The 61,472-nt window shown below is 46.0% G+C and overlaps 22 non-coding genes and 2 pseudogenes across 22 annotated transcripts; all 24 read right to left on the reverse strand.

Annotated features, from left to right (window-relative positions):
- Positions 1 to 971: 971 nt before the first annotated feature.
- LOC130316603 (U2 spliceosomal RNA) lies at positions 972 to 1,162 on the reverse strand. Its single transcript, XR_008863898.1, has one exon. It is a non-coding gene; the product is annotated as a U2 spliceosomal RNA (small nuclear RNA).
- A 2,093-nt stretch (positions 1,163 to 3,255) lies between these two features.
- On the reverse strand, positions 3,256 to 3,446 carry LOC130316615 (U2 spliceosomal RNA). The gene has a single exon (XR_008863909.1). It is a non-coding gene; the product is annotated as a U2 spliceosomal RNA (small nuclear RNA).
- A 2,093-nt stretch (positions 3,447 to 5,539) lies between these two features.
- Positions 5,540 to 5,730, reverse strand: LOC130316626 (U2 spliceosomal RNA). Its single transcript, XR_008863917.1, has one exon. It is a non-coding gene; the product is annotated as a U2 spliceosomal RNA (small nuclear RNA).
- Positions 5,731 to 7,817: 2,087 nt separating this feature from the next.
- Positions 7,818 to 8,008, reverse strand: LOC130316627 (U2 spliceosomal RNA). The gene has a single exon (XR_008863918.1). It is a non-coding gene; the product is annotated as a U2 spliceosomal RNA (small nuclear RNA).
- A 2,096-nt stretch (positions 8,009 to 10,104) lies between these two features.
- On the reverse strand, positions 10,105 to 10,295 carry LOC130316628 (U2 spliceosomal RNA). Its single transcript, XR_008863919.1, has one exon. It is a non-coding gene; the product is annotated as a U2 spliceosomal RNA (small nuclear RNA).
- A 2,089-nt stretch (positions 10,296 to 12,384) lies between these two features.
- Positions 12,385 to 12,575, reverse strand: LOC130316604 (U2 spliceosomal RNA). The gene has a single exon (XR_008863899.1). It is a non-coding gene; the product is annotated as a U2 spliceosomal RNA (small nuclear RNA).
- Positions 12,576 to 14,668: 2,093 nt separating this feature from the next.
- On the reverse strand, positions 14,669 to 14,844 carry LOC130316625 (U2 spliceosomal RNA; annotated as a pseudogene).
- A 6,796-nt stretch (positions 14,845 to 21,640) lies between these two features.
- On the reverse strand, positions 21,641 to 21,831 carry LOC130316605 (U2 spliceosomal RNA). Its single transcript, XR_008863900.1, has one exon. It is a non-coding gene; the product is annotated as a U2 spliceosomal RNA (small nuclear RNA).
- A 2,089-nt stretch (positions 21,832 to 23,920) lies between these two features.
- Positions 23,921 to 24,111, reverse strand: LOC130316606 (U2 spliceosomal RNA). The gene has a single exon (XR_008863901.1). It is a non-coding gene; the product is annotated as a U2 spliceosomal RNA (small nuclear RNA).
- Positions 24,112 to 26,200: 2,089 nt separating this feature from the next.
- LOC130316607 (U2 spliceosomal RNA) lies at positions 26,201 to 26,391 on the reverse strand. The gene has a single exon (XR_008863902.1). It is a non-coding gene; the product is annotated as a U2 spliceosomal RNA (small nuclear RNA).
- A 2,087-nt stretch (positions 26,392 to 28,478) lies between these two features.
- LOC130316608 (U2 spliceosomal RNA) lies at positions 28,479 to 28,669 on the reverse strand. The gene has a single exon (XR_008863903.1). It is a non-coding gene; the product is annotated as a U2 spliceosomal RNA (small nuclear RNA).
- Positions 28,670 to 30,757: 2,088 nt separating this feature from the next.
- Positions 30,758 to 30,948, reverse strand: LOC130316609 (U2 spliceosomal RNA). The gene has a single exon (XR_008863904.1). It is a non-coding gene; the product is annotated as a U2 spliceosomal RNA (small nuclear RNA).
- A 2,089-nt stretch (positions 30,949 to 33,037) lies between these two features.
- On the reverse strand, positions 33,038 to 33,228 carry LOC130316610 (U2 spliceosomal RNA). Its single transcript, XR_008863905.1, has one exon. It is a non-coding gene; the product is annotated as a U2 spliceosomal RNA (small nuclear RNA).
- A 2,082-nt stretch (positions 33,229 to 35,310) lies between these two features.
- LOC130316611 (U2 spliceosomal RNA) lies at positions 35,311 to 35,501 on the reverse strand. Its single transcript, XR_008863906.1, has one exon. It is a non-coding gene; the product is annotated as a U2 spliceosomal RNA (small nuclear RNA).
- A 2,067-nt stretch (positions 35,502 to 37,568) lies between these two features.
- LOC130316613 (U2 spliceosomal RNA) lies at positions 37,569 to 37,759 on the reverse strand. Its single transcript, XR_008863907.1, has one exon. It is a non-coding gene; the product is annotated as a U2 spliceosomal RNA (small nuclear RNA).
- A 2,091-nt stretch (positions 37,760 to 39,850) lies between these two features.
- On the reverse strand, positions 39,851 to 40,041 carry LOC130316614 (U2 spliceosomal RNA). Its single transcript, XR_008863908.1, has one exon. It is a non-coding gene; the product is annotated as a U2 spliceosomal RNA (small nuclear RNA).
- A 2,087-nt stretch (positions 40,042 to 42,128) lies between these two features.
- On the reverse strand, positions 42,129 to 42,319 carry LOC130316616 (U2 spliceosomal RNA). Its single transcript, XR_008863910.1, has one exon. It is a non-coding gene; the product is annotated as a U2 spliceosomal RNA (small nuclear RNA).
- A 2,090-nt stretch (positions 42,320 to 44,409) lies between these two features.
- LOC130316617 (U2 spliceosomal RNA) lies at positions 44,410 to 44,600 on the reverse strand. Its single transcript, XR_008863911.1, has one exon. It is a non-coding gene; the product is annotated as a U2 spliceosomal RNA (small nuclear RNA).
- A 2,088-nt stretch (positions 44,601 to 46,688) lies between these two features.
- Positions 46,689 to 46,879, reverse strand: LOC130316618 (U2 spliceosomal RNA). The gene has a single exon (XR_008863912.1). It is a non-coding gene; the product is annotated as a U2 spliceosomal RNA (small nuclear RNA).
- Positions 46,880 to 48,966: 2,087 nt separating this feature from the next.
- LOC130316619 (U2 spliceosomal RNA) lies at positions 48,967 to 49,157 on the reverse strand. The gene has a single exon (XR_008863913.1). It is a non-coding gene; the product is annotated as a U2 spliceosomal RNA (small nuclear RNA).
- A 2,090-nt stretch (positions 49,158 to 51,247) lies between these two features.
- On the reverse strand, positions 51,248 to 51,438 carry LOC130316620 (U2 spliceosomal RNA). The gene has a single exon (XR_008863914.1). It is a non-coding gene; the product is annotated as a U2 spliceosomal RNA (small nuclear RNA).
- A 2,091-nt stretch (positions 51,439 to 53,529) lies between these two features.
- On the reverse strand, positions 53,530 to 53,720 carry LOC130316621 (U2 spliceosomal RNA). Its single transcript, XR_008863915.1, has one exon. It is a non-coding gene; the product is annotated as a U2 spliceosomal RNA (small nuclear RNA).
- A 2,087-nt stretch (positions 53,721 to 55,807) lies between these two features.
- On the reverse strand, positions 55,808 to 55,998 carry LOC130316622 (U2 spliceosomal RNA). Its single transcript, XR_008863916.1, has one exon. It is a non-coding gene; the product is annotated as a U2 spliceosomal RNA (small nuclear RNA).
- A 2,083-nt stretch (positions 55,999 to 58,081) lies between these two features.
- LOC130316624 (U2 spliceosomal RNA) lies at positions 58,082 to 58,254 on the reverse strand (annotated as a pseudogene).
- Positions 58,255 to 61,472: the final 3,218 nt, after the last annotated feature.

Raw genomic sequence — 61,472 nt, forward strand, 5'->3', positions numbered from 1 at the left:
TGGGGGATAATTTTCTAAGGATTTATACTGATTTTTCCTGTCTGAATTTGTCGCACAGAAAGTTGCAGGCCAAATATGTGTGACATTTCTGCGACTTTAGCTTCTAGAGCATTTTTACAACATTATACATAGGTGCTGAATACATAAAAAGCGACTGTTCAGCGACAGACAAGTCGCATCGGCTGAAAGTAGGCCAGAATGTCAGTCCATGTTGGAGCAGGTTTAGATACAGTCTAAAGCATAGATCTCAAAGTCTGTGCACAGAATTTAGCAAGGGCCTCGCACCTTCTGATGCATCAGGTAGGTGCACAATAGCATAGCCTAACCCTCTGTACTTTGGTCTATATTGATGCGGGACATAGACAGCCAGCTGATGACCAATCCATTAGTGCAATGGATGGCTGGAAGCATTTGTCTTTGCCTTTGCAATACCACAGAAGCAATGCATGGTCAATGTACAGCAATGACACACCTGTGTGAACAGCCAGGAGACCCCCCCCCCCCCCCATGTTATGTTACATAGTTACATAGTTAGTACGGTCGAAAAAAGACATATGTCCATCACGTTCAACCAGGGAATTAAGGGTGTAGGGGTGTGGCGCGATATTGGGGAAGGGATGAGATTTTATATTTCTTCATAAGCATTAATCTTATTTTGTCAATTAGGAACATTCAGCACCCACCCGCTATCAAGGCAGCTGCCTATCATGTCATGCCCTACCTGCACAGGTGTGCTGGCTACTCAAATGATCCAATTAAGGAGGCCATTTAGTCAGCAGCAGCAGAAGTCCTGTGCCTGGACGCTCCAACAGGGGCCAGACACAAGCAGAAGCAGAAGCAGCAGAAGCAGCAGCAGCACCACCTTTTGTTTTTTGGCTGCAGCAGCAGCAAGGCCCACAGGGCTGGCTAGCTGGCTAGCCAGCAAGCAGGTAGCAATGAAAGTAGGAATCTTTCTTTTTAACCCTGTAAGGGGGTGGTGCACTGTACCCGAAGATACTGCCATATCGGGTCAATGCATAGGGCGACGGAAGCAAGCTTCGAAATCGGCCCCCGTTCTCAAAAATCCATTTAATATATGGTCCCCAGATAGGGGACGTATCAGATATTAAACTGATAAGAACAGATACTACACTTGATCTTAGCCAAAAGGCCGAGAAGCGATAACCGTGAAAGGGGCGGGCCCAACAAGGTCCCCTTCATGGGCACTATCACTGCTTGCTGTCAGGGAGGCTGCCAGACAATTTTCCATGCACACTCTGGGCTGGGGGGCAGTCAACCACCAGTACACACAGCAGAACCTAAACCCATACCATTATTGCTAAGCAGCAAGACAGGGGCCCATTGCACTCCCACGGGGCCTTTTTAAATGCAATCCATAACCCGGATTTGCCAGGAACCCTTCTTACTCCTCCTACTTGCATGTGACACTGGGCTTAGGATCTGCATAGGAAACACACACACAAGCACACACCTACCTTTGTTGCCTGCAGATGCCTCCTTGGCTGTCCCCAAACGGTATCAAACCAACACCCACGGGAAGCTGTAAGCATAGAGGACATGCCTGCACCCCATTGGACTTACCTGTGTGGGTTAAATCCGGGTTATTTGACAACCTATGGCGGTGATGGTTCTGCTCAGGCAGAGCAGTGCTGATGCTCCTCATAAAGCTGTCGCTGCTGTGAAGGTTCTAGGTGACATCACAAATCCCTTTGGTTACATACACAACAAAGCTGGGTTGTTGTTGTTTACACTCTGCAAGGCCTGTGGAAGTGAGTGACATCATAGCACTGTAGTTCTGAGGGTTCAAGATGGATGCAACAATCTCCTGTTGCTTCTATGAAGGCCGTAATAGACGACATCACCAAACAGCTCCATAGTCACATACACAGCAAAGGAGAGATGTTGTTTACACCTAGTGATGTCAGTGGTATTGAGTGACATCACAGCACAGTGCTAAGGCTCCTGGGCCTGGACACAGCAGCGGCTGCAATATCTCAACGGAGAATACGTTTATATCTATATGTGTGTGTGCGCATATATATATATATATATATATATATATATATATATATATATATATATTTCTCCGCCGAAATCACTTTTAAACCCATTTCCACCTTTTTTTCCCTTCTCTTCCTCTTACTTTTTTTTCACGTTTTTTTACGTTTTTCTCCTTTTCGCCTCTTTTCTGGGCGTATTATTCTTCTTTTTCTTCTTTTTTTTCGTCTAATGCATACCCCATCAGTGCAGCAATGCTTATTCAATACCGCCAGCAGATGGAGACACTGGGGGATAATTTTCTAAGGATTTATACTGATTTTTCCTGTCTGAATTTGTCGCACAGAAAGTTGCAGGCCAAATATGTGTGACATTTCTGCGACTTTAGCTTCTAGAGCATTTTTACAACATTATACATAGGTGCTGAATACATAAAAAGCGACTGTTCAGCGACAGACAAGTCGCATCGGCTGAAAGTAGGCCAGAATGTCAGTCCATGTTGGAGCAGGTTTAGATACAGTCTAAAGCATAGATCTCAAAGTCTGTGCACAGAATTTAGCAAGGGCCTCGCACCTTCTGATGCATCAGGTAGGTGCACAATAGCATAGCCTAACCCTCTGTACTTTGGTCTATATTGATGCGGGACATAGACAGCCAGCTGATGACCAATCCATTAGTGCAATGGATGGCTGGAAGCATTTGTCTTTGCCTTTGCAATACCACAGAAGCAATGCATGGTCAATGTACAGCAATGACACACCTGTGTGAACAGCCAGGAGACCCCCCCCCCCCCCATGTTATGTTACATAGTTACATAGTTAGTACGGTCGAAAAAAGACATATGTCCATCACGTTCAACCAGGGAATTAAGGGGTAGGGGTGTGGCGCGATATTGGGGAAGGGATGAGATTTTATATTTCTTCATAAGCATTAATCTTATTTTGTCAATTAGGAACATTCAGCACCCACCCGCTATCAAGGCAGCTGCCTATCATGTCATGCCCTACCTGCACAGGTGTGCTGGCTACTCAAATGATCCAATTAAGGAGGCCATTTAGTCAGCAGCAGCAGAAGTCCTGTGCCTGGACGCTCCAACAGGGGCCAGACACAAGCAGAAGCAGAAGCAGCAGAAGCAGCAGCAGCACCACCTTTTGTTTTTTGGCTGCAGCAGCAGCAAGGCCCACAGGGCTGGCTAGCTGGCTAGCCAGCAAGCAGGTAGCAATGAAAGTAGGAATCTTTCTTTTTAACCCTGTAAGGGGGTGGTGCACTGTACCCGAAGATACTGCCATATCGGGTCAATGCATAGGGCGACGGAAGCAAGCTTCGAAATCGGCCCCCGTTCTCAAAAATCCATTTAATATATGGTCCCCAGATAGGGGACGTATCAGATATTAAACTGATAAGAACAGATACTACACTTGATCTTAGCCAAAAGGCCGAGAAGCGATAACCGTGAAAGGGGCGGGCCCAACAAGGTCCCCTTCATGGGCACTATCACTGCTTGCTGTCAGGGAGGCTGCCAGACAATTTTCCATGCACACTCTGGGCTGGGGGGCAGTCAACCACCAGTACACACAGCAGAACCTAAACCCATACCATTATTGCTAAGCAGCAAGACAGGGGCCCATTGCACTCCCACGGGGCCTTTTTAAATGCAATCCATAACCCGGATTTGCCAGGAACCCTTCTTACTCCTCCTACTTGCATGTGACACTGGGCTTAGGATCTGCATAGGAAACACACACACAAGCACACACCTACCTTTGTTGCCTGCAGATGCCTCCTTGGCTGTCCCCAAACGGTATCAAACCAACACCCACGGGAAGCTGTAAGCATAGAGGACATGCCTGCACCCCATTGGACTTACCTGTGTGGGTTAAATCCGGGTTATTTGACAACCTATGGCGGTGATGGTTCTGCTCAGGCAGAGCAGTGCTGATGCTCCTCATAAAGCTGTCGCTGCTGTGAAGGTTCTAGGTGACATCACAAATCCCTTTGGTTACATACACAACAAAGCTGGGTTGTTGTTGTTTACACTCTGCAAGGCCTGTGGAAGTGAGTGACATCATAGCACTGTAGTTCTGAGGGTTCAAGATGGATGCAACAATCTCCTGTTGCTTCTATGAAGGCCGTAATAGACGACATCACCAAACAGCTCCATAGTCACATACACAGCAAAGGAGAGATGTTGTTTACACCTAGTGATGTCAGTGGTATTGAGTGACATCACAGCACAGTGCTAAGGCTCCTGGGCCTGGACACAGCAGCGGCTGCAATATCTCAACGGAGAATACGTTTATATCTATATGTGTGTGTGCGCATATATATATATATATATATATATATATATATATATATATATATATATTTCTCCGCCGAAATCACTTTTAAACCCATTTCCACCTTTTTTTCCCTTCTCTTCCTCTTACTTTTTTTTCACGTTTTTTTACGTTTTTCTCCTTTTCGCCTCTTTTCTGGGCGTATTATTCTTCTTTTTCTTCTTTTTTTTCGTCTAATGCATACCCCATCAGTGCAGCAATGCTTATTCAATACCGCCAGCAGATGGAGACACTGGGGGATAATTTTCTAAGGATTTATACTGATTTTTCCTGTCTGAATTTGTCGCACAGAAAGTTGCAGGCCAAATATGTGTGACATTTCTGCGACTTTAGCTTCTAGAGCATTTTTACAACATTATACATAGGTGCTGAATACATAAAAAGCGACTGTTCAGCGACAGACAAGTCGCATCGGCTGAAAGTAGGCCAGAATGTCAGTCCATGTTGGAGCAGGTTTAGATACAGTCTAAAGCATAGATCTCAAAGTCTGTGCACAGAATTTAGCAAGGGCCTCGCACCTTCTGATGCATCAGGTAGGTGCACAATAGCATAGCCTAACCCTCTGTACTTTGGTCTATATTGATGCGGGACATAGACAGCCAGCTGATGACCAATCCATTAGTGCAATGGATGGCTGGAAGCATTTGTCTTTGCCTTTGCAATACCACAGAAGCAATGCATGGTCAATGTACAGCAATGACACACCTGTGTGAACAGCCAGGAGACCCCCCCCCCCCCCATGTTATGTTACATAGTTACATAGTTAGTACGGTCGAAAAAAGACATATGTCCATCACGTTCAACCAGGGAATTAAGGGGTAGGGGTGTGGCGCGATATTGGGGAAGGGATGAGATTTTATATTTCTTCATAAGCATTAATCTTATTTTGTCAATTAGGAACATTCAGCACCCACCCGCTATCAAGGCAGCTGCCTATCATGTCATGCCCTACCTGCACAGGTGTGCTGGCTACTCAAATGATCCAATTAAGGAGGCCATTTAGTCAGCAGCAGCAGAAGTCCTGTGCCTGGACGCTCCAACAGGGGCCAGACACAAGCAGAAGCAGAAGCAGCAGAAGCAGCAGCAGCACCACCTTTTGTTTTTTGGCTGCAGCAGCAGCAAGGCCCACAGGGCTGGCTAGCTGGCTAGCCAGCAAGCAGGTAGCAATGAAAGTAGGAATCTTTCTTTTTAACCCTGTAAGGGGGTGGTGCACTGTACCCGAAGATACTGCCATATCGGGTCAATGCATAGGGCGACGGAAGCAAGCTTCGAAATCGGCCCCCGTTCTCAAAAATCCATTTAATATATGGTCCCCAGATAGGGGACGTATCAGATATTAAACTGATAAGAACAGATACTACACTTGATCTTAGCCAAAAGGCCGAGAAGCGATAACCGTGAAAGGGGCGGGCCCAACAAGGTCCCCTTCATGGGCACTATCACTGCTTGCTGTCAGGGAGGCTGCCAGACAATTTTCCATGCACACTCTGGGCTGGGGGGCAGTCAACCACCAGTACACACAGCAGAACCTAAACCCATACCATTATTGCTAAGCAGCAAGACAGGGGCCCATTGCACTCCCACGGGGCCTTTTTAAATGCAATCCATAACCCGGATTTGCCAGGAACCCTTCTTACTCCTCCTACTTGCATGTGACACTGGGCTTAGGATCTGCATAGGAAACACACACACAAGCACACACCTACCTTTGTTGCCTGCAGATGCCTCCTTGGCTGTCCCCAAACGGTATCAAACCAACACCCACGGGAAGCTGTAAGCATAGAGGACATGCCTGCACCCCATTGGACTTACCTGTGTGGGTTAAATCCGGGTTATTTGACAACCTATGGCGGTGATGGTTCTGCTCAGGCAGAGCAGTGCTGATGCTCCTCATAAAGCTGTCGCTGCTGTGAAGGTTCTAGGTGACATCACAAATCCCTTTGGTTACATACACAACAAAGCTGGGTTGTTGTTGTTTACACTCTGCAAGGCCTGTGGAAGTGAGTGACATCATAGCACTGTAGTTCTGAGGGTTCAAGATGGATGCAACAATCTCCTGTTGCTTCTATGAAGGCCGTAATAGACGACATCACCAAACAGCTCCATAGTCACATACACAGCAAAGGAGAGATGTTGTTTACACCTAGTGATGTCAGTGGTATTGAGTGACATCACAGCACAGTGCTAAGGCTCCTGGGCCTGGACACAGCAGCGGCTGCAATATCTCAACGGAGAATACGTTTATATCTATATGTGTGTGTGCGCATATATATATATATATATATATATATATATATATATATATATTTCTCCGCCGAAATCACTTTTAAACCCATTTCCACCTTTTTTTCCCTTCTCTTCCTCTTACTTTTTTTTCACGTTTTTTTACGTTTTTCTCCTTTTCGCCTCTTTTCTGGGCGTATTATTCTTCTTTTTCTTCTTTTTTTTCGTCTAATGCATACCCCATCAGTGCAGCAATGCTTATTCAATACCGCCAGCAGATGGAGACACTGGGGGATAATTTTCTAAGGATTTATACTGATTTTTCCTGTCTGAATTTGTCGCACAGAAAGTTGCAGGCCAAATATGTGTGACATTTCTGCGACTTTAGCTTCTAGAGCATTTTTACAACATTATACATAGGTGCTGAATACATAAAAAGCGACTGTTCAGCGACAGACAAGTCGCATCGGCTGAAAGTAGGCCAGAATGTCAGTCCATGTTGGAGCAGGTTTAGATACAGTCTAAAGCATAGATCTCAAAGTCTGTGCACAGAATTTAGCAAGGGCCTCGCACCTTCTGATGCATCAGGTAGGTGCACAATAGCATAGCCTAACCCTCTGTACTTTGGTCTATATTGATGCGGGACATAGACAGCCAGCTGATGACCAATCCATTAGTGCAATGGATGGCTGGAAGCATTTGTCTTTGCCTTTGCAATACCACAGAAGCAATGCATGGTCAATGTACAGCAATGACACACCTGTGTGAACAGCCAGGAGACCCCCCCCCCCCCCATGTTATGTTACATAGTTACATAGTTAGTACGGTCGAAAAAAGACATATGTCCATCACGTTCAACCAGGGAATTAAGGGGTAGGGGTGTGGCGCGATATTGGGGAAGGGATGAGATTTTATATTTCTTCATAAGCATTAATCTTATTTTGTCAATTAGGAACATTCAGCACCCACCCGCTATCAAGGCAGCTGCCTATCATGTCATGCCCTACCTGCACAGGTGTGCTGGCTACTCAAATGATCCAATTAAGGAGGCCATTTAGTCAGCAGCAGCAGAAGTCCTGTGCCTGGACGCTCCAACAGGGGCCAGACACAAGCAGAAGCAGAAGCAGCAGAAGCAGCAGCAGCACCACCTTTTGTTTTTTGGCTGCAGCAGCAGCAAGGCCCACAGGGCTGGCTAGCTGGCTAGCCAGCAAGCAGGTAGCAATGAAAGTAGGAATCTTTCTTTTTAACCCTGTAAGGGGGTGGTGCACTGTACCCGAAGATACTGCCATATCGGGTCAATGCATAGGGCGACGGAAGCAAGCTTCGAAATCGGCCCCCGTTCTCAAAAATCCATTTAATATATGGTCCCCAGATAGGGGACGTATCAGATATTAAACTGATAAGAACAGATACTACACTTGATCTTAGCCAAAAGGCCGAGAAGCGATAACCGTGAAAGGGGCGGGCCCAACAAGGTCCCCTTCATGGGCACTATCACTGCTTGCTGTCAGGGAGGCTGCCAGACAATTTTCCATGCACACTCTGGGCTGGGGGGCAGTCAACCACCAGTACACACAGCAGAACCTAAACCCATACCATTATTGCTAAGCAGCAAGACAGGGGCCCATTGCACTCCCACGGGGCCTTTTTAAATGCAATCCATAACCCGGATTTGCCAGGAACCCTTCTTACTCCTCCTACTTGCATGTGACACTGGGCTTAGGATCTGCATAGGAAACACACACACAAGCACACACCTACCTTTGTTGCCTGCAGATGCCTCCTTGGCTGTCCCCAAACGGTATCAAACCAACACCCACGGGAAGCTGTAAGCATAGAGGACATGCCTGCACCCCATTGGACTTACCTGTGTGGGTTAAATCCGGGTTATTTGACAACCTATGGCGGTGATGGTTCTGCTCAGGCAGAGCAGTGCTGATGCTCCTCATAAAGCTGTCGCTGCTGTGAAGGTTCTAGGTGACATCACAAATCCCTTTGGTTACATACACAACAAAGCTGGGTTGTTGTTGTTTACACTCTGCAAGGCCTGTGGAAGTGAGTGACATCATAGCACTGTAGTTCTGAGGGTTCAAGATGGATGCAACAATCTCCTGTTGCTTCTATGAAGGCCGTAATAGACGACATCACCAAACAGCTCCATAGTCACATACACAGCAAAGGAGAGATGTTGTTTACACCTAGTGATGTCAGTGGTATTGAGTGACATCACAGCACAGTGCTAAGGCTCCTGGGCCTGGACACAGCAGCGGCTGCAATATCTCAACGGAGAATACGTTTATATCTATATGTGTGTGTGCGCATATATATATATATATATATATATATATATATATATATATATATATATATTTCTCCGCCGAAATCACTTTTAAACCCATTTCCACCTTTTTTTCCCTTCTCTTCCTCTTACTTTTTTTTCACGTTTTTTTACGTTTTTCTCCTTTTCGCCTCTTTTCTGGGCGTATTATTCTTCTTTTTCTTCTTTTTTTTCGTCTAATGCATACCCCATCAGTGCAGCAATGCTTATTCAATACCGCCAGCAGATGGAGACACTGGGGGATAATTTTCTAAGGATTTATACTGATTTTTCCTGTCTGAATTTGTCGCACAGAAAGTTGCAGGCCAAATATGTGTGACATTTCTGCGACTTTAGCTTCTAGAGCATTTTTACAACATTATACATAGGTGCTGAATACATAAAAAGCGACTGTTCAGCGACAGACAAGTCGCATCGGCTGAAAGTAGGCCAGAATGTCAGTCCATGTTGGAGCAGGTTTAGATACAGTCTAAAGCATAGATCTCAAAGTCTGTGCACAGAATTTAGCAAGGGCCTCGCACCTTCTGATGCATCAGGTAGGTGCACAATAGCATAGCCTAACCCTCTGTACTTTGGTCTATATTGATGCGGGACATAGACAGCCAGCTGATGACCAATCCATTAGTGCAATGGATGGCTGGAAGCATTTGTCTTTGCCTTTGCAATACCACAGAAGCAATGCATGGTCAATGTACAGCAATGACACACCTGTGTGAACAGCCAGGAGACCCCCCCCCCCCCCCATGTTATGTTACATAGTTACATAGTTAGTACGGTCGAAAAAAGACATATGTCCATCACGTTCAACCAGGGAATTAAGGGGTAGGGGTGTGGCGCGATATTGGGGAAGGGATGAGATTTTATATTTCTTCATAAGCATTAATCTTATTTTGTCAATTAGGAACATTCAGCACCCACCCGCTATCAAGGCAGCTGCCTATCATGTCATGCCCTACCTGCACAGGTGTGCTGGCTACTCAAATGATCCAATTAAGGAGGCCATTTAGTCAGCAGCAGCAGAAGTCCTGTGCCTGGACGCTCCAACAGGGGCCAGACACAAGCAGAAGCAGAAGCAGCAGAAGCAGCAGCAGCACCACCTTTTGTTTTTTGGCTGCAGCAGCAGCAAGGCCCACAGGGCTGGCTAGCTGGCTAGCCAGCAAGCAGGTAGCAATGAAAGTAGGAATCTTTCTTTTTAACCCTGTAAGGGGGTGGTGCACTGTACCCGAAGATACTGCCATATCGGGTCAATGCATAGGGCGACGGAAGCAAGCTTCGAAATCGGCCCCCGTTCTCAAAAATCCATTTAATATATGGTCCCCAGATAGGGGACGTATCAGATATTAAACTGATAAGAACAGATACTACACTTGATCTTAGCCAAAAGGCCGAGAAGCGATAACCGTGAAAGGGGCGGGCCCAACAAGGTCCCCTTCATGGGCACTATCACTGCTTGCTGTCAGGGAGGCTGCCAGACAATTTTCCATGCACACTCTGGGCTGGGGGGCAGTCAACCACCAGTACACACAGCAGAACCTAAACCCATACCATTATTGCTAAGCAGCAAGACAGGGGCCCATTGCACTCCCACGGGGCCTTTTTAAATGCAATCCATAACCCGGATTTGCCAGGAACCCTTCTTACTCCTCCTACTTGCATGTGACACTGGGCTTAGGATCTGCATAGGAAACACACACACAAGCACACACCTACCTTTGTTGCCTGCAGATGCCTCCTTGGCTGTCCCCAAACGGTATCAAACCAACACCCACGGGAAGCTGTAAGCATAGAGGACATGCCTGCACCCCATTGGACTTACCTGTGTGGGTTAAATCCGGGTTATTTGACAACCTATGGCGGTGATGGTTCTGCTCAGGCAGAGCAGTGCTGATGCTCCTCATAAAGCTGTCGCTGCTGTGAAGGTTCTAGGTGACATCACAAATCCCTTTGGTTACATACACAACAAAGCTGGGTTGTTGTTGTTTACACTCTGCAAGGCCTGTGGAAGTGAGTGACATCATAGCACTGTAGTTCTGAGGGTTCAAGATGGATGCAACAATCTCCTGTTGCTTCTATGAAGGCCGTAATAGACGACATCACCAAACAGCTCCATAGTCACATACACAGCAAAGGAGAGATGTTGTTTACACCTAGTGATGTCAGTGGTATTGAGTGACATCACAGCACAGTGCTAAGGCTCCTGGGCCTGGACACAGCAGCGGCTGCAATATCTCAACGGAGAATACGTTTATATCTATATGTGTGTGTGCGCATATATATATATATATATATATATATATATATATATATATATATTTCTCCGCCGAAATCACTTTTAAACCCATTTCCACCTTTTTTTCCCTTCTCTTCCTCTTACTTTTTTTTCACGTTTTTTTACGTTTTTCTCCTTTTCGCCTCTTTTCTGGGCGTATTATTCTTCTTTTTCTTCTTTTTTTTCGTCTAATGCATACCCCATCAGTGCAGCAATGCTTATTCAATACCGCCAGCAGATGGAGACACTGGGGGATAATTTTCTAAGGATTTATACTGATTTTTCCTGTCTGAATTTGTCGCACAGAAAGTTGCAGGCCAAATATGTGTGACATTTCTGCGACTTTAGCTTCTAGAGCATTTTTACAACATTATACATAGGTGCTGAATACATAAAAAGCGACTGTTCAGCGACAGACAAGTCGCATCGGCTGAAAGTAGGCCAGAATGTCAGTCCATGTTGGAGCAGGTTTAGATACAGTCTAAAGCATAGATCTCAAAGTCTGTGCACAGAATTTAGCAAGGGCCTCGCACCTTCTGATGCATCAGGTAGGTGCACAATAGCATAGCCTAACCCTCTGTACTTTGGTCTATATTGATGCGGGACATAGACAGCCAGCTGATGACCAATCCATTAGTGCAATGGATGGCTGGAAGCATTTGTCTTTGCCTTTGCAATACCACAGAAGCAATGCATGGTCAATGTACAGCAATGACACACCTGTGTGAACAGCCAGGAGACCCCCCCCCCCCCCATGTTATGTTACATAGTTACATAGTTAGTACGGTCGAAAAAAGACATATGTCCATCACGTTCAACCAGGGAATTAAGGGGTAGGGGTGTGGCGCGATATTGGGGAAGGGATGAGATTTTATATTTCTTCATAAGCATTAATCTTATTTTGTCAATTAGGAACATTCAGCACCCACCCGCTATCAAGGCAGCTGCCTATCATGTCATGCCCTACCTGCACAGGTGTGCTGGCTACTCAAATGATCCAATTAAGGAGGCCATTTAGTCAGCAGCAGCAGAAGTCCTGTGCCTGGACGCTCCAACAGGGGCCAGACACAAGCAGAAGCAGAAGCAGCAGAAGCAGCAGCAGCACCACCTTTTGTTTTTTGGCTGCAGCAGCAGCAAGGCCCACAGGGCTGGCTAGCTGGCTAGCCAGCAAGCAGGTAGCAATGAAAGTAGGAATCTTTCTTTTTAACCCTGTAAGGGGGTGGTGCACTGTACCCGAAGATACTGCCATATCGGGTCAATGCATAGGGCGACGGAAGCAAGCTTCGAAATCGGCCCCCGTTCTCAAAAATCCATTTAATATATGGTCCCCAGATAGGGGACGTATCAGATATTAAACTGATAAGAACAGATACTACACTTGATCTTAGCCAAAAGGCCGAGAAGCGATAACCGTGAAAGGGGCGGGCCCAACAAGGTCCCCTTCATGGGCACTATCACTGCTTGCTGTCAGGGAGGCTGCCAGACAATTTTCCATGCACACTCTGGGCTGGGGGGCAGTCAACCACCAGTACACACAGCAGAACCTAAACCCATACCATTATTGCTAAGCAGCAAGACAGGGGCCCATTGCACTCCCACGGGGCCTTTTTAAATGCAATCCATAACCCGGATTTGCCAGGAACCCTTCTTACTCCTCCTACTTGCATGTGACACTGGGCTTAGGATCTGCATAGGAAACACACACACAAGCACACACCTACCTTTGTTGCCTGCAGATGCCTCCTTGGCTGTCCCCAAACGGTATCAAACCAACACCCACGGGAAGCTGTAAGCATAGAGGACATGCCTGCACCCCATTGGACTTACCTGTGTGGGTTAAATCCGGGTTATTTGACAACCTATGGCGGTGATGGTTCTGCTCAGGCAGAGCAGTGCTGATGCTCCTCATAAAGCTGTCGCTGCTGTGAAGGTTCTAGGTGACATCACAAATCCCTTTGGTTACATACACAACAAAGCTGGGTTGTTGTTGTTTACACTCTGCAAGGCCTGTGGAAGTGAGTGACATCATAGCACTGTAGTTCTGAGGGTTCAAGATGGATGCAACAATCTCCTGTTGCTTCTATGAAGGCCGTAATAGACGACATCACCAAACAGCTCCATAGTCACATACACAGCAAAGGAGAGATGTTGTTTACACCTAGTGATGTCAGTGGTATTGAGTGACATCACAGCACAGTGCTAAGGCTCCTGGGCCTGGACACAGCAGCGGCTGCAATATCTCAACGGAGAATACGTTTATATCTATATGTGTGTGTGCGCATATATATATATATATATATATATATATATATATATATATATATATTTCTCCGCCGAAATCACTTTTAAACCCATTTCCACCTTTTTTTCCCTTCTCTTCCTCTTACTTTTTTTTCACGTTTTTTTACGTTTTTCTCCTTTTCGCCTCTTTTCTGGGCGTATTATTCTTCTTTTTCTTCTTTTTTTTCGTCTAATGCATACCCCATCAGTGCAGCAATGCTTATTCAATACCGCCAGCAGATGGAGACACTGGGGGATAATTTTCTAAGGATTTATACTGATTTTTCCTGTCTGAATTTGTCGCACAGAAAGTTGCAGGCCAAATATGTGTGACATTTCTGCGACTTTAGCTTCTAGAGCATTTTTACAACATTATACATAGGTGCTGAATACATAAAAAGCGACTGTTCAGCGACAGACAAGTCGCATCGGCTGAAAGTAGGCCAGAATGTCAGTCCATGTTGGAGCAGGTTTAGATACAGTCTAAAGCATAGATCTCAAAGTCTGTGCACAGAATTTAGCAAGGGCCTCGCACCTTCTGATGCATCAGGTAGGTGCACAATAGCATAGCCTAACCCTCTGTACTTTGGTCTATATTGATGCGGGACATAGACAGCCAGCTGATGACCAATCCATTAGTGCAATGGATGGCTGGAAGCATTTGTCTTTGCCTTTGCAATACCACAGAAGCAATGCATGGTCAATGTACAGCAATGACACACCTGTGTGAACAGCCAGGAGACCCCCCCCCCCCCCCCATGTTATGTTACATAGTTACATAGTTAGTACGGTCGAAAAAAGACATATGTCCATCACGTTCAACCAGGGAATTAAGGGGTAGGGGTGTGGCGCGATATTGGGGAAGGGATGAGATTTTATATTTCTTCATAAGCATTAATCTTATTTTGTCAATTAGGAACATTCAGCACCCACCCGCTATCAAGGCAGCTGCCTATCATGTCATGCCCTACCTGCACAGGTGTGCTGGCTACTCAAATGATCCAATTAAGGAGGCCATTTAGTCAGCAGCAGCAGAAGTCCTGTGCCTGGACGCTCCAACAGGGGCCAGACACAAGCAGAAGCAGAAGCAGCAGAAGCAGCAGCAGCACCACCTTTTGTTTTTTGGCTGCAGCAGCAGCAAGGCCCACAGGGCTGGCTAGCTGGCTAGCCAGCAAGCAGGTAGCAATGAAAGTAGGAATCTTTCTTTTTAACCCTGTAAGGGGGTGGTGCACTGTACCCGAAGATACTGCCATATCGGGTCAATGCATAGGGCGACGGAAGCAAGCTTCGAAATCGGCCCCCGTTCTCAAAAATCCATTTAATATATGGTCCCCAGATAGGGGACGTATCAGATATTAAACTGATAAGAACAGATTTTTTACTTTTAGATATAATATTCTTAGACTAAAAGACCTTACGCAGTCCAGATTATACTTAGTCTGCTAAAAGCATATTCCACAGATGTAGATTCCAAAGACTTTTAGCCACTTTGTGACCTAATCTTTTTTTATCCAATAAATAGAAAACATACATCTCACTAAGAGCTAGGCGAACACAATCTTTAGAGGTAATAGTGTCTCTTTTAAAAAGAAGAATATTCCTCGTCTTCCATAGTGCAATTTTAATACAATTTATACTAATCCACAAAACCCGAGACTTTTCCACAGATAAAACATTATAAAATCCATATAAAATAACTTCATGATTTAAAAAATTAAGATCAGAAATGAATTTTAGTAAGGGTCCTATCAAATGCCATATCTCTTGGGCGTAAAAACAGTTCCAAAAAAGGTGTAAAACTGTTTCCTCACTAGGACACCCCATTCTCGGGCACTTTGCACTACGACACAATCCTCTTCTGTGTTGGAATTCTCTGGTAGGCAAACATTGATGTGCTATCTGCCAGGCCAGATCTTTTAAGTCATTAGATAAGAATCCCATATTCACCATCCTCCAAACTCTTAGAGATTTCTCAGTGGAATAATTAGATATTAAGCAAATCTGTTCTATCTTCCTGATTTCAGGAACTAATTTTCGTGCATTACTACAAATTTCTTGACTAAAATTAGCAATGCCATAAATACGAATAATCTTTTCTAAAACCACATAGTGCGCTGGGGGAATAAATAAGATTGGGGACGTTAAAGGTAAGGTTATCCACTTTCTTTTTCTAAAAATGTGACCTGCAGCATATTTTAAAAAATAAGACCAATAACAGTTTCTTTGCAAGCCATTAAAACACATAGAAAAAAAGTGAATATATAAAAACCTTTTTAAATCAGGCACATCCTTACCCCCCAATTTCTTTGTCTTCATCATTACATCTCTCCTGAGTTTATCCATTTTAGACCCCCATAAAAAATGAAAGCAAATCTTGTTTAAAAACTTTAAGGTGCGTTCACTCGGTGGGAAAACCAAGCTTAAATATAGCATGATAGGTAGCAACAAAGCTTTCATTATCAGTACTTTTCCTTCTATTGTTAATTTCCTCATTTTCCAAAAACTTATTTTCTTTTGCACTTTCTCTTTGACGATGGACCAGCTTTCCTCTCCATTATTTTCATTGTCAAAGATGACACCCAAGATTTTGATTTTATCATATTGCACATTCACCTCCGTATTGCCCCAATTCCCTATTGCAAAGCAATCACATTTATTTTTATTTAATTTGAAGCCAGAGCCCTCACAAAAAAATTCTGTCTGTCTGATAGCACGTTTCAGGGATGGTTCATCTGGACATAGAATATTAACATCATCCATGTATGCTATCGTCTTTACGCTCTGTCCTCCACTTCCAGGGATTGGCACTCCTCTAATGAGCTTATCTTTTCTCAAAACATTCAACAGAGGTTCTATTGCACATATGAAAAGAATGGGTGATAGGGGGCACCCCTGTTTCACCCCAGACTGTAAACATACCTCTTGGGATAAAAAACCGTTAATTAAAATACGACTAAAACAGTTTTTATATAAAAGTGCAATTTTTCCAACAATAAAATCAGGAAAATTCATTTTCTTTAAAACCAACCATAAAAAATCATGAGAAACACGGTCATAAGCCTTTTGAAAATCCAAGGATAAAATTGCCAATTTCTGATCACATTGTTTCTGATACCATAAAACATCTTTTACAAGGTTTAGATGATCACTTATTTTCCTTCCAGGTACTCCGCATACTTGGTCACTGTGTATAACCTTAGAAATTACCTGCTTGAGCCTATTTGCTAAAATTTTTGCTAAAACCTTATAGTCTGTATTTAGCAGGGTAATAGGCCTCCAATTTTCTAATTTAGAGATGTCTCCTTTTTTAAAAATCAGAGTAACAACACCATCTCTCCAGGACGCAGGTAAAATCTCAGATTTAAAAGCACAGTTAAAAATACCTAAAAGATCATCTTTTAAAATGGACCAAAAACACAGATAAAATTCAACTGGCAACCCATCCGAACCAGGTGTTTTACCATTTAAAAAACTCTTAAAAGTGCTTAAAAGTTCAGGTAAAAAGATTTCATCACAAAGGCTCTCTTGGTCAGTTTTGTCAAGTTTTGAATCCAAGGTATCTAAAACATCATTAGTAAAGGAAATATCAATATCTTTTTTATTAAAAAGCTCCTGATAAAATACTTGTGCTTCTCGCAACATCTCTTCATTAGTTATCTTCCCTTCTATTACAGATATCATTTCTTTCTTTCCCACCACCTTCTTAAAAAAGAATCTCGAACACTTTTCATCATTCTCCAGACATTGCACCTTGCTGTTAAAAATCATTTCTTTTCCTTTTTGACTAATGGCATTTTTTATTTCATTCTTTGTCTGAGCAATAACATCATCCATCTCAAGCCCGGCTTGCTTTAGTTTATAATATGTTTGGATTTTAGTGTTTAACATTTTAAACCATAACTTTTTCTCCTTAGCCTTTTGGATGCCCACACGGATAAAAAACAGTTTAGTCCACTTTTTAACATCCTCCCACCAATCCAAAATATTTTTATATTGGGATTGACGCAATCTCCATTTGTTATAAGCAGCAATAAAATCATTTTTTGTTTTCATGTCCTCTAATAAAGTAGTGTTGAGCTTCCAAACGCCTCTGCCTTTCTCTAGGCCAGGTAAAGTGACATGTGCATGTAATAACTTATGATCAGAGAAAATATTCGATAAAAGAGAAACCTCAACTAGATTAAAACTTTCCGATAAAAAAATAAAATCAATCCTGGATTTGCAGACATTATTTTCCCATGTGTAACCAGGGTCGTCTGGGTATTTTCTCCTCCAGACATCGGTAAAGTTAAAATCCTCAGTCATACTCTTAATCTGTTTCTCTGTTTTATCCACTCTGACATGCACACTTCCACTCTCACGATGATCACCACTCATACAACAATTAAAATCTCCAGCCATTAAAATAGGTGTTGAACCTGGGATAAAAGCCTGAATATCATTAATCAAGTCGGCTCTCTCATTTTTTTCAGGAGAAGCATAGATGTTAAAAAGCTTAATCTCTGAGCCATTGTACTTAATATTAACTAATAGCGCTCTACCAGGTATAATTTCTAAGAAGGACAAAACTTGTACATCTGAACCTCTAAACAAGATCCCAACACCTGAAGATCTGTTCAGATTGTCACCCGACCAGACCGATGGTCCCAAAGTCCAGCTACGACAAAGGTCCTCATAATTTGGACTATGTTCAATTCCACATTCTTGTAAAAAGAACAGAGAACAGTCCAAGGTCTCTAAAAAACTAAACAAAGCAGCCCTTCTCGTAGGGCTCTTTAGACCTCTCACATTAAGAGAGGAGCACTTTAAGGAAGCTATTCGCTACTGGAGTTTGAGTCCGATATGAAACCCACAGGTGACTCCGGGCTTTCGAACTCTTTGATATTTTTTGGATCGGACGCTGATCTTATAGAAGGCCTCCATGCATGTTGACTGTCCTCACATTCGTCTGAGCTTTTTTTGACAGGCCGTTTAATGCCAAGTTGTGGCTCATCTCCAAGTTCCTTCTTCCGCTTGATCTCCTTCACGCCAACCTCCATGGCTTCACTGCTCACTAGTGACCCTCCACCACCAGAACCCTCCACAGAAGGTCTCCCCTCTGTCTCAGGCACAGCAGAAAGGTCCATAAGCTCCGCCACGACATGAGAAGTTACAGCCGGCTTTTCTGAAGGCGCCTCAGACCGCTGGGGTGCTTTCGCAGGTGGTACTTCAGCTTGCACTACACCCACTCTCCCCGCTACACGGTCAGCCCACGATCTAGCTACACTGGAACGGAGACTGCAATCTTTAAAGGCATGGCCTTCTTCACCACAAATGTTGCAGACGATTTTAGCACAGTCCTTAGAAACATGGCCTTCTTGATTGCACCGACCACAGCGAACTGTAGTGTCCGTGCAAACTTCCATAGTATGTCCGAATTTCTTACATTTCCTACAAAAAGTAGGCATCTCGGGATAAAACAAATAGCCCTTATCCCGACCGATAGAAAAGTTGGAGGGTGGATGACACAACCCTCCAATGCCAGTAGCATCCTCCTTCATTTTCACAAAAAACTTATGTTTCCCCGTCCATAGGTCTTCTGAATTCATCACCTTATGGGAATACTTAACAGAACTGCAGTATTTCCCCAAAAAGAGCTCAATATGGGACACAGTCACAAAGGGATTGTGCATACACACAACTAGAGGAATATCGCCTCCAGTATACAACACTGTGACCGTGATCCCATCAAGCTCAGCAAGGTCTTGATTGCTTTTCAGCTTCTCAAAAAGATTCTGGCATGCATAAGCAGAGTCCAGAGTTAGGATGAAGCTGCCCTTCCGAGGATCTCTGAGACAGACGATGTTCTCTTTCTTCACCCCAAGAAGCTTGTAGAGAGTTTCTTTCACAAAATAAGAAAGTTGGACGAGTTCTTGCTTGTCTTCATCAACATCAAAGCGAAAGGAAAAACGAATCCGCGTTTCACCGGATGTAAGGTAACGGATGCGAACACCCATCTTGTCGATCGCCTTTTCGGTTCCTCGTAGCAGCCCCCCTTGGAAAAGGTAGGACAAACTCCCAGGATCCTCCTGACCAGACACTTGATCTAGCCAAAAGGCCGAGAAGCGATAACCGTGAAAGGGGCGGGCCCAACAAGGTCCCCTTCATGGGCACTATCACTGCTTGCTGTCAGGGAGGCTGCCAGACAATTTTCCATGCACACTCTGGGCTGGGGGGCAGTCAACCACCAGTACACACAGCAGAACCTAAACCCATACCATTATTGCTAAGCAGCAAGACAGGGGCCCATTGCACTCCCACGGGGCCTTTTTAAATGCAATCCATAACCCGGATTTGCCAGGAACCCTTCTTACTCCTCCTACTTGCATGTGACACTGGGCTTAGGATCTGCATAGGAAACACACACACAAGCACACACCTACCTTTGTTGCCTGCAGATGCCTCCTTGGCTGTCCCCAAACGGTATCAAACCAACACCCACGGGAAGCTGTAAGCATAGAGGACATGCCTGCACCCCATTGGACTTACCTGTGTGGGTTAAATCCGGGTTATTTGACAACCTATGGCGGTGATGGTTCTGCTCAGGCAGAGCAGTGCTGATGCTCCTCATAAAGCTGTCGCTGCTGTGAAGGTTCTAGGTGACATCACAAATCCCTTTGGTTACATACACAACAAAGCTGGGTTGTTGTTGTTTACACTCTGCAAGGCCTGTGGAAGTGAGTGACATCATAGCACTGTAGTTCTGAGGGTTCAAGATGGATGCAACAATCTCCTGTTGCTTCTATGAAGGCCGTAATAGACGACATCACCAAACAGCTCCATAGTCACATACACAGCAAAGGAGAGATGTTGTTTACACCTAGTGATGTCAGTGGTATTGAGTGACATCACAGCACAGTGCTAAGGCTCCTGGGCCTGGACACAGCAGCGGCTGCAATATCTCAACGGAGAATACGTTTATATCTATATGTGTGTGTGCGCATATATATATATATATATATATATATATATATATATATATATATATATTTCTCCGCCGAAATCACTTTTAAACCCATTTCCACCTTTTTTTCCCTTCTCTTCCTCTTACTTTTTTTTCACGTTTTTTTACGTTTTTCTCCTTTTCGCCTCTTTTCTGGGCGTATTATTCTTCTTTTTCTTCTTTTTTTTCGTCTAATGCATACCCCATCAGTGCAGCAATGCTTATTCAATACCGCCAGCAGATGGAGACACTGGGGGATAATTTTCTAAGGATTTATACTGATTTTTCCTGTCTGAATTTGTCGCACAGAAAGTTGCAGGCCAAATATGTGTGACATTTCTGCGACTTTAGCTTCTAGAGCATTTTTACAACATTATACATAGGTGCTGAATACATAAAAAGCGACTGTTCAGCGACAGACAAGTCGCATCGGCTGAAAGTAGGCCAGAATGTCAGTCCATGTTGGAGCAGGTTTAGATACAGTCTAAAGCATAGATCTCAAAGTCTGTGCACAGAATTTAGCAAGGGCCTCGCACCTTCTGATGCATCAGGTAGGTGCACAATAGCATAGCCTAACCCTCTGTACTTTGGTCTATATTGATGCGGGACATAGACAGCCAGCTGATGACCAATCCATTAGTGCAATGGATGGCTGGAAGCATTTGTCTTTGCCTTTGCAATACCACAGAAGCAATGCATGGTCAATGTACAGCAATGACACACCTGTGTGAACAGCCAGGAGACCCCCCCCCCCCCCCATGTTATGTTACATAGTTACATAGTTAGTACGGTCGAAAAAAGACATATGTCCATCACGTTCAACCAGGGAATTAAGGGGTAGGGGTGTGGCGCGATATTGGGGAAGGGATGAGATTTTATATTTCTTCATAAGCATTAATCTTATTTTGTCAATTAGGAACATTCAGCACCCACCCGCTATCAAGGCAGCTGCCTATCATGTCAGCACAGGTGTGCTGGCTACTCAAATGATCCAATTAAGGAGGCCATTTAGTCAGCAGCAGCAGAAGTCCTGTGCCTGGACGCTCCAACAGGGGCCAGACACAAGCAGAAGCAGAAGCAGCAGAAGCAGCAGCAGCACCACCTTTTGTTTTTTGGCTGCAGCAGCAGCAAGGCCCACAGGGCTGGCTAGCTGGCTAGCCAGCAAGCAGGTAGCAATGAAAGTAGGAATCTTTCTTTTTAACCCTGTAAGGGGGTGGTGCACTGTACCCGAAGATACTGCCATATCGGGTCAATGCATAGGGCGACGGAAGCAAGCTTCGAAATCGGCCCCCGTTCTCAAAAATCCATTTAATATATGGTCCCCAGATAGGGGACGTATCAGATATTAAACTGATAAGAACAGATACTACACTTGATCTTAGCCAAAAGGCCGAGAAGCGATAACCGTGAAAGGGGCGGGCCCAACAAGGTCCCCTTCATGGGCACTATCACTGCTTGCTGTCAGGGAGGCTGCCAGACAATTTTCCATGCACACTCTGGGCTGGGGGGCAGTCAACCACCAGTACACACAGCAGAACCTAAACCCATACCATTATTGCTAAGCAGCAAGACAGGGGCCCATTGCACTCCCACGGGGCCTTTTTAAATGCAATCCATAACCCGGATTTGCCAGGAACCCTTCTTACTCCTCCTACTTGCATGTGACACTGGGCTTAGGATCTGCATAGGAAACACACACACAAGCACACACCTACCTTTGTTGCCTGCAGATGCCTCCTTGGCTGTCCCCAAACGGTATCAAACCAACACCCACGGGAAGCTGTAAGCATAGAGGACATGCCTGCACCCCATTGGACTTACCTGTGTGGGTTAAATCCGGGTTATTTGACAACCTATGGCGGTGATGGTTCTGCTCAGGCAGAGCAGTGCTGATGCTCCTCATAAAGCTGTCGCTGCTGTGAAGGTTCTAGGTGACATCACAAATCCCTTTGGTTACATACACAACAAAGCTGGGTTGTTGTTGTTTACACTCTGCAAGGCCTGTGGAAGTGAGTGACATCATAGCACTGTAGTTCTGAGGGTTCAAGATGGATGCAACAATCTCCTGTTGCTTCTATGAAGGCCGTAATAGACGACATCACCAAACAGCTCCATAGTCACATACACAGCAAAGGAGAGATGTTGTTTACACCTAGTGATGTCAGTGGTATTGAGTGACATCACAGCACAGTGCTAAGGCTCCTGGGCCTGGACACAGCAGCGGCTGCAATATCTCAACGAAGAATACGTTTATATCTATATGTGTGTGTGCGCATATATATATATATATATATATATATATATATATATATATATATATTTCTCCGCCGAAATCACTTTTAAACCCATTTCCACCTTTTTTTCCCTTCTCTTCCTCTTACTTTTTTTTCACGTTTTTTTACGTTTTTCTCCTTTTCGCCTCTTTTCTGGGCGTATTATTCTTCTTTTTCTTCTTTTTTTTCGTCTAATGCATACCCCATCAGTGCAGCAATGCTTATTCAATACCGCCAGCAGATGGAGACACTGGGGGATAATTTTCTAAGGATTTATACTGATTTTTCCTGTCTGAATTTGTCGCACAGAAAGTTGCAGGCCAAATATGTGTGACATTTCTGCGACTTTAGCTTCTAGAGCATTTTTACAACATTATACATAGGTGCTGAATACATAAAAAGCGACTGTTCAGCGACAGACAAGTCGCATCGGCTGAAAGTAGGCCAGAATGTCAGTCCATGTTGGAGCAGGTTTAGATACAGTCTAAAGCATAGATCTCAAAGTCTGTGCACAGAATTTAGCAAGGGCCTCGCACCTTCTGATGCATCAGGTAGGTGCACAATAGCATAGCCTAACCCTCTGTACTTTGGTCTATATTGATGCGGGACATAGACAGCCAGCTGATGACCAATCCATTAGTGCAATGGATGGCTGGAAGCATTTGTCTTTGCCTTTGCAATACCACAGAAGCAATGCATGGTCAATGTACAGCAATGACACACCTGTGTGAACAGCCAGGAGACCCCCCCCCCCCATGTTATGTTACATAGTTACATAGTTAGTACGGTCGAAAAAAGACATATGTCCATCACGTTCAACCAGGGAATTAAGGGGTAGGGGTGTGGCGCGATATTGGGGAAGGGATGAGATTTTATATTTCTTCATAAGCATTAATCTTATTTTGTCAATTAGGAACATTCAGCACCCACCCGCTATCAAGGCAGCTGCCTATCATGTCATGCCCTACCTGCACAGGTGTGCTGGCTACTCAAATGATCCAATTAAGGAGGCCATTTAGTCAGCAGCAGCAGAAGTCCTGTGCCTGGACGCTCCAACAGGGGCCAGACACAAGCAGAAGCAGAAGCAGCAGAAGCAGCAGCAGCACCACCTTTTGTTTTTTGGCTGCAGCAGCAGCAAGGCCCACAGGGCTGGCTAGCTGGCTAGCCAGCAAGCAGGTAGCAATGAAAGTAGGAATCTTTCTTTTTAACCCTGTAAGGGGGTGGTGCACTGTACCCGAAGATACTGCCATATCGGGTCAATGCATAGGGCGACGGAAGCAAGCTTCGAAATCGGCCCCCGTTCTCAAAAATCCATTTAATATATGGTCCCCAGATAGGGGACGTATCAGATATTAAACTGATAAGAACAGATACTACACTTGATCTTAGCCAAAAGGCCGAGAAGCGATAACCGTGAAAGGGGCGGGCCCAACAAGGTCCCCTTCATGGGCACTATCACTGCTTGCTGTCAGGGAGGCTGCCAGACAATTTTCCATGCACACTCTGGGCTGGGGGGCAGTCAACCACCAGTACACACAGCAGAACCTAAACCCATACCATTATTGCTAAGCAGCAAGACAGGGGCCCATTGCACTCCCACGGGGCCTTTTTAAATGCAATCCATAACCCGGATTTGCCAGGAACCCTTCTTACTCCTCCTACTTGCATGTGACACTGGGCTTAGGATCTGCATAGGAAACACACACACAAGCACACACCTACCTTTGTTGCCTGCAGATGCCTCCTTGGCTGTCCCCAAACGGTATCAAACCAACACCCACGGGAAGCTGTAAGCATAGAGGACATGCCTGCACCCCATTGGACTTACCTGTGTGGGTTAAATCCGGGTTATTTGACAACCTATGGCGGTGATGGTTCTGCTCAGGCAGAGCAGTGCTGATGCTCCTCATAAAGCTGTCGCTGCTGTGAAGGTTCTAGGTGACATCACAAATCCCTTTGGTTACATACACAACAAAGCTGGGTTGTTGTTGTTTACACTCTGCAAGGCCTGTGGAAGTGAGTGACATCATAGCACTGTAGTTCTGAGGGTTCAAGATGGATGCAACAATCTCCTGTTGCTTCTATGAAGGCCGTAATAGACGACATCACCAAACAGCTCCATAGTCACATACACAGCAAAGGAGAGATGTTGTTTACACCTAGTGATGTCAGTGGTATTGAGTGACATCACAGCACAGTGCTAAGGCTCCTGGGCCTGGACACAGCAGCGGCTGCAATATCTCAACGGAGAATACGTTTATATCTATATGTGTGTGTGCGCATATATATATATATATATATATATATATATATATATATATATTTCTCCGCCGAAATCACTTTTAAACCCATTTCCACCTTTTTTTCCCTTCTCTTCCTCTTACTTTTTTTTCACGTTTTTTTACGTTTTTCTCCTTTTCGCCTCTTTTCTGGGCGTATTATTCTTCTTTTTCTTCTTTTTTTTCGTCTAATGCATACCCCATCAGTGCAGCAATGCTTATTCAATACCGCCAGCAGATGGAGACACTGGGGGATAATTTTCTAAGGATTTATACTGATTTTTCCTGTCTGAATTTGTCGCACAGAAAGTTGCAGGCCAAATATGTGTGACATTTCTGCGACTTTAGCTTCTAGAGCATTTTTACAACATTATACATAGGTGCTGAATACATAAAAAGCGACTGTTCAGCGACAGACAAGTCGCATCGGCTGAAAGTAGGCCAGAATGTCAGTCCATGTTGGAGCAGGTTTAGATACAGTCTAAAGCATAGATCTCAAAGTCTGTGCACAGAATTTAGCAAGGGCCTCGCACCTTCTGATGCATCAGGTAGGTGCACAATAGCATAGCCTAACCCTCTGTACTTTGGTCTATATTGATGCGGGACATAGACAGCCAGCTGATGACCAATCCATTAGTGCAATGGATGGCTGGAAGCATTTGTCTTTGCCTTTGCAATACCACAGAAGCAATGCATGGTCAATGTACAGCAATGACACACCTGTGTGAACAGCCAGGAGACCCCCCCCCCCCCATGTTATGTTACATAGTTACATAGTTAGTACGGTCGAAAAAAGACATATGTCCATCACGTTCAACCAGGGAATTAAGGGGTAGGGGTGTGGCGCGATATTGGGGAAGGGATGAGATTTTATATTTCTTCATAAGCATTAATCTTATTTTGTCAATTAGGAACATTCAGCACCCACCCGCTATCAAGGCAGCTGCCTATCATGTCATGCCCTACCTGCACAGGTGTGCTGGCTACTCAAATGATCCAATTAAGGAGGCCATTTAGTCAGCAGCAGCAGAAGTCCTGTGCCTGGACGCTCCAACAGGGGCCAGACACAAGCAGAAGCAGAAGCAGCAGAAGCAGCAGCAGCAGCACCACCTTTTGTTTTTTGGCTGCAGCAGCAGCAAGGCCCACAGGGCTGGCTAGCTGGCTAGCCAGCAAGCAGGTAGCAATGAAAGTAGGAATCTTTCTTTTTAACCCTGTAAGGGGGTGGTGCACTGTACCCGAAGATACTGCCATATCGGGTCAATGCATAGGGCGACGGAAGCAAGCTTCGAAATCGGCCCCCGTTCTCAAAAATCCATTTAATATATGGTCCCCAGATAGGGGACGTATCAGATATTAAACTGATAAGAACAGATACTACACTTGATCTTAGCCAAAAGGCCGAGAAGCGATAACCGTGAAAGGGGCGGGCCCAACAAGGTCCCCTTCATGGGCACTATCACTGCTTGCTGTCAGGGAGGCTGCCAGACAATTTTCCATGCACACTCTGGGCTGGGGGGCAGTCAACCACCAGTACACACAGCAGAACCTAAACCCATACCATTATTGCTAAGCAGCAAGACAGGGGCCCATTGCACTCCCACGGGGCCTTTTTAAATGCAATCCATAACCCGGATTTGCCAGGAACCCTTCTTACTCCTCCTACTTGCATGTGACACTGGGCTTAGGATCTGCATAGGAAACACACACACAAGCACACACCTACCTTTGTTGCCTGCAGATGCCTCCTTGGCTGTCCCCAAACGGTATCAAACCAACACCCACGGGAAGCTGTAAGCATAGAGGACATGCCTGCACCCCATTGGACTTACCTGTGTGGGTTAAATCCGGGTTATTTGACAACCTATGGCGGTGATGGTTCTGCTCAGGCAGAGCAGTGCTGATGCTCCTCATAAAGCTGTCGCTGCTGTGAAGGTTCTAGGTGACATCACAAATCCCTTTGGTTACATACACAACAAAGCTGGGTTGTTGTTGTTTACACTCTGCAAGGCCTGTGGAAGTGAGTGACATCATAGCACTGTAGTTCTGAGGGTTCAAGATGGATGCAACAATCTCCTGTTGCTTCTATGAAGGCCGTAATAGACGACATCACCAAACAGCTCCATAGTCACATACACAGCAAAGGAGAGATGTTGTTTACACCTAGTGATGTCAGTGGTATTGAGTGACATCACAGCACAGTGCTAAGGCTCCTGGGCCTGGACACAGCAGCGGCTGCAATATCTCAACGGAGAATACGTTTATATCTATATGTGTGTGTGCGCATATATATATATATATATATATATATATATATATATATATATTTCTCCGCCGAAATCACTTTTAAACCCATTTCCACCTTTTTTTCCCTTCTCTTCCTCTTACTTTTTTTTCACGTTTTTTTACGTTTTTCTCCTTTTCGCCTCTTTTCTGGGCGTATTATTCTTCTTTTTCTTCTTTTTTTTCGTCTAATGCATACCCCATCAGTGCAGCAATGCTTATTCAATACCGCCAGCAGATGGAGACACTGGGGGATAATTTTCTAAGGATTTATACTGATTTTTCCTGTCTGAATTTGTCGCACAGAAAGTTGCAGGCCAAATATGTGTGACATTTCTGCGACTTTAGCTTCTAGAGCATTTTTACAACATTATACATAGGTGCTGAATACATAAAAAGCGACTGTTCAGCGACAGACAAGTCGCATCGGCTGAAAGTAGGCCAGAATGTCAGTCCATGTTGGAGCAGGTTTAGATACAGTCTAAAGCATAGATCTCAAAGTCTGTGCACAGAATTTAGCAAGGGCCTCGCACCTTCTGATGCATCAGGTAGGTGCACAATAGCATAGCCTAACCCTCTGTACTTTGGTCTATATTGATGCGGGACATAGACAGCCAGCTGATGACCAATCCATTAGTGCAATGGATGGCTGGAAGCATTTGTCTTTGCCTTTGCAATACCACAGAAGCAATGCATGGTCAATGTACAGCAATGACACACCTGTGTGAACAGCCAGGAGACCCCCCCCCCCCCCATGTTATGTTACATAGTTACATAGTTAGTACGGTCGAAAAAAGACATATGTCCATCACGTTCAACCAGGGAATTAAGGGGTAGGGGTGTGGCGCGATATTGGGGAAGGGATGAGATTTTATATTTCTTCATAAGCATTAATCTTATTTTGTCAATTAGGAACATTCAGCACCCACCCGCTATCAAGGCAGCTGCCTATCATGTCATGCCCTACCTGCACAGGTGTGCTGGCTACTCAAATGATCCAATTAAGGAGGCCATTTAGTCAGCAGCAGCAGAAGTCCTGTGCCTGGACGCTCCAACAGGGGCCAGACACAAGCAGAAGCAGAAGCAGCAGAAGCAGCAGCAGCACCACCTTTTGTTTTTTGGCTGCAGCAGCAGCAAGGCCCACAGGGCTGGCTAGCTGGCTAGCCAGCAAGCAGGTAGCAATGAAAGTAGGAATCTTTCTTTTTAACCCTGTAAGGGGGTGGTGCACTGTACCCGAAGATACTGCCATATCGGGTCAATGCATAGGGCGACGGAAGCAAGCTTCGAAATCGGCCCCCGTTCTCAAAAATCCATTTAATATATGGTCCCCAGATAGGGGACGTATCAGATATTAAACTGATAAGAACAGATACTACACTTGATCTTAGCCAAAAGGCCGAGAAGCGATAACCGTGAAAGGGGCGGGCCCAACAAGGTCCCCTTCATGGGCACTATCACTGCTTGCTGTCAGGGAGGCTGCCAGACAATTTTCCATGCACACTTTGGGCTGGGGGGCAGTCAACCACCAGTACACACAGCAGAACCTAAACCCATACCATTATTGCTAAGCAGCAAGACAGGGGCCCATTGCACTCCCACGGGGCCTTTTTAAATGCAATCCATAACCCGGATTTGCCAGGAACCCTTCTTACTCCTCCTACTTGCATGTGACACTGGGCTTAGGATCTGCATAGGAAACACACACACAAGCACACACCTACCTTTGTTGCCTGCAGATGCCTCCTTGGCTGTCCCCAAACGGTATCAAACCAACACCCACGGGAAGCTGTAAGCATAGAGGACATGCCTGCACCCCATTGGACTTACCTGTGTGGGTTAAATCCGGGTTATTTGACAACCTATGGCGGTGATGGTTCTGCTCAGGCAGAGCAGTGCTGATGCTCCTCATAAAGCTGTCGCTGCTGTGAAGGTTCTAGGTGACATCACAAATCCCTTTGGTTACATACACAACAAAGCTGGGTTGTTGTTGTTTACACTCTGCAAGGCCTGTGGAAGTGAGTGACATCATAGCACTGTAGTTCTGAGGGTTCAAGATGGATGCAACAATCTCCTGTTGCTTCTATGAAGGCCGTAATAGACGACATCACCAAACAGCTCCATAGTCACATACACAGCAAAGGAGAGATGTTGTTTACACCTAGTGATGTCAGTGGTATTGAGTGACATCACAGCACAGTGCTAAGGCTCCTGGGCCTGGACACAGCAGCGGCTGCAATATCTCAACGGAGAATACGTTTATATCTATATGTGTGTGTGCGCATATATATATATATATATATATATATATATATATATATATATTTCTCCGCCGAAATCACTTTTAAACCCATTTCCACCTTTTTTTCCCTTCTCTTCCTCTTACTTTTTTTTCACGTTTTTTTACGTTTTTCTCCTTTTCGCCTCTTTTCTGGGCGTATTATTCTTCTTTTTCTTCTTTTTTTTCGTCTAATGCATACCCCATCAGTGCAGCAATGCTTATTCAATACCGCCAGCAGATGGAGACACTGGGGGATAATTTTCTAAGGATTTATACTGATTTTTCCTGTCTGAATTTGTCGCACAGAAAGTTGCAGGCCAAATATGTGTGACATTTCTGCGGCTTTAGCTTCTAGAGCATTTTTACAACATTATACATAGGTGCTGAATACATAAAAAGCGACTGTTCAGCGACAGACAAGTCGCATCGGCTGAAAGTAGGCCAGAATGTCAGTCCATGTTGGAGCAGGTTTAGATACAGTCTAAAGCATAGATCTCAAAGTCTGTGCACAGAATTTAGCAAGGGCCTCGCACCTTCTGATGCATCAGGTAGGTGCACAATAGCATAGCCTAACCCTCTGTACTTTGGTCTATATTGATGCGGGACATAGACAGCCAGCTGATGACCAATCCATTAGTGCAATGGATGGCTGGAAGCATTTGTCTTTGCCTTTGCAATACCACAGAAGCAATGCATGGTCAATGTACAGCAATGACACACCTGTGTGAACAGCCAGGAGACCCCCCCCCCCCCCCATGTTATGTTACATAGTTACATAGTTAGTACGGTCGAAAAAAGACATATGTCCATCACGTTCAACCAGGGAATTAAGGGGTAGGGGTGTGGCGCGATATTGGGGAAGGGATGAGATTTTATATTTCTTCATAAGCATTAATCTTATTTTGTCAATTAGGAACATTCAGCACCCACCCGCTATCAAGGCAGCTGCCTATCATGTCATGCCCTACCTGCACAGGTGTGCTGGCTACTCAAATGATCCAATTAAGGAGGCCATTTAGTCAGCAGCAGCAGAAGTCCTGTGCCTGGACGCTCCAACAGGGGCCAGACACAAGCAGAAGCAGAAGCAGCAGAAGCAGCAGCAGCACCACCTTTTGTTTTTTGGCTGCAGCAGCAGCAAGGCCCACAGGGCTGGCTAGCTGGCTAGCCAGCAAGCAGGTAGCAATGAAAGTAGGAATCTTTCTTTTTAACCCTGTAAGGGGGTGGTGCACTGTACCCGAAGATACTGCCATATCGGGTCAATGCATAGGGCGACGGAAGCAAGCTTCGAAATCGGCCCCCGTTCTCAAAAATCCATTTAATATATGGTCCCCAGATAGGGGACGTATCAGATATTAAACTGATAAGAACAGATACTACACTTGATCTTAGCCAAAAGGCCGAGAAGCGATAACCGTGAAAGGGGCGGGCCCAACAAGGTCCCCTTCATGGGCACTATCACTGCTTGCTGTCAGGGAGGCTGCCAGACAATTTTCCATGCACACTCTGGGCTGGGGGGCAGTCAACCACCAGTACACACAGCAGAACCTAAACCCATACCATTATTGCTAAGCAGCAAGACAGGGGCCCATTGCACTCCCACGGGGCCTTTTTAAATGCAATCCATAACCCGGATTTGCCAGGAACCCTTCTTACTCCTCCTACTTGCATGTGACACTGGGCTTAGGATCTGCATAGGAAACACACACACAAGCACACACCTACCTTTGTTGCCTGCAGATGCCTCCTTGGCTGTCCCCAAACGGTATCAAACCAACACCCACGGGAAGCTGTAAGCATAGAGGACATGCCTGCACCCCATTGGACTTACCTGTGTGGGTTAAATCCGGGTTATTTGACAACCTATGGCGGTGATGGTTCTGCTCAGGCAGAGCAGTGCTGATGCTCCTCATAAAGCTGTCGCTGCTGTGAAGGTTCTAGGTGACATCACAAATCCCTTTGGTTACATACACAACAAAGCTGGGTTGTTGTTGTTTACACTCTGCAAGGCCTGTGGAAGTGAGTGACATCATAGCACTGTAGTTCTGAGGGTTCAAGATGGATGCAACAATCTCCTGTTGCTTCTATGAAGGCCGTAATAGACGACATCACCAAACAGCTCCATAGTCACATACACAGCAAAGGAGAGATGTTGTTTACACCTAGTGATGTCAGTGGTATTGAGTGACATCACAGCACAGTGCTAAGGCTCCTGGGCCTGGACACAGCAGCGGCTGCAATATCTCAACGGAGAATACGTTTATATCTATATGTGTGTGTGCGCATATATATATATATATATATATATATATATATATATATATATATATTTCTCCGCCGAAATCACTTTTAAACCCATTTCCACCTTTTTTTCCCTTCTCTTCCTCTTACTTTTTTTTCACGTTTTTTTACGTTTTTCTCCTTTTCGCCTCTTTTCTGGGCGTATTATTCTTCTTTTTCTTCTTTTTTTTCGTCTAATGCATACCCCATCAGTGCAGCAATGCTTATTCAATACCGCCAGCAGATGGAGACACTGGGGGATAATTTTCTAAGGATTTATACTGATTTTTCCTGTCTGAATTTGTCGCACAGAAAGTTGCAGGCCAAATATGTGTGACATTTCTGCGACTTTAGCTTCTAGAGCATTTTTACAACATTATACATAGGTGCTGAATACATAAAAAGCGACTGTTCAGCGACAGACAAGTCGCATCGGCTGAAAGTAGGCCAGAATGTCAGTCCATGTTGGAGCAGGTTTAGATACAGTCTAAAGCATAGATCTCAAAGTCTGTGCACAGAATTTAGCAAGGGCCTCGCACCTTCTGATGCATCAGGTAGGTGCACAATAGCATAGCCTAACCCTCTGTACTTTGGTCTATATTGATGCGGGACATAGACAGCCAGCTGATGACCAATCCATTAGTGCAATGGATGGCTGGAAGCATTTGTCTTTGCCTTTGCAATACCACAGAAGCAATGCATGGTCAATGTACAGCAATGACACACCTGTGTGAACAGCCAGGAGACCCCCCCCCCCCATGTTATGTTACATAGTTACATAGTTAGTACGGTCGAAAAAAGACATATGTCCATCACGTTCAACCAGGGAATTAAGGGGTAGGGGTGTGGCGCGATATTGGGGAAGGGATGAGATTTTATATTTCTTCATAAGCATTAATCTTATTTTGTCAATTAGGAACATTCAGCACCCACCCGCTATCAAGGCAGCTGCCTATCATGTCATGCCCTACCTGCACAGGTGTGCTGGCTACTCAAATGATCCAATTAAGGAGGCCATTTAGTCAGCAGCAGCAGAAGTCCTGTGCCTGGACGCTCCAACAGGGGCCAGACACAAGCAGAAGCAGAAGCAGCAGAAGCAGCAGCAGCACCACCTTTTGTTTTTTGGCTGCAGCAGCAGCAAGGCCCACAGGGCTGGCTAGCTGGCTAGCCAGCAAGCAGGTAGCAATGAAAGTAGGAATCTTTCTTTTTAACCCTGTAAGGGGGTGGTGCACTGTACCCGAAGATACTGCCATATCGGGTCAATGCATAGGGCGACGGAAGCAAGCTTCGAAATCGGCCCCCGTTCTCAAAAATCCATTTAATATATGGTCCCCAGATAGGGGACGTATCAGATATTAAACTGATAAGAACAGATACTACACTTGATCTTAGCCAAAAGGCCGAGAAGCGATAACCGTGAAAGGGGCGGGCCCAACAAGGTCCCCTTCATGGGCACTATCACTGCTTGCTGTCAGGGAGGCTGCCAGACAATTTTCCATGCACACTCTGGGCTGGGGGGCAGTCAACCACCAGTACACACAGCAGAACCTAAACCCATACCATTATTGCTAAGCAGCAAGACAGGGGCCCATTGCACTCCCACGGGGCCTTTTTAAATGCAATCCATAACCCGGATTTGCCAGGAACCCTTCTTACTCCTCCTACTTGCATGTGACACTGGGCTTAGGATCTGCATAGGAAACACACACACAAGCACACACCTACCTTTGTTGCCTGCAGATGCCTCCTTGGCTGTCCCCAAACGGTATCAAACCAACACCCACGGGAAGCTGTAAGCATAGAGGACATGCCTGCACCCCATTGGACTTACCTGTGTGGGTTAAATCCGGGTTATTTGACAACCTATGGCGGTGATGGTTCTGCTCAGGCAGAGCAGTGCTGATGCTCCTCATAAAGCTGTCGCTGCTGTGAAGGTTCTAGGTGACATCACAAATCCCTTTGGTTACATACACAACAAAGCTGGGTTGTTGTTGTTTACACTCTGCAAGGCCTGTGGAAGTGAGTGACATCATAGCACTGTAGTTCTGAGGGTTCAAGATGGATGCAACAATCTCCTGTTGCTTCTATGAAGGCCGTAATAGACGACATCACCAAACAGCTCCATAGTCACATACACAGCAAAGGAGAGATGTTGTTTACACCTAGTGATGTCAGTGGTATTGAGTGACATCACAGCACAGTGCTAAGGCTCCTGGGCCTGGACACAGCAGCGGCTGCAATATCTCAACGGAGAATACGTTTATATCTATATGTGTGTGTGCGCATATATATATATATATATATATATATATATATATATATATATATATATTTCTCCGCCGAAATCACTTTTAAACCCATTTCCACCTTTTTTTCCCTTCTCTTCCTCTTACTTTTTTTTCACGTTTTTTTACGTTTTTCTCCTTTTCGCCTCTTTTCTGGGCGTATTATTCTTCTTTTTCTTCTTTTTTTTCGTCTAATGCATACCCCATCAGTGCAGCAATGCTTATTCAATACCGCCAGCAGATGGAGACACTGGGGGATAATTTTCTAAGGATTTATACTGATTTTTCCTGTCTGAATTTGTCGCACAGAAAGTTGCAGGCCAAATATGTGTGACATTTCTGCGACTTTAGCTTCTAGAGCATTTTTACAACATTATACATAGGTGCTGAATACATAAAAAGCGACTGTTCAGCGACAGACAAGTCGCATCGGCTGAAAGTAGGCCAGAATGTCAGTCCATGTTGGAGCAGGTTTAGATACAGTCTAAAGCATAGATCTCAAAGTCTGTGCACAGAATTTAGCAAGGGCCTCGCACCTTCTGATGCATCAGGTAGGTGCACAATAGCATAGCCTAACCCTCTGTACTTTGGTCTATATTGATGCGGGACATAGACAGCCAGCTGATGACCAATCCATTAGTGCAATGGATGGCTGGAAGCATTTGTCTTTGCCTTTGCAATACCACAGAAGCAATGCATGGTCAATGTACAGCAATGACACACCTGTGTGAACAGCCAGGAGACCCCCCCCCCCCATGTTATGTTACATAGTTACATAGTTAGTACGGTCGAAAAAAGACATATGTCCATCACGTTCAACCAGGGAATTAAGGGGTAGGGGTGTGGCGCGATATTGGGGAAGGGATGAGATTTTATATTTCTTCATAAGCATTAATCTTATTTTGTCAATTAGGAACATTCAGCACCCACCCGCTATCAAGGCAGCTGCCTATCATGTCATGCCCTACCTGCACAGGTGTGCTGGCTACTCAAATGATCCAATTAAGGAGGCCATTTAGTCAGCAGCAGCAGAAGTCCTGTGCCTGGACGCTCCAACAGGGGCCAGACACAAGCAGAAGCAGAAGCAGCAGAAGCACCACCTTTTGTTTTTTGGCTGCAGCAGCAGCAAGGCCCACAGGGCTGGCTAGCTGGCTAGCCAGCAAGCAGGTAGCAATGAAAGTAGGAATCTTTCTTTTTAACCCTGTAAGGGGGTGGTGCACTGTACCCGAAGATACTGCCATATCGGGTCAATGCATAGGGCGACGGAAGCAAGCTTCGAAATCGGCCCCCGTTCTCAAAAATCCATTTAATATATGGTCCCCAGATAGGGGACGTATCAGATATTAAACTGATAAGAACAGATACTACACTTGATCTTAGCCAAAAGGCCGAGAAGCGATAACCGTGAAAGGGGCGGGCCCAACAAGGTCCCCTTCATGGGCACTATCACTGCTTGCTGTCAGGGAGGCTGCCAGACAATTTTCCATGCACACTCTGGGCTGGGGGGCAGTCAACCACCAGTACACACAGCAGAACCTAAACCCATACCATTATTGCTAAGCAGCAAGACAGGGGCCCATTGCACTCCCACGGGGCCTTTTTAAATGCAATCCATAACCCGGATTTGCCAGGAACCCTTCTTACTCCTCCTACTTGCATGTGACACTGGGCTTAGGATCTGCATAGGAAACACACACACAAGCACACACCTACCTTTGTTGCCTGCAGATGCCTCCTTGGCTGTCCCCAAACGGTATCAAACCAACACCCACGGGAAGCTGTAAGCATAGAGGACATGCCTGCACCCCATTGGACTTACCTGTGTGGGTTAAATCCGGGTTATTTGACAACCTATGGCGGTGATGGTTCTGCTCAGGCAGAGCAGTGCTGATGCTCCTCATAAAGCTGTCGCTGCTGTGAAGGTTCTAGGTGACATCACAAATCCCTTTGGTTACATACACAACAAAGCTGGGTTGTTGTTGTTTACACTCTGCAAGGCCTGTGGAAGTGAGTGACATCATAGCACTGTAGTTCTGAGGGTTCAAGATGGATGCAACAATCTCCTGTTGCTTCTATGAAGGCCGTAATAGACGACATCACCAAACAGCTCCATAGTCACATACACAGCAAAGGAGAGATGTTGTTTACACCTAGTGATGTCAGTGGTATTGAGTGACATCACAGCACAGTGCTAAGGCTCCTGGGCCTGGACACAGCAGCGGCTGCAATATCTCAACGGAGAATACGTTTATATCTATATGTGTGTGTGCGCATATATATATATATATATATATATTTCTCCGCCGAAATCACTTTTAAACCCATTTCCACCTTTTTTTCCCTTCTCTTCCTCTTACTTTTTTTTCACGTTTTTTTACGTTTTTCTCCTTTTCGCCTCTTTTCTGGGCGTATTATTCTTCTTTTTCTTCTTTTTTTTCGTCTAATGCATACCCCATCAGTGCAGCAATGCTTATTCAATACCGCCAGCAGATGGAGACACTGGGGGATAATTTTCTAAGGATTTATACTGATTTTTCCTGTCTGAATTTGTCGCACAGAAAGTTGCAGGCCAAATATGTGTGACATTTCTGCGACTTTAGCTTCTAGAGCATTTTTACAACATTATACATAGGTGCTGAATACATAAAAAGCGACTGTTCAGCGACAGACAAGTCGCATCGGCTGAAAGTAGGCCAGAATGTCAGTCCATGTTGGAGCAGGTTTAGATACAGTCTAAAGCATAGATCTCAAAGTCTGTGCACAGAATTTAGCAAGGGCCTCGCACCTTCTGATGCATCAGGTAGGTGCACAATAGCATAGCCTAACCCTCTGTACTTTGGTCTATATTGATGCGGGACATAGACAGCCAGCTGATGACCAATCCATTAGTGCAATGGATGGCTGGAAGCATTTGTCTTTGCCTTTGCAATACCACAGAAGCAATGCATGGTCAATGTACAGCAATGACACACCTGTGTGAACAGCCAGGAGACCCCCCCCCCCCATGTTATGTTACATAGTTACATAGTTAGTACGGTCGAAAAAAGACATATGTCCATCACGTTCAACCAGGGAATTAAGGGGTAGGGGTGTGGCGCGATATTGGGGAAGGGATGAGATTTTATATTTCTTCATAAGCATTAATCTTATTTTGTCAATTAGGAACATTCAGCACCCACCCGCTATCAAGGCAGCTGCCTATCATGTCATGCCCTACCTGCACAGGTGTGCTGGCTACTCAAATGATCCAATTAAGGAGGCCATTTAGTCAGCAGCAGCAGAAGTCCTGTGCCTGGACGCTCCAACAGGGGCCAGACACAAGCAGAAGCAGAAGCAGCAGAAGCAGCAGCAGCACCACCTTTTGTTTTTTGGCTGCAGCAGCAGCAAGGCCCACAGGGCTGGCTAGCTGGCTAGCCAGCAAGCAGGTAGCAATGAAAGTAGGAATCTTTCTTTTTAACCCTGTAAGGGGGTGGTGCACTGTACCCGAAGATACTGCCATATCGGGTCAATGCATAGGGCGACGGAAGCAAGCTTCGAAATCGGCCCCCGTTCTCAAAAATCCATTTAATATATGGTCCCCAGATAGGGGACGTATCAGATATTAAACTGATAAGAACAGATACTACACTTGATCTTAGCCAAAAGGCCGAGAAGCGATAACCGTGAAAGGGGCGGGCCCAACAAGGTCCCCTTCATGGGCACTATCACTGCTTGCTGTCAGGGAGGCTGCCAGACAATTTTCCATGCACACTCTGGGCTGGGGGGCAGTCAACCACCAGTACACACAGCAGAACCTAAACCCATACCATTATTGCTAAGCAGCAAGACAGGGGCCCATTGCACTCCCACGGGGCCTTTTTAAATGCAATCCATAACCCGGATTTGCCAGGAACCCTTCTTACTCCTCCTACTTGCATGTGACACTGGGCTTAGGATCTGCATAGGAAACACACACACAAGCACACACCTACCTTTGTTGCCTGCAGATGCCTCCTTGGCTGTCCCCAAACGGTATCAAACCAACACCCACGGGAAGCTGTAAGCATAGAGGACATGCCTGCACCCCATTGGACTTACCTGTGTGGGTTAAATCCGGGTTATTTGACAACCTATGGCGGTGATGGTTCTGCTCAGGCAGAGCAGTGCTGATGCTCCTCATAAAGCTGTCGCTGCTGTGAAGGTTCTAGGTGACATCACAAATCCCTTTGGTTACATACACAACAAAGCTGGGTTGTTGTTGTTTACACTCTGCAAGGCCTGTGGAAGTGAGTGACATCATAGCACTGTAGTTCTGAGGGTTCAAGATGGATGCAACAATCTCCTGTTGCTTCTATGAAGGCCGTAATAGACGACATCACCAAACAGCTCCATAGTCACATACACAGCAAAGGAGAGATGTTGTTTACACCTAGTGATGTCAGTGGTATTGAGTGACATCACAGCACAGTGCTAAGGCTCCTGGGCCTGGACACAGCAGCGGCTGCAATATCTCAACGGAGAATACGTTTATATCTATATGTGTGTGTGCGCATATATATATATATATATATATATATATATATATATATATATATATATTTCTCCGCCGAAATCACTTTTAAACCCATTTCCACCTTTTTTTCCCTTCTCTTCCTCTTACTTTTTTTTCACGTTTTTTTACGTTTTTCTCCTTTTCGCCTCTTTTCTGGGCGTATTATTCTTCTTTTTCTTCTTTTTTTTCGTCTAATGCATACCCCATCAGTGCAGCAATGCTTATTCAATACCGCCAGCAGATGGAGACACTGGGGGATAATTTTCTAAGGATTTATACTGATTTTTCCTGTCTGAATTTGTCGCACAGAAAGTTGCAGGCCAAATATGTGTGACATTTCTGCGACTTTAGCTTCTAGAGCATTTTTACAACATTATACATAGGTGCTGAATACATAAAAAGCGACTGTTCAGCGACAGACAAGTCGCATCGGCTGAAAGTAGGCCAGAATGTCAGTCCATGTTGGAGCAGGTTTAGATACAGTCTAAAGCATAGATCTCAAAGTCTGTGCACAGAATTTAGCAAGGGCCTCGCACCTTCTGATGCATCAGGTAGGTGCACAATAGCATAGCCTAACCCTCTGTACTTTGGTCTATATTGATGCGGGACATAGACAGCCAGCTGATGACCAATCCATTAGTGCAATGGATGGCTGGAAGCATTTGTCTTTGCCTTTGCAATACCACAGAAGCAATGCATGGTCAATGTACAGCAATGACACACCTGTGTGAACAGCCAGGAGACCCCCCCCCCCCATGTTATGTTACATAGTTACATAGTTAGTACGGTCGAAAAAAGACATATGTCCATCACGTTCAACCAGGGAATTAAGGGGTAGGGGTGTGGCGCGATATTGGGGAAGGGATGAGATTTTATATTTCTTCATAAGCATTAATCTTATTTTGTCAATTAGGAACATTCAGCACCCACCCGCTATCAAGGCAGCTGCCTATCATGTCATGCCCTACCTGCACAGGTGTGCTGGCTACTCAAATGATCCAATTAAGGAGGCCATTTAGTCAGCAGCAGCAGAAGTCCTGTGCCTGGACGCTCCAACAGGGGCCAGACACAAGCAGAAGCAGAAGCAGCAGAAGCAGCAGCAGCACCACCTTTTGTTTTTTGGCTGCAGCAGCAGCAAGGCCCACAGGGCTGGCTAGCTGGCTAGCCAGCAAGCAGGTAGCAATGAAAGTAGGAATCTTTCTTTTTAACCCTGTAAGGGGGTGGTGCACTGTACCCGAAGATACTGCCATATCGGGTCAATGCATAGGGCGACGGAAGCAAGCTTCGAAATCGGCCCCCGTTCTCAAAAATCCATTTAATATATGGTCCCCAGATAGGGGACGTATCAGATATTAAACTGATAAGAACAGATACTACACTTGATCTTAGCCAAAAGGCCGAGAAGCGATAACCGTGAAAGGGGCGGGCCCAACAAGGTCCCCTTCATGGGCACTATCACTGCTTGCTGTCAGGGAGGCTGCCAGACAATTTTCCATGCACACTCTGGGCTGGGGGGCAGTCAACCACCAGTACACACAGCAGAACCTAAACCCATACCATTATTGCTAAGCAGCAAGACAGGGGCCCATTGCACTCCCACGGGGCCTTTTTAAATGCAATCCATAACCCGGATTTGCCAGGAACCCTTCTTACTCCTCCTACTTGCATGTGACACTGGGCTTAGGATCTGCATAGGAAACACACACACAAGCACACACCTACCTTTGTTGCCTGCAGATGCCTCCTTGGCTGTCCCCAAACGGTATCAAACCAACACCCACGGGAAGCTGTAAGCATAGAGGACATGCCTGCACCCCATTGGACTTACCTGTGTGGGTTAAATCCGGGTTATTTGACAACCTATGGCGGTGATGGTTCTGCTCAGGCAGAGCAGTGCTGATGCTCCTCATAAAGCTGTCGCTGCTGTGAAGGTTCTAGGTGACATCACAAATCCCTTTGGTTACATACACAACAAAGCTGGGTTGTTGTTGTTTACACTCTGCAAGGCCTGTGGAAGTGAGTGACATCATAGCACTGTAGTTCTGAGGGTTCAAGATGGATGCAACAATCTCCTGTTGCTTCTATGAAGGCCGTAATAGACGACATCACCAAACAGCTCCATAGTCACATACACAGCAAAGGAGAGATGTTGTTTACACCTAGTGATGTCAGTGGTATTGAGTGACATCACAGCACAGTGCTAAGGCTCCTGGGCCTGGACACAGCAGCGGCTGCAATATCTCAACGGAGAATACGTTTATATCTATATGTGTGTGTGCGCATATATATATATATATATATATATATATATATATATATATATATTTCTCCGCCGAAATCACTTTTAAACCCATTTCCACCTTTTTTTCCCTTCTCTTCCTCTTACTTTTTTTTCACGTTTTTTTACGTTTTTCTCCTTTTCGCCTCTTTTCTGGGCGTATTATTCTTCTTTTTCTTCTTTTTTTTCGTCTAATGCATACCCCATCAGTGCAGCAATGCTTATTCAATACCGCCAGCAGATGGAGACACTGGGGGATAATTTTCTAAGGATTTATACTGATTTTTCCTGTCTGAATTTGTCGCACAGAAAGTTGCAGGCCAAATATGTGTGACATTTCTGCGACTTTAGCTTCTAGAGCATTTTTACAACATTATACATAGGTGCTGAATACATAAAAAGCGACTGTTCAGCGACAGACAAGTCGCATCGGCTGAAAGTAGGCCAGAATGTCAGTCCATGTTGGAGCAGGTTTAGATACAGTCTAAAGCATAGATCTCAAAGTCTGTGCACAGAATTTAGCAAGGGCCTCGCACCTTCTGATGCATCAGGTAGGTGCACAATAGCATAGCCTAACCCTCTGTACTTTGGTCTATATTGATGCGGGACATAGACAGCCAGCTGATGACCAATCCATTAGTGCAATGGATGGCTGGAAGCATTTGTCTTTGCCTTTGCAATACCACAGAAGCAATGCATGGTCAATGTACAGCAATGACACACCTGTGTGAACAGCCAGGAGACCCCCCCCCCCCATGTTATGTTACATAGTTACATAGTTAGTACGGTCGAAAAAAGACATATGTCCATCACGTTCAACCAGGGAATTAAGGGGTAGGGGTGTGGCGCGATATTGGGGAAGGGATGAGATTTTATATTTCTTCATAAGCATTAATCTTATTTTGTCAATTAGGAACATTCAGCACCCACCCGCTATCAAGGCAGCTGCCTATCATGTCATGCCCTACCTGCACAGGTGTGCTGGCTACTCAAATGATCCAATTAAGGAGGCCATTTAGTCAGCAGCAGCAGAAGTCCTGTGCCTGGACGCTCCAACAGGGGCCAGACACAAGCAGAAGCAGAAGCAGCAGAAGCAGCAGCAGCACCACCTTTTGTTTTTTGGCTGCAGCAGCAGCAAGGCCCACAGGGCTGGCTAGCTGGCTAGCCAGCAAGCAGGTAGCAATGAAAGTAGGAATCTTTCTTTTTAACCCTGTAAGGGGGTGGTGCACTGTACCCGAAGATACTGCCATATCGGGTCAATGCATAGGGCGACGGAAGCAAGCTTCGAAATCGGCCCCCGTTCTCAAAAATCCATTTAATATATGGTCCCCAGATAGGGGACGTATCAGATATTAAACTGATAAGAACAGATACTACACTTGATCTTAGCCAAAAGGCCGAGAAGCGATAACCGTGAAAGGGGCGGGCCCAACAAGGTCCCCTTCATGGGCACTATCACTGCTTGCTGTCAGGGAGGCTGCCAGACAATTTTCCATGCACACTCTGGGCTGGGGGGCAGTCAACCACCAGTACACACAGCAGAACCTAAACCCATACCATTATTGCTAAGCAGCAAGACAGGGGCCCATTGCACTCCCACGGGGCCTTTTTAAATGCAATCCATAACCCGGATTTGCCAGGAACCCTTCTTACTCCTCCTACTTGCATGTGACACTGGGCTTAGGATCTGCATAGGAAACACACACACAAGCACACACCTACCTTTGTTGCCTGCAGATGCCTCCTTGGCTGTCCCCAAACGGTATCAAACCAACACCCACGGGAAGCTGTAAGCATAGAGGACATGCCTGCACCCCATTGGACTTACCTGTGTGGGTTAAATCCGGGTTATTTGACAACCTATGGCGGTGATGGTTCTGCTCAGGCAGAGCAGTGCTGATGCTCCTCATAAAGCTGTCGCTGCTGTGAAGGTTCTAGGTGACATCACAAATCCCTTTGGTTACATACACAACAAAGCTGGGTTGTTGTTGTTTACACTCTGCAAGGCCTGTGGAAGTGAGTGACATCATAGCACTGTAGTTCTGAGGGTTCAAGATGGATGCAACAATCTCCTGTTGCTTCTATGAAGGCCGTAATAGACGACATCACCAAACAGCTCCATAGTCACATACACAGCAAAGGAGAGATGTTGTTTACACCTAGTGATGTCAGTGGTATTGAGTGACATCACAGCACAGTGCTAAGGCTCCTGGGCCTGGACACAGCAGCGGCTGCAATATCTCAACGGAGAATACGTTTATATCTATATGTGTGTGTGCGCATATATATATATATATATATATATATATATATATATATATATATATTTCTCCGCCGAAATCACTTTTAAACCCATTTCCACCTTTTTTTCCCTTCTCTTCCTCTTACTTTTTTTTCACGTTTTTTTACGTTTTTCTCCTTTTCGCCTCTTTTCTGGGCGTATTATTCTTCTTTTTCTTCTTTTTTTTCGTCTAATGCATACCCCATCAGTGCAGCAATGCTTATTCAATACCGCCAGCAGATGGAGACACTGGGGGATAATTTTCTAAGGATTTATACTGATTTTTCCTGTCTGAATTTGTCGCACAGAAAGTTGCAGGCCAAATATGTGTGACATTTCTGCGACTTTAGCTTCTAGAGCATTTTTACAACATTATACATAGGTGCTGAATACATAAAAAGCGACTGTTCAGCGACAGACAAGTCGCATCGGCTGAAAGTAGGCCAGAATGTCAGTCCATGTTGGAGCAGGTTTAGATACAGTCTAAAGCATAGATCTCAAAGTCTGTGCACAGAATTTAGCAAGGGCCTCGCACCTTCTGATGCATCAGGTAGGTGCACAATAGCATAGCCTAACCCTCTGTACTTTGGTCTATATTGATGCGGGACATAGACAGCCAGCTGATGACCAATCCATTAGTGCAATGGATGGCTGGAAGCATTTGTCTTTGCCTTTGCAATACCACAGAAGCAATGCATGGTCAATGTACAGCAATGACACACCTGTGTGAACAGCCAGGAGACCCCCCCCCCCCCATGTTATGTTACATAGTTACATAGTTAGTACGGTCGAAAAAAGACATATGTCCATCACGTTCAACCAGGGAATTAAGGGGTAGGGGTGTGGCGCGATATTGGGGAAGGGATGAGATTTTATATTTCTTCATAAGCATTAATCTTATTTTGTCAATTAGGAACATTCAGCACCCACCCGCTATCAAGGCAGCTGCCTATCATGTCATGCCCTACCTGCACAGGTGTGCTGGCTACTCAAATGATCCAATTAAGGAGGCCATTTAGTCAGCAGCAGCAGAAGTCCTGTGCCTGGACGCTCCAACAGGGGCCAGACACAAGCAGAAGCAGAAGCAGCAGAAGCAGCAGCAGCACCACCTTTTGTTTTTTGGCTGCAGCAGCAGCAAGGCCCACAGGGCTGGCTAGCTGGCTAGCCAGCAAGCAGGTAGCAATGAAAGTAGGAATCTTTCTTTTTAACCCTGTAAGGGGGTGGTGCACTGTACCCGAAGATACTGCCATATCGGGTCAATGCATAGGGCGACGGAAGCAAGCTTCGAAATCGGCCCCCGTTCTCAAAAATCCATTTAATATATGGTCCCCAGATAGGGGACGTATCAGATATTAAACTGATAAGAACAGATACTACACTTGATCTTAGCCAAAAGGCCGAGAAGCGATAACCGTGAAAGGGGCGGGCCCAACAAGGTCCCCTTCATGGGCACTATCACTGCTTGCTGTCAGGGAGGCTGCCAGACAATTTTCCATGCACACTCTGGGCTGGGGGGCAGTCAACCACCAGTACACACAGCAGAACCTAAACCCATACCATTATTGCTAAGCAGCAAGACAGGGGCCCATTGCACTCCCACGGGGCCTTTTTAAATGCAATCCATAACCCGGATTTGCCAGGAACCCTTCTTACTCCTCCTACTTGCATGTGACACTGGGCTTAGGATCTGCATAGGAAACACACACACAAGCACACACCTACCTTTGTTGCCTGCAGATGCCTCCTTGGCTGTCCCCAAACGGTATCAAACCAACACCCACGGGAAGCTGTAAGCATAGAGGACATGCCTGCACCCCATTGGACTTACCTGTGTGGGTTAAATCCGGGTTATTTGACAACCTATGGCGGTGATGGTTCTGCTCAGGCAGAGCAGTGCTGATGCTCCTCATAAAGCTGTCGCTGCTGTGAAGGTTCTAGGTGACATCACAAATCCCTTTGGTTACATACACAACAAAGCTGGGTTGTTGTTGTTTACACTCTGCAAGGCCTGTGGAAGTGAGTGACATCATAGCACTGTAGTTCTGAGGGTTCAAGATGGATGCAACAATCTCCTGTTGCTTCTATGAAGGCCGTAATAGACGACATCACCAAACAGCTCCATAGTCACATACACAGCAAAGGAGAGATGTTGTTTACACCTAGTGATGTCAGTGGTATTGAGTGACATCACAGCACAGTGCTAAGGCTCCTGGGCCTGGACACAGCAGCGGCTGCAATATCTCAACGGAGAATACGTTTATATCTATATGTGTGTGTGCGCATATATATATATATATATATATATATATATATATATATATATATTCTCCGCCGAAATCACTTTTAAACCCATTTCCACCTTTTTTTCCCTTCTCTTCCTCTTACTTTTTTTTCACGTTTTTTTACGTTTTTCTCCTTTTCGCCTCTTTTCTGGGCGTATTATTCTTCTTTTTCTTCTTTTTTTTCGTCTAATGCATACCCCATCAGTGCAGCAATGCTTATTCAATACCGCCAGCAGATGGAGACACTGGGGGATAATTTTCTAAGGATTTATACTGATTTTTCCTGTCTGAATTTGTCGCACAGAAAGTTGCAGGCCAAATATGTGTGACATTTCTGCGACTTTAGCTTCTAGAGCATTTTTACAACATTATACATAGGTGCTGAATACATAAAAAGCGACTGTTCAGCGACAGACAAGTCGCATCGGCTGAAAGTAGGCCAGAATGTCAGTCCATGTTGGAGCAGGTTTAGATACAGTCTAAAGCATAGATCTCAAAGTCTGTGCACAGAATTTAGGCAAGGGCCTCGCACCTTCTGATGCATCAGGTAGGTGCACAATAGCATAGCCTAACCCTCTGTACTTTGGTCTATATTGATGCGGGACATAGACAGCCAGCTGATGACCAATCCATTAGTGCAATGGATGGCTGGAAGCATTTGTCTTTGCCTTTGCAATACCACAGAAGCAATGCATGGTCAATGTACAGCAATGACACACCTGTGTGAACAGCCAGGAGACCCCCCCCCCCCCATGTTATGTTACATAGTTACATAGTTAGTACGGTCGAAAAAAGACATATGTCCATCACGTTCAACCAGGGAATTAAGGGGTAGGGGTGTGGCGCGATATTGGGGAAGGGATGAGATTTTATATTTCTTCATAAGCATTAATCTTATTTTGTCAATTAGGAACATTCAGCACCCACCCGCTATCAAGGCAGCTGCCTATCATGTCATGCCCTACCTGCACAGGTGTGCTGGCTACTCAAATGATCCAATTAAGGAGGCCATTTAGTCAGCAGCAGCAGAAGTCCTGTGCCTGGACGCTCCAACAGGGGCCAGACACAAGCAGAAGCAGAAGCAGCAGAAGCAGCAGCAGCACCACCTTTTGTTTTTTGGCTGCAGCAGCAGCAAGGCCCACAGGGCTGGCTAGCTGGCTAGCCAGCAAGCAGGTAGCAATGAAAGTAGGAATCTTTCTTTTTAACCCTGTAAGGGGGTGGTGCACTGTACCCGAAGATACTGCCATATCGGGTCAATGCATAGGGCGACGGAAGCAAGCTTCGAAATCGGCCCCCGTTCTCAAAAATCCATTTAATATATGGTCCCCAGATAGGGGACGTATCAGATATTAAACTGATAAGAACAGATACTACACTTGATCTTAGCCAAAAGGCCGAGAAGCGATAACCGTGAAAGGGGCGGGCCCAACAAGGTCCCCTTCATGGGCACTATCACTGCTTGCTGTCAGGGAGGCTGCCAGACAATTTTCCATGCACACTCTGGGCTGGGGGGCAGTCAACCACCAGTACACACAGCAGAACCTAAACCCATACCATTATTGCTAAGCAGCAAGACAGGGGCCCATTGCACTCCCACGGGGCCTTTTTAAATGCAATCCATAACCCGGATTTGCCAGGAACCCTTCTTACTCCTCCTACTTGCATGTGACACTGGGCTTAGGATCTGCATAGGAAACACACACACAAGCACACACCTACCTTTGTTGCCTGCAGATGCCTCCTTGGCTGTCCCCAAACGGTATCAAACCAACACCCACGGGAAGCTGTAAGCATAGAGGACATGCCTGCACCCCATTGGACTTACCTGTGTGGGTTAAATCCGGGTTATTTGACAACCTATGGCGGTGATGGTTCTGCTCAGGCAGAGCAGTGCTGATGCTCCTCATAAAGCTGTCGCTGCTGTGAAGGTTCTAGGTGACATCACAAATCCCTTTGGTTACATACACAACAAAGCTGGGTTGTTGTTGTTTACACTCTGCAAGGCCTGTGGAAGTGAGTGACATCATAGCACTGTAGTTCTGAGGGTTCAAGATGGATGCAACAATCTCCTGTTGCTTCTATGAAGGCCGTAATAGACGACATCACCAAACAGCTCCATAGTCACATACACAGCAAAGGAGAGATGTTGTTTACACCTAGTGATGTCAGTGGTATTGAGTGACATCACAGCACAGTGCTAAGGCTCCTGGGCCTGGACACAGCAGCGGCTGCAATATCTCAACGGAGAATACGTTTATATCTATATGTGTGTGTGCGCATATATATATATATATATATATATATATATATATATATATATATTTCTCCGCCGAAATCACTTTTAAACCCATTTCCACCTTTTTTTCCCTTCTCTTCCTCTTACTTTTTTTTCACGTTTTTTTACGTTTTTCTCCTTTTCGCCTCTTTTCTGGGCGTATTATTCTTCTTTTTCTTCTTTTTTTTCGTCTAATGCATACCCCATCAGTGCAGCAATGCTTATTCAATACCGCCAGCAGATGGAGACACTGGGGGATAATTTTCTAAGGATTTATACTGATTTTTCCTGTCTGAATTTGTCGCACAGAAAGTTGCAGGCCAAATATGTGTGACATTTCTGCGACTTTAGCTTCTAGAGCATTTTTACAACATTATACATAGGTGCTGAATACATAAAAAGCGACTGTTCAGCGACAGACAAGTCGCATCGGCTGAAAGTAGGCCAGAATGTCAGTCCATGTTGGAGCAGGTTTAGATACAGTCTAAAGCATAGATCTCAAAGTCTGTGCACAGAATTTAGCAAGGGCCTCGCACCTTCTGATGCATCAGGTAGGTGCACAATAGCATAGCCTAACCCTCTGTACTTTGGTCTATATTGATGCGGGACATAGACAGCCAGCTGATGACCAATCCATTAGTGCAATGGATGGCTGGAAGCATTTGTCTTTGCCTTTGCAATACCACAGAAGCAATGCCATGGTCAATGTGCAGGCTAGGGCATGACATGATAGGCAGCTGCCTTGATAGCGGGTGGGTGCTGAATGTTCCTAATTGACAAAATAAGATTAATGCTTATGAAGAAATATAAAACGTTCAACCAGGGAATTAAGGGGTAGGGGTGTGGCGCGATATTGGGGAAGGGATGAGATTTTATATTTCTTCATAAGCATTAATCTTATTTTGTCAATTAGGAACATTCAGCACCCACCCGCTATCAAGGCAGCTGCCTATCATGTCATGCCCTACCTGCACAGGTGTGCTGGCTACTCAAATGATCCAATTAAGGAGGCCATTTAGTCAGCAGCAGCAGAAGTCCTGTGCCTGGACGCTCCAACAGGGGCCAGACACAAGCAGAAGCAGAAGCAGCAGAAGCAGCAGCAGCACCACCTTTTGTTTTTTGGCTGCAGCAGCAGCAAGGCCCACAGGGCTGGCTAGCTGGCTAGCCAGCAAGCAGGTAGCAATGAAAGTAGGAATCTTTCTTTTTAACCCTGTAAGGGGGTGGTGCACTGTACCCGAAGATACTGCCATATCGGGTCAATGCATAGGGCGACGGAAGCAAGCTTCGAAATCGGCCCCCGTTCTCAAAAATCCATTTAATATATGGTCCCCAGATAGGGGACGTATCAGATATTAAACTGATAAGAACAGATACTACACTTGATCTTAGCCAAAAGGCCGAGAAGCGATAACCGTGAAAGGGGCGGGCCCAACAAGGTCCCCTTCATGGGCACTATCACTGCTTGCTGTCAGGGAGGCTGCCAGACAATTTTCCATGCACACTCTGGGCTGGGGGGCAGTCAACCACCAGTACACACAGCAGAACCTAAACCCATACCATTATTGCTAAGCAGCAAGACAGGGGCCCATTGCACTCCCACGGGGCCTTTTTAAATGCAATCCATAACCCGGATTTGCCAGGAACCCTTCTTACTCCTCCTACTTGCATGTGACACTGGGCTTAGGATCTGCATAGGAAACACACACACAAGCACACACCTACCTTTGTTGCCTGCAGATGCCTCCTTGGCTGTCCCCAAACGGTATCAAACCAACACCCACGGGAAGCTGTAAGCATAGAGGACATGCCTGCACCCCATTGGACTTACCTGTGTGGGTTAAATCCGGGTTATTTGACAACCTATGGCGGTGATGGTTCTGCTCAGGCAGAGCAGTGCTGATGCTCCTCATAAAGCTGTCGCTGCTGTGAAGGTTCTAGGTGACATCACAAATCCCTTTGGTTACATACACAACAAAGCTGGGTTGTTGTTGTTTACACTCTGCAAGGCCTGTGGAAGTGAGTGACATCATAGCACTGTAGTTCTGAGGGTTCAAGATGGATGCAACAATCTCCTGTTGCTTCTATGAAGGCCGTAATAGACGACATCACCAAACAGCTCCATAGTCACATACACAGCAAAGGAGAGATGTTGTTTACACCTAGTGATGTCAGTGGTATTGAGTGACATCACAGCACAGTGCTAAGGCTCCTGGGCCTGGACACAGCAGCGGCTGCAATATCTCAACGGAGAATACGTTTATATCTATATGTGTGTGTGCGCATATATATATATATATATATATATATATATATATATATATATATATTTCTCCGCCGAAATCACTTTTAAACCCATTTCCACCTTTTTTTCCCTTCTCTTCCTCTTACTTTTTTTTCACGTTTTTTTACGTTTTTCTCCTTTTCGCCTCTTTTCTGGGCGTATTATTCTTCTTTTTCTTCTTTTTTTTCGTCTAATGCATACCCCATCAGTGCAGCAATGCTTATTCAATACCGCCAGCAGATGGAGACACTGGGGGATAATTTTCTAAGGATTTATACTGATTTTTCCTGTCTGAATTTGTCGCACAGAAAGTTGCAGGCCAAATATGTGTGACATTTCTGCGACTTTAGCTTCTAGAGCATTTTTACAACATTATACATAGGTGCTGAATACATAAAAAGCGACTGTTCAGCGACAGACAAGTCGCATCGGCTGAAAGTAGGCCAGAATGTCAGTCCATGTTGGAGCAGGTTTAGATACAGTCTAAAGCATAGATCTCAAAGTCTGTGCACAGAATTTAGCAAGGGCCTCGCACCTTCTGATGCATCAGGTAGGTGCACAATAGCATAGCCTAACCCTCTGTACTTTGGTCTATATTGATGCGGGACATAGACAGCCAGCTGATGACCAATCCATTAGTGCAATGGATGGCTGGAAGCATTTGTCTTTGCCTTTGCAATACCACAGAAGCAATGCATGGTCAATGTACAGCAATGACACACCTGTGTGAACAGCCAGGAGACCCCCCCCCCCCCATGTTATGTTACATAGTTACATAGTTAGTACGGTCGAAAAAAGACATATGTCCATCACGTTCAACCAGGGAATTAAGGGGTAGGGGTGTGGCGCGATATTGGGGAAGGGATGAGATTTTATATTTCTTCATAAGCATTAATCTTATTTTGTCAATTAGGAACATTCAGCACCCACCCGCTATCAAGGCAGCTGCCTATCATGTCATGCCCTACCTGCACAGGTGTGCTGGCTACTCAAATGATCCAATTAAGGAGGCCATTTAGTCAGCAGCAGCAGAAGTCCTGTGCCTGGACGCTCCAACAGGGGCCAGACACAAGCAGAAGCAGAAGCAGCAGAAGCAGCAGCAGCACCACCTTTTGTTTTTTGGCTGCAGCAGCAGCAAGGCCCACAGGGCTGGCTAGCTGGCTAGCCAGCAAGCAGGTAGCAATGAAAGTAGGAATCTTTCTTTTTAACCCTGTAAGGGGGTGGTGCACTGTACCCGAAGATACTGCCATATCGGGTCAATGCATAGGGCGACGGAAGCAAGCTTCGAAATCGGCCCCCGTTCTCAAAAATCCATTTAATATATGGTCCCCAGATAGGGGACGTATCAGATATTAAACTGATAAGAACAGATACTACACTTGATCTTAGCCAAAAGGCCGAGAAGCGATAACCGTGAAAGGGGCGGGCCCAACAAGGTCCCCTTCATGGGCACTATCACTGCTTGCTGTCAGGGAGGCTGCCAGACAATTTTCCATGCACACTCTGGGCTGGGGGGCAGTCAACCACCAGTACACACAGCAGAACCTAAACCCATACCATTATTGCTAAGCAGCAAGACAGGGGCCCATTGCACTCCCACGGGGCCTTTTTAAATGCAATCCATAACCCGGATTTGCCAGGAACCCTTCTTACTCCTCCTACTTGCATGTGACACTGGGCTTAGGATCTGCATAGGAAACACACACACAAGCACACACCTACCTTTGTTGCCTGCAGATGCCTCCTTGGCTGTCCCCAAACGGTATCAAACCAACACCCACGGGAAGCTGTAAGCATAGAGGACATGCCTGCACCCCATTGGACTTACCTGTGTGGGTTAAATCCGGGTTATTTGACAACCTATGGCGGTGATGGTTCTGCTCAGGCAGAGCAGTGCTGATGCTCCTCATAAAGCTGTCGCTGCTGTGAAGGTTCTAGGTGACATCACAAATCCCTTTGGTTACATACACAACAAAGCTGGGTTGTTGTTGTTTACACTCTGCAAGGCCTGTGGAAGTGAGTGACATCATAGCACTGTAGTTCTGAGGGTTCAAGATGGATGCAACAATCTCCTGTTGCTTCTATGAAGGCCGTAATAGACGACATCACCAAACAGCTCCATAGTCACATACACAGCAAAGGAGAGATGTTGTTTACACCTAGTGATGTCAGTGGTATTGAGTGACATCACAGCACAGTGCTAAGGCTCCTGGGCCTGGACACAGCAGCGGCTGCAATATCTCAACGGAGAATACGTTTATATCTATATGTGTGTGTGCGCATATATATATATATATATATATATATATATATATATATATATATATATTTCTCCGCCGAAATCACTTTTAAACCCATTTCCACCTTTTTTTCCCTTCTCTTCCTCTTACTTTTTTTTCACGTTTTTTTACGTTTTTCTCCATTTCGCCTCTTTTCTGGGCGTATTATTCTTCTTTTTCTTCTTTTTTTTCGTCTAATGCATACCCCATCAGTGCAGCAATGCTTATTCAATACCGCCAGCAGATGGAGACACTGGGGGATAATTTTCTAAGGATTTATACTGATTTTTCCTGTCTGAATTTGTCGCACAGAAAGTTGCAGGCCAAATATGTGTGACATTTCTGCGACTTTAGCTTCTAGAGCATTTTTACAACATTATACATAGGTGCTGAATACATAAAAAGCGACTGTTCAGCGACAGACAAGTCGCATCGGCTGAAAGTAGGCCAGAATGTCAGTCCATGTTGGAGCAGGTTTAGATACAGTCTAAAGCATAGATCTCAAAGTCTGTGCACAGAATTTAGCAAGGGCCTCGCACCTTCTGATGCATCAGGTAGGTGCACAATAGCATAGCCTAACCCTCTGTACTTTGGTCTATATTGATGCGGGACATAGACAGCCAGCTGATGACCAATCCATTAGTGCAATGGATGGCTGGAAGCATTTGTCTTTGCCTTTGCAATACCACAGAAGCAATGCATGGTCAATGTACAGCAATGACACACCTGTGTGAACAGCCAGGAGACCCCCCCCCCCCATGTTATGTTACATAGTTACATAGTTAGTACGGTCGAAAAAAGACATATGTCCATCACGTTCAACCAGGGAATTAAGGGGTAGGGGTGTGGCGCGATATTGGGGAAGGGATGAGATTTTATATTTCTTCATAAGCATTAATCTTATTTTGTCAATTAGGAACATTCAGCACCCACCCGCTATCAAGGCAGCTGCCTATCATGTCATGCCCTACCTGCACAGGTGTGCTGGCTACTCAAATGATCCAATTAAGGAGGCCATTAAGTCAGCAGCAGCAGAAGTCCTGTGCCTGGACGCTCCAACAGGGGCCAGACACAAGCAGAAGCAGAAGCAGCAGAAGCAGCAGCAGCACCACCTTTTGTTTTTTGGCTGCAGCAGCAGCAAGGCCCACAGGGCTGGCTAGCTGGCTAGCCAGCAAGCAGGTAGCAATGAAAGTAGGAATCTTTCTTTTTAACCCTGTAAGGGGGTGGTGCACTGTACCCGAAGATACTGCCATATCGGGTCAATGCATAGGGCGACGGAAGCAAGCTTCGAAATCGGCCCCCGTTCTCAAAAATCCATTTAATATATGGTCCCCAGATAGGGGACGTATCAGATATTAAACTGATAAGAACAGATACTACACTTGATCTTAGCCAAAAGGCCGAGAAGCGATAACCGTGAAAGGGGCGGGCCCAACAAGGTCCCCTTCATGGGCACTATCACTGCTTGCTGTCAGGGAGGCTGCCAGACAATTTTCCATGCACACTCTGGGCTGGGGGGCAGTCAACCACCAGTACACACAGCAGAACCTAAACCCATACCATTATTGCTAAGCAGCAAGACAGGGGCCCATTGCACTCCCACGGGGCCTTTTTAAATGCAATCCATAACCCGGATTTGCCAGGAACCCTTCTTACTCCTCCTACTTGCATGTGACACTGGGCTTAGGATCTGCATAGGAAACACACACACAAGCACACACCTACCTTTGTTGCCTGCAGATGCCTCCTTGGCTGTCCCCAAACGGTATCAAACCAACACCCACGGGAAGCTGTAAGCATAGAGGACATGCCTGCACCCCATTGGACTTACCTGTGTGGGTTAAATCCGGGTTATTTGACAACCTATGGCGGTGATGGTTCTGCTCAGGCAGAGCAGTGCTGATGCTCCTCATAAAGCTGTCGCTGCTGTGAAGGTTCTAGGTGACATCACAAATCCCTTTGGTTACATACACAACAAAGCTGGGTTGTTGTTGTTTACACTCTGCAAGGCCTGTGGAAGTGAGTGACATCATAGCACTGTAGTTCTGAGGGTTCAAGATGGATGCAACAATCTCCTGTTGCTTCTATGAAGGCCGTAATAGACGACATCACCAAACAGCTCCATAGTCACATACACAGCAAAGGAGAGATGTTGTTTACACCTAGTGATGTCAGTGGTATTGAGTGACATCACAGCACAGTGCTAAGGCTCCTGGGCCTGGACACAGCAGCGGCTGCAATATCTCAACGGAGAATACGTTTATATCTATATGTGTGTGTGCGCATATATATATATATATATATATATATATATATATATATATATATTTCTCCGCCGAAATCACTTTTAAACCCATTTCCACCTTTTTTTCCCTTCTCTTCCTCTTACTTTTTTTTCACGTTTTTTTACGTTTTTCTCCTTTTCGCCTCTTTTCTGGGCGTATTATTCTTCTTTTTCTTCTTTTTTTTTGTCTAATGCATACCCCATCAGTGCAGCAATGCTTATTCAATACCGCCAGCAGATGGAGACACTGGGGGATAATTTTCTAAGGATTTATACTGATTTTTCCTGTCTGAATTTGTCGCACAGAAAGTTGCAGGCCAAATATGTGTGACATTTCTGCGACTTTAGCTTCTAGAGCATTTTTACAACATTATACATAGGTGCTGAATACATAAAAAGCGACTGTTCAGCGACAGACAAGTCGCATCGGCTGAAAGTAGGCCAGAATGTCAGTCCATGTTGGAGCAGGTTTAGATACAGTCTAAAGCATAGATCTCAAAGTCTGTGCACAGAATTTAGCAAGGGCCTCGCACCTTCTGATGCATCAGGTAGGTGCACAATAGCATAGCCTAACCCTCTGTACTTTGGTCTATATTGATGCGGGACATAGACAGCCAGCTGATGACCAATCCATTAGTGCAATGGATGGCTGGAAGCATTTGTCTTTGCCTTTGCAATACCACAGAAGCAATGCATGGTCAATGTACAGCAATGACACACCTGTGTGAACAGCCAGGAGACCCCCCCCCCCCATGTTATGTTACATAGTTACATAGTTAGTACGGTCGAAAAAAGACATATGTCCATCACGTTCAACCAGGGAATTAAGGGGTAGGGGTGTGGCGCGATATTGGGGAAGGGATGAGATTTTATATTTCTTCATAAGCATTAATCTTATTTTGTCAATTAGGAACATTCAGCACCCACCCGCTATCAAGGCAGCTGCCTATCATGTCATGCCCTACCTGCACAGGTGTGCTGGCTACTCAAATGATCCAATTAAGGAGGCCATTTAGTCAGCAGCAGCAGAAGTCCTGTGCCTGGACGCTCCAACAGGGGCCAGACACAAGCAGAAGCAGAAGCAGCAGAAGCAGCAGCAGCACCACCTTTTGTTTTTTGGCTGCAGCAGCAGCAAGGCCCACAGGGCTGGCTAGCTGGCTAGCCAGCAAGCAGGTAGCAATGAAAGTAGGAATCTTTCTTTTTAACCCTGTAAGGGGGTGGTGCACTGTACCCGAAGATACTGCCATATCGGGTCAATGCATAGGGCGACGGAAGCAAGCTTCGAAATCGGCCCCCGTTCTCAAAAATCCATTTAATATATGGTCCCCAGATAGGGGACGTATCAGATATTAAACTGATAAGAACAGATACTACACTTGATCTTAGCCAAAAGGCCGAGAAGCGATAACCGTGAAAGGGGCGGGCCCAACAAGGTCCCCTTCATGGGCACTATCACTGCTTGCTGTCAGGGAGGCTGCCAGACAATTTTCCATGCACACTCTGGGCTGGGGGGCAGTCAACCACCAGTACACACAGCAGAACCTAAACCCATACCATTATTGCTAAGCAGCAAGACAGGGGCCCATTGCACTCCCACGGGGCCTTTTTAAATGCAATCCATAACCCGGATTTGCCAGGAACCCTTCTTACTCCTCCTACTTGCATGTGACACTGGGCTTAGGATCTGCATAGGAAACACACACACAAGCACACACCTACCTTTGTTGCCTGCAGATGCCTCCTTGGCTGTCCCCAAACGGTATCAAACCAACACCCACGGGAAGCTGTAAGCATAGAGGACATGCCTGCACCCCATTGGACTTACCTGTGTGGGTTAAATCCGGGTTATTTGACAACCTATGGCGGTGATGGTTCTGCTCAGGCAGAGCAGTGCTGATGCTCCTCATAAAGCTGTCGCTGCTGTGAAGGTTCTAGGTGACATCACAAATCCCTTTGGTTACATACACAACAAAGCTGGGTTGTTGTTGTTTACACTCTGCAAGGCCTGTGGAAGTGAGTGACATCATAGCACTGTAGTTCTGAGGGTTCAAGATGGATGCAACAATCTCCTGTTGCTTCTATGAAGGCCGTAATAGACGACATCACCAAACAGCTCCATAGTCACATACACAGCAAAGGAGAGATGTTGTTTACACCTAGTGATGTCAGTGGTATTGAGTGACATCACAGCACAGTGCTAAGGCTCCTGGGCCTGGACACAGCAGCGGCTGCAATATCTCAACGGAGAATACGTTTATATCTATATGTGTGTGTGCGCATATATATATATATATATATATATATATATATATATATATTTCTCCGCCGAAATCACTTTTAAACCCATTTCCACCTTTTTTTCCCTTCTCTTCCTCTTACTTTTTTTTCACGTTTTTTTACGTTTTTCTCCTTTTCGCCTCTTTTCTGGGCGTATTATTCTTCTTTTTCTTCTTTTTTTTCGTCTAATGCATACCCCATCAGTGCAGCAATGCTTATTCAATACCGCCAGCAGATGGAGACACTGGGGGATAATTTTCTAAGGATTTATACTGATTTTTCCTGTCTGAATTTGTCGCACAGAAAGTTGCAGGCCAAATATGTGTGACATTTCTGCGACTTTAGCTTCTAGAGCATTTTTACAACATTATACATAGGTGCTGAATACATAAAAAGCGACTGTTCAGCGACAGACAAGTCGCATCGGCTGAAAGTAGGCCAGAATGTCAGTCCATGTTGGAGCAGGTTTAGATACAGTCTAAAGCATAGATCTCAAAGTCTGTGCACAGAATTTAGCAAGGGCCTCGCACCTTCTGATGCATCAGGTAGGTGCACAATAGCATAGCCTAACCCTCTGTACTTTGGTCTATATTGATGCGGGACATAGACAGCCAGCTGATGACCAATCCATTAGTGCAATGGATGGCTGGAAGCATTTGTCTTTGCCTTTGCAATACCACAGAAGCAATGCATGGTCAATGTACAGCAATGACACACCTGTGTGAACAGCCAGGAGACCCCCCCCCCCCATGTTATGTTACATAGTTACATAGTTAGTACGGTCGAAAAAAGACATATGTCCATCACGTTCAACCAGGGAATTAAGGGGTAGGGGTGTGGCGCGATATTGGGGAAGGGATGAGATTTTATATTTCTTCATAAGCATTAATCTTATTTTGTCAATTAGGAACATTCAGCACCCACCCGCTATCAAGGCAGCTGCCTATCATGTCATGCCCTACCTGCACAGGTGTGCTGGCTACTCAAATGATCCAATTAAGGAGGCCATTTAGTCAGCAGCAGCAGAAGTCCTGTGCCTGGACGCTCCAACAGGGGCCAGACACAAGCAGAAGCAGAAGCAGCAGAAGCAGCAGCAGCACCACCTTTTGTTTTTTGGCTGCAGCAGCAGCAAGGCCCACAGGGCTGGCTAGCTGGCTAGCCAGCAAGCAGGTAGCAATGAAAGTAGGAATCTTTCTTTTTAACCCTGTAAGGGGGTGGTGCACTGTACCCGAAGATACTGCCATATCGGGTCAATGCATAGGGCGACGGAAGCAAGCTTCGAAATCGGCCCCCGTTCTCAAAAATCCATTTAATATATGGTCCCCAGATAGGGGACGTATCAGATATTAAACTGATAAGAACAGATTTTTGATTGAAAGAGCTTTATTTTCCGTTCAGTCATTACAAGTCGTACAATAAATTACAGTCACACAAAGCATGATAGTACAATACACAGCAAAGGTTCCCTAAGCTATACATCGCACACCATGCTACTCTAACATTCAGCTCAATCCTGCAATAGAAAAGCACAAGAGATCAAACAAAAACCAAATAATACAATCTGTGATCGGGGTAGGGGTGTGGGCGACTATGTGGGGGTAGGGAGGGGGCGGATCACAGGGCCAAACTGTTGGGCTGTATCTTCAGGGAGACATGGGAGAAGGAGAGGGGTCTTCACTCCTCTTCTTCCTCATCAACGGCCGAGCTGTCCAAGATGGAATAGTCTCTAAGCAGGTTCTTGATGAACCTGCGGCAGTCCCGGACGGACATGTTTTCCCTGTTGATCACGAGGCGGTTCCTGGCAAGCCACACTGCGTCCTTAAAACAGTTCATAAGGCGCCAGGCCTCCTGGATGGCCTCCACGTCGTGGGTCCCAGGGAACAGGCCGTAAAGCACCGAATGGTACGATAGGCAGCTCCTGGGCACTGAGTCTCTGAGTTCCTGTTCTAGGGCGTCCAACAGACCCTGTGCAAAGGGGCACTGCCAAAACACGTGGAAAGATGTTTCCTCCACGTAGGGGCAACGGGGGCAGTACCGGGTCTTGCACAGGTTGCGGGCATGCATGAATGACCTGAGAGAGAGACCTCCCATGACGGCCATCCACGACAAGTCCTTGTGTCCATTGGTAAGCCGCTTTGAGGCCACATTGTTCCAAACTGTCTCTGCAGTGGCTGCGGGGAGTCCCGGAACCAGCTCGGTCGAGTCCTTAGCTCGGATGAGCTTGTGGATTGTCTTTGGCTTCCATAGGTCTGGTTTCAGTCCTTCCAGCTGGTGCTCCCTCACAAACCGGACAACATCCCCATAGAACCAGGGAGTGTTCCAGTTGTAAGGGATGGAGCTGTCCCACTTGTCCCAGCCCAGCTGTCTCCAGAGGGGCATGAGAAGCAAGCGAGACATGGACCTGCCCGCTGAGCCAGTCTTTTCTACAAGAGTCCGCTGCACCGTGACGCATGCAAAGGAGGCCCTCAGCAGAGCGGGGATGTCGGGTATTCCCTTCCCACCCTTGCGGGGTTCCTTGTACATCACGGTCCTCTTGACTCTGTCCATTTTGCCCCAGACGAAGCCAAACACTGTCCGGGTGATGGCCTTGCAAACGGTGGTATGGGGAGGCCAGGCCTGTGCGGTATATTGGAGCACAGGCAAAACTTCACTCCGCAGGACAAGTGCCTTGCCTTCCATCGTGAGCTTTCTGGAGCTCCACAGTCCGATCTTTGAGTTTATCCTTCCTAGTCGGTCTTGCCAAGACTTAAGGGCCGCTCCTTCCTTCCCGAACCAGACTCCAAGAATTTGAATGAAGTCCGGCTTAATAGTAAAGGGGAAGGGGGCGGAAGAAGCCAGGTGCCACTCCCCGAAGAGCATGGCCTCCGACTTCCCGCAGTTGACTTTTGCCCCCGAAGCTCTGCCGAAGTCCTCGCAGGTCTGGACGAGTGCAGTCACCGAACGCTGGTCAGCGCAGAAGACGGTCACGTCGTCCATGTAGAGCGAGCACTTGACCTCGTGGCGATCTGGTCCTGGTGCGGTGATCCCTCTGATCTCTCCATTCTGCCGGATAGTCTCAGCGAAGAGCTCTATAACACAAACAAAAAGGAGAGGTGAAAGAGGGCAGCCTTGTCTAACCCCTGAAAGAATAGGAAAGGGGTCAGTCTTCCAGCCGTTCACCAACACCGTGCTGTAAATGTCAAAATACATAACGTTAACAAAAGAGCAAAACATCTTCCCCAGACCCAGCCTGCGCAAAACCCTGTCCATGAATGCGTGGGAGACACGGTCGAACGCCTTCTCCTGATCTAAGCTGACCAGGGCGGCGCGGCCCCCGCGGTCCTGGATGTAATGGACCGTGTCTCTCACAAGGGCAAGGCTGTCGGCAATCCTGCGGCCAGGAATGCTGCAGGTCTGGTCCGGATGGACGATCTGCCCCATGACAGGTTTCAGCCTGTTGGCCAGCACCTTGGCGAGGATCTTGTAGTCCACGTTCAGGAGAGAGATGGGACGCCAGTTTTTCAGGTCACATCTCTCCCCCTTCCGCTTATACAAGATCGTGATCATCCCTTCCCTCAACGACGGAGGCATTCTGCCCCCCACCACCATCTCCTCGTACACCTCCAACAGGTCCGGACAGATCAGGTCACCCAGCGCTACGTAGAGCTCGGCCGGGAGACCGTCACTGCCCGGGGTCCTGCCGGGCTTAAAGGATTTAGCGGCAGAGAGCAGCTCCCCCACCGTCAAGGGATCGTCCATAGCCGCCGCACCTGCGGGATCAACAACGTTAGTGACACCTGACAGGAACCTCTCGGCGGCTTCGGGGTCGGATGACTTGGGGGCGTAGAGGTTGCTGTAGAAGTCGTGGATGACCCCCATCACTTCCTCCTTGCCGCTCCTCATGTGTCCGGTCTCATCTCGTAGCTCAGTCAGGGGCGTGTGGCCGGCATGGAGCTTCCTGAAAAAGAAAGAGTTACATTTCTCACCCTTCTCCAGGTTCTCCACCTTGGAACGAAAGACGATTCGCTTGGATTCCTCCTCAAAGTGCCTTTTCAAGCTCTTTTTGGTCTCCTCCAGCTCCTCCCTGACGTCCCAGCCACACTGGAGCAGGTCCTGCAGGGACCGCAGCTCGCGCTGCAGTTTCCTCAAGTCCCACTTCTTCGCACACGCCTGTTGTCTGCCTTTTGCCTGAAAGAAACAACGGAATTCGACTTTAACATATTCCCACCAATCGCTGATGCACTTGAACAGACATTTGTCATTTCGCCATACAAGGTAAGCATCCCTAAGTTCCTCCATGACCTCCCTCTGCTCCAACAGGGCACAATTCAACTTCCAGGAGCCCGGGCCAGGTGGGAATCCATGGCCCAGAGTCCCCCGGAATCGAATGGCCCTGTGGTCAGAGAAGAAGCAGGGGACCATAGAGTACGACACCTTTCTGACTGCTCTCGAAGTGAAGATGAAGTCTATCCGAGAACGGAGCGAGCCATCGGGGCGGCTCCACGTATAGTTTACGGAGCCGTTCCCGATGGACCCGACAACGTCCTGCAAGGATGCCTCCGTCACCATCTCAATCAGCAGTTTAGACGTCACGTCCAGGTTGGCGGATGTGCCAGAACTGCGC

This window comes from Hyla sarda, unplaced genomic scaffold, assembly GCF_029499605.1.
Source record: "Hyla sarda isolate aHylSar1 unplaced genomic scaffold, aHylSar1.hap1 scaffold_1941, whole genome shotgun sequence".
NCBI classification, from domain to species: Eukaryota; Metazoa; Chordata; class Amphibia; order Anura; family Hylidae; genus Hyla; species Hyla sarda.